The sequence below is a fragment of the Ammospiza nelsoni genome, chromosome 2, assembly GCF_027579445.1.
Source record: "Ammospiza nelsoni isolate bAmmNel1 chromosome 2, bAmmNel1.pri, whole genome shotgun sequence".
NCBI classification, from domain to species: domain Eukaryota; kingdom Metazoa; phylum Chordata; class Aves; order Passeriformes; family Passerellidae; genus Ammospiza; species Ammospiza nelsoni.
Window position 1 is genome coordinate 43567387 of NC_080634.1, and position 72089 is coordinate 43639475.

The window sequence follows — 72089 nt, forward strand, 5'->3', positions numbered from 1 at the left end:
TCCTGGGCAGATGCAGTTCAGGGAAGTCACATGTGACATCACTGCTGGAGGAGACTGTAGGCAAAATACACTAAGAAAAAGGAAGGGAAGGGAAGGGAAGGGAAGGGAAGGGAAGGGAAGGGAAGGGAAGGGAAGGGAAGGGAAGGGAAGGGAAGGGAAGGGAAGGGAAGGGAAGGGAAGGGAAGGGAAGGGAAGGGAAGGGAAGGGAAGGGAAGGGAAGGGAAGGGAAGGGAAGGGAAGGGAAGGGAAGGGAAGGGAAGGGAAGGGAAGGGAAGGGAAGGGAAGGGAAGGGAAGGGAAGGGAAGGGAAGGGAAGGGAAGGGAAGGGAAGGGCCCGAGAGCGCGGCGCGCCCGGCGCTTTGGCGCCCCCTAGCGGCTGCCCCGAGCTCCGCCGGGTTTGGAACCTCGTGGGATTCAGGCCCTTGGCAGCGGACGAGAGGCCTGGAAAAACGCTCTCAGTTCTGAAAGGTTTTTATAGCAAAGCTTTACTGGACTCAAAGCTGAGCCTGTTTTTTGCTTCTGAAGGCTTTTTTTTTGTTAGACAGCCTCGCCGGTGAGCCCCCTGACAAAGATAGCCTGCCACAAGCACAAAACCCAAAACTGTTGGATCAGATGAGCCTGGGGAAAAGCTGAGGCACAGGAGGATAACACATGGAAAATATATGGTTGTGAGCCCCTTTGATACGGGCATTAGCAGCCTTCTGTCTCACTTAGAATTGCACCGGAAGTACATACCTGGGTTTGTCTGCTCATGTGTGATTTCTACACACACAGACACATGCACAGCTAAAAATTAAAATGATGGAGCAAAAAAGCTTTCTGTAATTAAAGGACCATTCCCTTCTATACTTGTATTATATCTTTGTACAATTCTGAATAGTACAGTATCATTTCCACTGTTCTGTATAAGAAATATTCATTAGAGCATGTTGTAAAGTAACAACTCCTGGTTGGTGAATATAAAACATGTCAGCAAAATCTGTGTCCACTGAAAGCCATAGACGCCTTTCTCTCCTCAATGTTAACTCATTTTACAATGAGCTGCTAAATGAAGTGCATCCTGTCTTTATAGATCGGAACACCTGGCAGATCAATACCCAGCCTGGAAATGGGTGTGCAGGTTTCCAGTATCCCTTCTGTAAATAACTTAAATTCTCTATACAGCCACACCAACAGAAATCACACAAATCCCATGCCCAGGGATTGTCTCTGCTGGCTTCTGGTTTGGGAATGGGACAATACAGGGCATAGTTCAGAGGGAGACATGCCAAATTTAAAGTCACCAGAAAGGTTCCTTGTGACCAGAATGGTCAAATAACTAGACAATTTGGGTTCACCAAACCAAGATTTACAAATTGAAGACATACTACTGGAAAAAGAAAACAAAAGAAGTGCAGTTTTGTAGCATCAGAGATTACATGTCTTTAAATGGCAACTTCTTACAGTTTGAAGTATCATTCCTGGAGTAGATATTAAGTGCAGTTAAACCAAGGTACTCTTTATTTGAAACACTCAGTTGGTTTCTCTTAATATGCTATACCCTACACCCTACATGTCCCCTTATATTATAGTTGAAACAAGACTATTTGGGAAATAACCAACTGATTACCAGTCCTAAATATGGCCACACAAGTCTTATGCTATCTTATGACAATTTGGAGCCACCAGCTGCAAATATGAAACATAGGCCCCAGAAAAAGTTTAATGTCTTGAAATTTCTCTGTGTTTAACTGAAAAATTGATTTGTTTTCCCTTTTTTTCTTACTTGGGAGGAAATGGAATGAACCTTTGAAGACAATAGCCATCCATCACATGGAAAATGTTCTCTTTTCATTGCTGTATTTCATATATGCACCAGGAAGCTGTCAACTAATCTCTAGCATTCTGATTTTCTAGGCATACTCTACATTTTAGAACAATGTCTATTTGCAAGAATTATTCTTTAATTATCTTTTCAGGTCCATCTCCTTTAAGATTTGTTGTTGCCAGCTAATCTAGCCAATGCTGACAATGGGGAGATTAAACCTCATAATTGAATGTGGCAATATCTGCCAGCACAAGTCTGCAATCTTCATTTGCTACCCTTCTTTTTAAGCAGGAATTCTAATTAAGCCAAAAGCAGCCTCAGGGTGTCAGTAGAATATAGCTATATACATCCAAAGTACCTGCTTAGACTCCTGCTCACAGGCTCAGATCTGGTTGTCAGAACAGAGGCCACACCATCAAATTTGAGGCTTTCATTAAAGCCATTGCACTTCCATGAAATTTACCCCCTGGCACTCTCCAGTAGGATTCTTGTGCCACAGGCTGAGGACTCTTTCTGACATAGGAGCCCTAATACAGTGACAATATCCAGGCTTGCAGCCAGAATTAATACTGCTCCAGTGCTTGTTAATCTTAGTGCAGAAGCTCTTCCATTTAAGCATCTACCTTTATAAGTCTGCTGGCTCCAGGCTGCCGTTCAAAGCAGTTGCATTCCTGAAAAGGGTGGTGTGAGGGCAGGCTGAAGAGAGTGTGCAGACAATCTCTTCACCTTTCATTTCAAATACTCCAGTGTCTGACAAAAACAAACTCCCACTGTGCTCAGAGAATTCAGGCTCCCCTAAGAGCAGGACCTATACCATTTCTCACAATGCCTCTACAAGGCCTGTGGTATTTTTCCTCAAGCTACTTCCTACCATGCTTCTCCTGTAAGCCTTCCCATAAGGACAGTCCTCAGTTTCTCTCTAGCAGAGAGGAAACCTGCTTTTAGCAACTTTTTACCTCCAACTGTTAAAGGCTAGCCAAATATGCAACAAAAGAGGAATTTTTTCTCACCCTTAACTGTGTAACATACCCTATTAAAAGCTTCGTTTTCTCCTGTGGCTACATAAATCTTTGGGAAGAAGCCCTAAATCGTGGTGGTTCTGAATTGATGATGGCTTCTGCTCACTGGTTTTATGCTTGGTTAAAATAAAAAACAGCAAAGAGGAAATTCATGGAGTTTTTAACTATTTTCGTTCCACATGATATTACAGAGTTGGTCTGCTGAAACTGAAGCAAAGATGAGAAATACCATGCCTAGCTACAGATTTGATGCTAGGTTCCAGAAACACTGTACTGACAATATTCACATTTTTATTGATATTTTTCTATTTTTACTGAACAGAAATTCAAAGAATTCACAATCCTTAGTTTTAAATGTGTTTACACAACTTAAATTGGTTTTATTCATTACCAAATGATCGCACACAAAGTGAAAGCCACTAAGAATGAAAAACATAAGATCAGACCATATATCCAAAAATTAAAATTGCACAGGTTATATGTAAAGATATGTTCTCTTTGAAAAAAAGTTTTAATTTGTAGTCAATTGTGAAATAGATAATGGTAGAATCAAAATTGTATTATGAAATACATTGACTGTGAAAATGAAATATAAATTGGTCATAGTTCTTGAATGTCACTATCAACCTTACGTGTATAAAAATCAGGCCCTTACGGTATACAAAACCTTATTTATACATTGAAACAATTGTTATCTTGCCTGATAAGGAATATAGAAAGAAAAGCTGATGCTGAAAATTTAACTTAAGATGAAGTATTTTTCCAAAATATTGGTATGAAAATGGCAGGTACATGTTTTTTTTTTTTAATAAAATTTGCTGAAACGTCTTGCATAGAAAGAGCACATTCAAAAGTCAGCATTACACTTCTTTTTATATTTTTTTCTGCTGGTTCTGAGATTTTTTAAGAGGCAGTTGGATAAAAGCTGACAAACACTCAGCTTAATCCTTTTTCTGAAAACCCAGTTCTTCTTAGGACCTTCTTTCTCAAGCTGGAACACTATAAATGCTGACATTTCATAATAAAAATTAATAACTATATTATAGAAATATCTAACAAAGTTTTAAGACTGAACCATTCAAGTGAAGATGAAAGGTATTTATGATTGCAGTGATACATCATTCCACATAAGTGCAAAGAGAGATATATTTCTATTTTCATATGTTAATGGAAATATGGATAATTGGTTCTCCGAATTTTCATTGAAACTGATTTAATTTTGACTGGCTTTTTGTTCATTGTCCATGTATCCCAGTGAATGCCAGTTGCAAGGAATCTCCCTCTGTAGCGATGAACACCATTAAGATTTGCAAGGCCACACTTGTTGAACCACCATCCCGTGTTATCACTGAAGTTACTGCAGCTCTTTACTGGATGTCCTTTAATAGTGCACATTGGCCTGCATCCATCATTATCAACATCAAACGTGCTGAAAGGCATGGAATTTTGGTTATCTTCTCTTCTATATCCTCTAAATGCATCACCTAAGTACAACAGATAAACAAAACAATAAAGTTATTTACGGAGAAATATTTCTTACTTGATGCACACCCTGCAAACTTTTCCTCTGAATTTATTATAAAAGTGGAATTCTTCAAAAGCAGTACAAGAGCACCAGCTAATGAGCTGCAAAAGTGCTAAAGATGCAGGGAAAAAAAGAATAAAATACTGAGAAATATGGAAGAGGTTAAAATTCAACAAAATGTCTTTGTATTTTCCTTGCTTTTAGCAATGAATGCTGGCTATGAAGGTAAAGGCTTCTGTCTTCCTCAAAGACAGAGGAAGAAGAGATAAAAGTAAACAAAAAGGGTTGCAACTTCAGATTTTCCAGTAACATGCCCAAAGCCCCAGAGTGAGTCATGAAACACGATGGAATTGTTGAAACACAAAGGTCAGTTATTACTGTCTCTGTTGTCTTACTAGAGAACTTACTGAAGAAATAGTATTTTTCACAAATACAGAGTAAAGCACTAACACTTTTAGAGATTAACTATTTCATTGATAATAACGACCATTCTTGCATAACACAGAAAAAAGCAGTAAGACATGATGCAATGCTTAATGCAAATCTTTGCACACTTAGTGTATTAATGTTATTAAAGGAGGTCTGGAATTAATTTGTGTCTATGCATCACCCAGCAACTATTACACACTGTAGGACAGCCTTGTTCCACTCAGTTTCTTTCTCTATCCTTTGTACATGACTATCTGGGCACTTCTGAATTATCCAAAGCATCAGGAAGACTGCCAGTAACATCTGTGATGAGATAAAGGGCATCTAAATAATTGAACTATTAGGTAAATAAACACTAACACCCACAAAATCCCTTTTTTATTTTTTATATATATCCCATTCAATTTTATATTTTTTTGTTATTACACGCATAATAGATCACCATATAATTAAAATTTTATCTGCATAAATGTTCATTATATACCAGAGAAAAACACATTAGAAATAAAATTTTTGAAGTTAATTATTATTCTTTTGGCTGCATTTTTTTCATATTAAACTACCTTTAAATACTTCTAGGAAGGAAGTTCTTACCAGCATTTCCTGAATAATGCCCCAAATGTATCTTAAAATAACATGATTCATCCTCTATCCAAAATCCATCATATGAGGCATAGGCATGCTTGTCATTTTCTGATTCCAAATCCACATAAAGACTGAAATGGGTGGCCTTTTGATTTACGATGTCAAAAATCTTCCTCAGTCCAAGCCAAAATTCTCCTTGAAGAGAAATATAATATATAGTCTAGAAATGGAAACTGTCGCAGACATTTTTTCATAGAAATCTTTCTTTGGGACTTGTTCGTCTTCTGGGAAGCTAAGGCCCCAGAAAGAGAATGTAAACAATGATTATCAGCTGCTGTGGAATGCAATAGGATGCACCTGTGATTGGTTCATGTTCCATGTGTACAGTTGAGGGCCAATCACAGAAGCAAGCTTGGGAAAGATTCCCTGGACACAGAACTTTGTTATGGATTCTTTTCTATTCTATTCTTAGCTTAGCAAGCCTCTGCAACTTTTCTCCTTATTCTTTTTAGTATAGTCATAATGCATCATATATCATATATCAATAAATCCAGCCTTCTGATCAAGAAACAAGATTCTCATCCTTCTCTCACCCCAGTGACCTCCTCAGGTCGCTGTAATAGGAAGCTGTAAAAGAAAAAGTCATTGTTTCTGTTTTTTTTACTTTCCTTCCTGAAGCAAATGTAATACAAGTTGCATGATATGCTATATTCCTTTGAAAGACTAATGAAGGAACAGAGTAATCTTCCCATTTCCTTAGGAAATCCCTAAGAAAACCCATGTGTGCATCATGGTTTTTTTCTCTCTGATATTTTTTTAGAAAATTGTCCAGATGATAGATTTCAAATATTTGTCTGCAATATATCCTAGAAGACCACAAAAACTGGATATGCTAAAGATCCACTTGCATGAACAGAACTCAGTATCACTCCTAAGAGCAATACAGAGAAATTATAAATGTTAGCATTCTATGAAATGCAAAAAAAAAAAAAACCAGCAAACCCTATTCTCAAAATTTAAGCTCTGTTCTCAAGATTTGCTGCCTCCATAAATCACAAATGTAGCCTCATATGAGCTGCACTTCTTTGTACAGAAAAGCTGCATGCTTCCATTGCAATCCCAGATAAGCTTCTGAAAAAGCAAATGGGTTTAGTCTGGCAGGATTAAAGGTGGCAATAAAAAATTAATATCACAGTTGTGTTGGTATAGGGTACTGAGATATTTCCATTGTTAATAACTTTGCATGCCCTATGGTGAAATATTATTGATTTTTCTCTACTCTAAGGAAATGAGTGATTCAAACCAACAAAGGCACTCTTTTTTTAATCTGAAAAGAGAAGAAATACAATCTATTATTTCAAGCAGAAAATATTTTAAACACTCTTGTAAGACTGCAATAACTAAAGACTCTAGTGGGGTAATAGTCATTATCAGGAAGATCACACAACAGATTTGATTTTAAAAATCCTTAAGTAAAAACAAGACTTTTAAGAAACAAGAACTTCATACTGCCAAAACTACCATGCAATTTAGTGGAATGTAGCTCACATAAAAGCAGGAGAAATGTGGGATCCAAAGCACTTTAGAGTATTTAAAATTAATACCAGTAAGGTCACCAAATCCATCCAGATATTCAGACCATGTTCTCTGAAACTGAACAAATCCATCAGTTCTCTTCTGAATCACAGTCCATCCACCTCCTCGAAAATCCATGTCACACAAAACCTAAAATAAACCTAGGCATGATTAAGCATTCTTGAAGCAGTTTTTATGAAAAACACATTTTAATTAAATGAAGGTGGACTATTCAGAGTTTTGCTAAGCAACATGTTTTTCAAATATCTTTTAAAAAAAGATCTAAAAAAATAAAAAAAATAAAGCTGCAGTATTTTCTTATATGTTCTTGTTGAACTGTTTGATTTGGATATTTCTTCAACCAGTAGAAACTGCTGTGTGTAATAGTCTGCTCATAACAAATATAATAAATAAACTTTGATAAATGTCACTGTAACATTTATAGCATGAAAGGGAAGCAACTTGCAATGTCATGTATTAATCAGGCAGCATATCATTGATACAGGTAGGAACACCAAATAAACTTTTATTGCAGCAAAGCAAAATGAACACAACTTCTTGTATGTTCTCTGTCACCACCACACCTTCTTCCAGAGAATGTGTTTGTGGTGCCTGGGAAATTTAGAGCCTTTAATAAGGGTGAGGAAATGGAAAACAGTGATAGCAATAACCCAACATACAACAATAATTGACAGCAGCAAAAACCTCTACATAAGAAGTGGCCCCGATCCAGGGAAGTCCCAATGTGAACATATAACTGCCTGCAACTGAGCAGAACCACTGCATACATAAGATCAGCTCTCAAATTTATGAGTCTTTAGGAGTCTTTGCTAAAATTTGTGCCCAGCAGTATGTCAAATGGCAGTGGTCCAGCTGCCATCTGCTCTGCTTTGGAATATCACATTATGTGACACGTTTTCTCCTCTGCCCATCTAACTTAAGATTTGTAATTGACTTTCCTAAGTATATCTGCAGTTCCAAATCTTGATCAGTTCTAACTGGGATTATAAAGTCTGGAAATTTAATTTAGAAAGAGCATATTGCACATTTATTCACTGCACTCCCAAAGTTATTCAATGCAGTTCTAAGGGATAGTATCCATAATTAATGTTTGAAAACAGGGGCTCATTTTTGTCTCCAAAGGTGATGAATATCAGAATTAACCTGGAAAATGCTTATAGGTAGTGAGCCAGTAAGCTTCTTTTGGTAACAAAAGTAAGTTCAGAACATAATATTGGCTGTGATAACACTAAGCCGATGCACAAGCGATGGAATAAAGTATGAAATATTTTTGATGTTACAGAAAATGTACAAAATTAAACAAAATGAAACATGTTTCAGAAAAGAGAGATTTGCAGCCTTAGCCAGCTGATAAAAGTGAAACTAGGTGTAAGTCAGTTTAACTCTCAAAAAAATTTGTGTCAGACTGAGCATTATATGTTGCACCTCCATTGCCTGTAGTAGCCAGATATTTTTCAGGAAACCAGATTTGCTCCTTAGCAGGAAAATATCAACATTATAGTTAGAGCCTCTGTGATTTAACAATGTCTTCTCAATGAATGACAAGAAAGCAATAGGAAGAGCTGCAATTTGATCTAATACACCCCGAAGGATCTTGGACCTTCAAGTAAGATACTTCAGGCAATTCCTGCAAAACAAATACTAAATGAACCATACTAAGATTTTTGTGCATGAAAAAAGAATTGTGACCTTTATTCCCTGGAGAGTCACATGCTTATTTCAGTCACCCAAGGAGGATAGAACTGGAATAAAAAGAAATACAGAAGATTCCAAAATGAATATTTAGATGAAAATACCTAAACCTCATTCAAAATAATACCATTGCCTCACCCACTGTCTTGAGTACATAATTGCATGCTTGGCTACTCCTCTGATTATGAGTCAGAAATACTATGAGGATCCCACTTGGTCATAACATCAATCTTTGGTCCAATATAAATCAGTGTGAGTGTTGATAATTCACAGAAGGTGGGGATATGGTTCTACATGAGAGGATATGGTTCTACATGAGAGGACCAATACATACACCAGCTAAATAAAAATATTAGATAGGTACAGAAAAACACAGTTATAGCTGTGTAGTTGTCTTAATCCTTTATGGAAATTGTAAAGCCTTATAATAGTTAATCTGCTTTACAGTTTGCTCTGTCTCATATCATGAAAGGTATGAAGGGCATGATTGTGCCAGGTACAAGCTAAATTAAATGAGAAGGAGGACACTTCTACTGAATATTTCTTCCCTTTCCACCTGCAGTGTGTATAAGAGGTATATTCTAAACAATTGTTTAGTTTGTCTGATTCAACTGAGAAATATCATTGATCTAAATTTACTGATTGAAAAATGTATCAGAAATTGGTCATGGTTCATTTTTCCAAAAGTAAAATTGGTTTTAATCATCTCATTAATAAATGCTCAGGAAAAAGCGTAGTTGAGAGTAACTTTCTGAGGTGACAGAAACCTGCCACTACCACTAAAGCTAGGTATTTTTATTGCTGCTGGCATCTGGAGTTCAATTAGCCCAAATTAAGCATAAAAATCTATACTCACTTTTGGAAACATGAGGTATCAAACATGAAAAATAAGAATGGGATCGCATTTTCTAAATAGTTTTCATTTAACTGATATCTTTATGCATATTATTCTAAGCACATTTTCATTTAGGTTCCGTTGCATAAAAATACATTTTATTGCTGCAAAGGTGTTCATTGATATAAATTGTTTCATGTTGGGTTTTTTTTCTTGTTTTCTAGTTTCTTACTATGGTTTTCTACCTCTGTATTTTTTCTTATTTTGCTGGTCTGCAGAACATTTAGAACTCTTGGTTATTAGCCTCTAAAAGATGCTTTATAATTTCTTGTTTATATTCAAATATCTTGATATTTTTGTCTATCTACCATTTCTCTTGTATTCTTCTTATGCTTCAACACATGAAAGAATGCACATTAAGTAGTTTTCCTTAAAATAACATTCTTTATGGAACACATATTTTAGAAATTTTTTCTCTGAGAGCTTTTTGGCACTGTCTTTCAAGTTCTGTACAACATTTACCAGACAAGAAATGAGACACTCATGACTGCAAACATTCTTCTCATTATTTATTGTTACCTTGTTCTTTTAATCAAATTGCTATGATTTTTATTTTCTATTTCTGGAATTACCTTCAATCCAGAAGAAATTATTAAACAGATGCAATTTTTGCTATAGTTGCATTTTGCTCATACTACAAATATGGTTGTTCTGTGAACACTGCAACATCTTTGCCTTTCTTTTACATGGAAGGGACTTACTGATGAGTTACAGATCTTATTCCTGAGCCCCCAGCATTGTATGGAGAGAATGACAGGTTTTTATATCAAAGGTTGCAGTATCAAGTTCATATTTTTCTTTTGAGATGCCAGCATAAATCTGAAACCTTTTCTTAACCAGTTTAAGCTCCTTTTTGTAGGATTTTGAAGGGCTCCACTTGGCTAGAGATAAAGGCATTCATTCTTCCTTTGTTACATATAAAGGAACACTATGAAGATAGATATTAAACTTTGCTAGTTATTGCTTGGCTTAAATTCCCTGTTTTTTTTCAAAAAATAATGACCTCAACCTGTATGGCAAAGTTGAAGGTTTCAAAGTGCCATGTCTACCTTTCTACTATGCATGAGTCCTTCTCTAAATAGAACAGCCTGAAATGGAAATAAACACATAAAACAAAATATTCCTTGTGTTTGCAAGGATCTTAATATTCCTAGTCTGAGGAAATTAACCCAAAATTCCATTCTTCTAGATGAGCACTATTAATCTGAGCAATTACATAAAGTGCAGGCAGTGATAGGAAGCATGATTGCTGCAGGTTTTTTTAGGGATATATCCTTGTCTTAGGAATATAAATCCTGCAAACTGGATAGGAAAACCACAATTTTAGATCCCCCTGTGCCTCAAGACTGGATTATAATGATACTCAGACAAGGTTTCTATTCCTCAAACCAACATCTGCACCTCCACGTGGATGACTCTGCGTCCATGTAGTCCCATCACAAGGGAAGGCAACGTTATACAGCCAAATCACTCAAAATCGAAATGTCCTGTCTTAAAAGCCAAATGGGTCAGTCAATTGCTCTTCAGTTTCCCATCTCTAAAACAGCAAAGAACAGCTCTTCTCCATGTCCAAAAGAGGTGCTGGTAAACACCTTGGGTTTTCCTCTTTGGTATTTTTCACTGCATATGAAAACTGACAATGGACTCTTATGACAGAGAATAAGTTTCTTTGTAAAAAATAAGAAACTTGTCAAAATTATAGTAAAAGCAGGCATGTGCCGAAGATTTAATACATTTTTCATTCATCTGTTGAAGAATTGCCATGGGAAACACTTTATTAAAAATATTCTAAATGTATATTCTCAAGCAAATTATGACTAATAATAAATTTATTACCTCAAAAGGATAATTTGATCCTTCTGGATGGATAATGTACAAACCACTTGGAGTTTTTGAAACTGAACCAACAGTATCTTTAATATGAGTGCAGTCCAAACCTAGACAAAAAAGGTATACAAGGAAGTTCATGAGCAAAATATGTTTAAAAAAAAAATACAGATTAATACAGGAATACTACTTTTCTTGGTGGCATGAATTATTTAAAATATAATTTTCTTCTTATGCAAACTTTAAAATCATGCTTTGTCATGAATTTATCTTGCAAATTAAAATTCTCTAAACACCATTGAAATTCTAAGTACAAATGACACTGTATTGACAAAGTTCTTTCTAATCTTAATAAATATGATACATACCTATATGAAATTAAAGATTATGTATCTGGGTCCATTTATGGATTTTTTTTAAATTTTATTTATAACACCTGGACCGTGAAAAAGATATATTATTTGAGAAATGAAGTCTTTTTCCTACAGATATTTATATTTATACTTGTAAAAGCCTTTCCATCTTAAAGTATACATGACAAACATTCCATTTGAAGAAGGATACTGCAGATGCAGAGCAAAAGAATGTGCCATTCAGCAGCCTCAGATCACTTACTAGCTAATAATCATACTTGGTATTTTTCATAAAAATCAGCATTCTAAATAGGATGCCCAGAGTTGTCAGTTGCAAATTATTTAAAGCAGTATTTATGATAACATTTTTAAACAGTTTATTAAGTTTCCAAAGTTTATATTTTACTAGCACAGGATAAATGTCAATGTACAATTGCTTACCTTTGTTTTAATTAGCTCCTTTTCAAGATACAAAGATAAAAAGGGAAGGTGCCAAGCCTACATCTGAAAAATACTTACCATGAGATTGAACTACTTTATAAGGAAGTGGATCCAGATGCTTTCTCAAAATTACTGTGTTCAAAAGAACAAGTTTGTTCATAAGTTCATTTACCTGCAAATTCAAATAAAAGATCTTTAATTAGGTTGCAATAAGAAATTTTACATTCTAAAGATTTTTTTTTCTGACTCCTAATAAACATAATCTGTAGTTAATTTTTGTGATGTGTAGTAATTTGTACTAATGTGAAGTAATGGCCCTCCACTTTCCCTACTGCAATGTATGACACTAAGTTGTGAAATGGGGTGCTTACCACTCCTCGTAGAAATGGAAATCACACCTACCAGAGGTACAAGGACTGGTGATAAAACACTCTAATACTACTGGTTTAATGACAGTTTAATGGTTTATGAGCCCTTTTTTTCCTCAGAAAGACAACACATGCTGTGAGAAATAACAAATACAAATTTTTATAATAAAGGAAAAAGGTACCTGATTAGAAAGGTAATCCAGCGAAGACTGTTGATCATCCATCATGTCTCTTACCAGTTTTTTTGTACTTCTGGCATATTCAGCAAGAGAGTTCTGCAAATTTCCTTCAGAAAGAAATATGTTCATCCCCTTTGTTTTCATAACTCTAGAGATATTCTTGACTAAATGACAACATACTTATTTACGACATCTAAATGAATATTGAAGGTGTTTTACCTTACAGAACCTAAAAGTGAAATGAAGGCAATACAGAGACCACAGATTAAAGCCAAAGGTGCTGAAAACTTCAGACTTTCTTGTTGCAGTACAGACATCTTAAGAAGTGATGGATCTTCTCATGTTTTGAAGAATAAATTAATCTTATCCTTAGATAAACTGGACAACCAGTTAATGGATATCACAGAAATGTAAATGCATATGATAAAAGACAGATATAAATAAGGCTTCTTGTCACCTTACATTTGCTCATTCATTGTACTACTCCTGGTTTTTGCTCTGATGCTAAAAATCACGATCATCATCATAATGGCATATTATAATAATATATATTTTGAAATCATATGTGAAAACCAAGAATTTGCACAATTATTTTCAGAGACTGACTGTATAATTTGTTGTGTAGTTTGTCAAGCTAGTGCATAGAGAATATCCTGTGTAAGCCTCCATAAAAGTAAGGTGAAGTACACATCTACTCCCATGTAACTGACTAATTAATTAATTAATTACCTCCTACTTACACCTCCACACCCAGCTATGTTTAAATGAGCAACAGATGTCCTCCTCTTCCTCTCTAATTGAGTGAGATACTGACATTCAGAGCATAGCAGATCTAGGTGGGTTGTGTGGCTGCTTGGATTTGCCTGTCTGCACCAATGATTATACTTTGTCACACCAGCTGCATCCCTAAAACAGGGTACCCCAGATTTTCTGGACAACACACAGTTTGGGCAGCAGGGTCACAAGGCTGTCACGTGTGCTCAAGAAGATTAAAAACTAAATTTGCACAGCATAGCATAGCAGAGGAGAGGATTGCATAGCATGGCACTGCACAGCTCATCACTGAAAGTATTCTTTATGAATACATACTGCACATGTAATGTTTGTCCCCTCGTAAAATTTTAGCTTGAGCATCACATGGTACAAGGCATTGTTCTTTTTGTTTTGAAATATCTGCAGATTTATTTTTCTCTTCTGCCTGGAGTGGTTCCTCCACAGCTCCAACATTCCTTGTGTCCTGTTGTACCAAACAATGGAGGGGGAAATAAATTGAACATAAAGCACACATAAAATAGCTCAGTCTGTCAAAATGAAGTATATTGCTTCACAGAACTTCTTTCAAAACCTGTTTCTTAAAAGCTTTATCAAGCAGTAATTGACAGAGCTGAGACCAAAACTGATTAGATGTTCTCTGCTTAGCCATACCTCACAAGAAAAAAGTAGTGTCAGAGATAAAGAATAACCTCTATATATTAAAAAAATACCACCACCATTTCTGGCGAGGTATTCTACTTGTAAGCACTGTAAGTGGGAGGCAAGAACCTGCAAATCCTGCATTTTAGGAATCACCACCACCATCTCAAATGCTAATGAACTTATTTTCACTGGAAAGGAGCAGGCTTTTGGATTTACCAGATATTAACAAAGTACTTTTACTCTTTAAAATCCCTACATTCATTACTTAGACACTGATCAAGGAAGTAGTTGCAGAAGTTTTTGACTTATGCACACAAGCAGTCATGAGAAAACTTATGCAACTACTGAGAAGATCTGCAGACCAATTCAGCAGTAAAAGAAATATTTTAAATGTTTTTATAGGGGAAAGAATAAAGGGACAGTATTTATGGGCACACAATTATCTGAAACTGTAACAGTAATAGCATTAGTAAAAGTAGCTCCACCTATTACTGTTATTTTAAAATTGTATATTCATATTTAATAGTTTTTCTTCCATGGTGCCATATGACATAAAATAAGGGAATGCCTCTGAATCATCCCTTAAAGAAATTACTAAAAATAATTTTAAAAATGTGTAATTGTCAAAAGACTAAGCAACATATTTTCATATGAATCTTTGTTTGATGATTTCATCATCTCAGCAAGACATTTGTAGTATGTTCATATATTGTGTTTTCAAATATAAATGGGATCCTTAGAAATGTTAAGATTTTAATGGAAAACAAAAGTTATTTAGACTTGAATACATCTTCATCATAATTGTTCTTTCCTGCTCCAGTTTTGTCTTTCTGCAATTGGTACTACACCAGCAAGCACTGAACAGGGTTTTTTGCTCTTAAAAAGTGAAAGTAAAAATTACAGAAAACTGTTAACAAAGGAATTTAACAAAAAAAGGTTTCTGAATTACTAATATAATTGCTTTTTATGCCTGGAGAATGATAGAGAAGTAAAAGAATGTGTTTCTTTAATTTTGAAATAAGCACAAAATAAAGAAAGAAAAATTATGCAAGAGTTATAAACAGATCTCTAGAACTTATAAATAGAACACTTGAAAGTATGGCTTGTTCCAGGGCTATCACAGCTACTCACCACATGTTCAATTAAACACTGTTAAGCAAATATTTTTAATCAATATTTATCTTTACCAAAAGCCAACATGAAACAAGCAATTAAGTCTGATCTCAGCAATTCAAGCAAGAACTGACTCTGCCAAAACCAATAGTTACTCTGCATTTAAAGTCATGCAGATGAGATTAAAAATATGACATAACAACTGAGCTGTGATACAGGACATTAACTCAAAAATGTTGTAATATATTGAATTCCTACAATTTCAATGTAGTTTCTTTTCTCTATCTGCAAATACCTCATTCTTCTGTATTTTCATATCTATCTTGAATAAAACAATCCATATTTTTAGAACATCTGTCAGTTTTCTGAGAAATCATTCAGTTACATTAATTATCTTATCTGCACAAAGTAACAGAAAATCTTACCTCAGGTGAACAAGGTTTGCCATTATTTATGACAGTCTCTCCTAAACCGAACAAAAAAATATTAAGACAAATAAATGAAGTTACCCTAAAGTGGTGGTTCATCTTTTACTTGAAGAAATGCAAATGTTTTGATGAGTTTCAAATTTCTGTGGAAAGAATTGTACACTATGAAGGCCTGATCTAACTATTTGGGAATGTCTACAGCACAAAGGGCAGCCAACACATCACTCTTTTACTGCCTGGATTTAATAAACCACATTTCAACTGCACAGCAGATTTTATATATTACTACTTGCATCCTGAAGGAAAATTACTGCTTATCACCTCTACATGACACATCAAACATATATATTTTCATTGTGATAAACTCTGACAGATTTTCTTATATGCTATTTTTGAGCATTTGTGTATATTTGGCATGAGTGTTCTGGGCTACTTGAAAGAAAAATTAGTATTACTTCATGTTTTCAATTTTTTTCCAAGTTTTTTTTTTCATTAAAATTAAAGAGTCTGTATTGCTGTGGTGGTAGTGCACTAGAACAGGCTGCGGAGGCAATTTGGGAATATGTCATCAAAGTGAGTTCAAAATACAAAACTGAATAGACATTATTTTAAATTAGTAGTTTGTATTAAATAGAAAATCTTTTACCAGAATAATAGCAGTATTTTGGTCTCACTGGTAGCCCACCCCTTGTAAAACAGGTACTGAGACTATCATTCAGTACAATGATTTTTATGACTGAAAAAAGTCAAAGTACGAGAGAATGGCATGAAAAAGAAGAAAATTAAATGTAGTCCACAGAAGCTTAATTAAAACTATGAGGCACTTAAGATTTCCACTACTTTTGTGTCTTAAGACTGGATCTCATAAACTGGATCTGATAAAAAAGTTCAGAAAGGTCCAACATGTTTAGAGAATTTAGACATATTAGAGAATTTAAATAATTTGTGATCTGGCTGAATGTACCACTGGGAAATACACTTTCTAAAGGATCTTCAGAATACACTGTTCAACTGCACCTTACACTGGTAAAAGAAAGCAATGCTCCAAATTTGGCTTGATAATCTCCTCCTCTAGTGGAGTAGTTAATCTCCATCTCTATCTAAAGCTGGAATACACTAGAAATAGCTTTTGCTACTAAGATTTGTTGGGACCAACCAACATTTGTTGGGAGTAAGGATTAATACACTTTTTAATCCAATGTTTTCTTTTAAAATTAATAGCTAAATGGTACTAAGAACCTGTAACTGAGAAGAGTATATTTAACTGCCTGTGAAATTCTGAACAACTTGGCTCTTCTTTATCTCTCAAAATCAAATTTTTATTTTTTTTCTAAAGTACCCCATAGTACGTAATAGTTTTCCAATGTGATACTTAGTAGGGTTTAATTAGTGCATCAGTTGATGATTTCTCAAGAAAATGCAGGTTTTGATCATTAGTTCAGTCTCAGGAAAAAGGTGAAAATATTTCCATGGCTCTCTATATATCACATTAAAGGCAGTTTTTCTTCCTATTTCTATGTACATCAGTAGGCCAAGTGACAAAATTCAGGAATGGTTAAAACAGTCAGAACATTAACTTCTCCCATGCAGTTGCCTACACACCTTAGAGAAAAAGTATAGGGCATCAACAGATTAATCCTCCACTGGGACAAGAAGAAAAGAAAAATATGTTCCTGCAGCAGCACAGCTATGCTCCAGCATTTAAATAAGACTTGTAATAAATTCAGAATCCATCCCACAAAGTTTTAAGAGATTATCTTTATCCTTCAATGGAATATAGTGGCCAGTCCCAAGTAAAGTTTATGAAACTTCTTTCAAATCAGAGCAGGACCTTCCATTCTGTAACTACTTAAAATCAGGTTTCTTGCTGCCCCAGAATAACCATACACTTCTGAATTACATGGGCCCCAGCTTGTCACCTTCTTGTCCCACCATCTGAAAGATGTGAGGTTACTCTTGAGGAGATCCAATAACCATAAAAGAGAACTATGAAGATTTAATAAAAAAGTAAACAAGAGAAAGACAGAAATATATATAAACACTGAATAAGTTCTGAATCTCAGAAGGTGTCTTAAGGTGAAGATGCAAGTTGCAGTCTATTAGATGAAAAATTTCAGTAAATCTAAGGAAGCTCAAAATCTGTCAGTGGCATGAGTTGACCATGACCTTCAATCTTCCTAAATGTGACATGGGCCCAAATTCTGCAGTGTCCCAGCTCTGCCTCAGTTCTGCTTGGGTGACACAGTTCTCCAACCTGATAAAGCCTTCTATTGCATCCTAAATGAAACAGTGCATTTTATCAGGCAAAGTGGGATTTTAAATGTGTGGGTAGGTTGAAAAGCACACAGTGATAAATTGACAACCATTCCCCCCTTCTGCAACACAACAGAGCAGATGGGGCAAAGAAATGGTGAATTTGGGGTTGATTTTCTGAACTAGAGGTGAAAGACTTCCATTTTAGGGTCATCTTCTCAATGGCAGTAACTAGGATACTGTAAACATTAAACACACTTGGCAACCTGACCACCACTGGTCTTGACTGTAAAATGGTAACAGCAACACCCACTTCCCAAACTGTGCTACAAATACGGGGGAGGGGTCTGTGCAGAAAAGTATTTTACAAATGCAGAGTACTGTTTTTTACCTTCCTAGTCAAAGACATAGAACAGCTGCACACTGAAAAAAAAGGGGAAAAAAAAAAAGGAAGAATTGGTTTAAGCTCAAATACACTGGCCAAGAAATGTCTCGCCAGGAAACCACCAAGGCATTTAGCCTGTTGCTGACAGCTCATCCGAGGCAGGGCAATATCCCAAGACTACACACCCTACTTTGCTTTAAAAAAAAAATAAAGAAAAGGAAAAAAAAAGTTTTGCAGTCTTAAGAACACACTGGTGTAGTTTTTTGTTTTTTGGGTTTTTTTTTTTTTTTGTAAGTGTATTTATGGACCTTTTAAATCGTTTTTCTATAATACTCATCATTTTGTGCATCAGCTGCACAAAACATCTTTTGATGGTTGATGTTGTTGTTATTTCTGCACAAAAGTTTATGGGGTTAACTCCAAGTCTTCAGCAGGCCTGAGAAGCACCGCAGAGCTCTGCAAACCCGCACGTGGTGTTTGCCCAGGAGAACGCGTTCGCTCGGACCCCGTGTGTGTTTGGGGCTTTTAAAAGTTATCCCGCAGTGTACAGCGCTGCAGAGGACGGAAAGCCCAGCGAGAGCCAAGCACCGTCCCTGACAGGGCGTCCAGCACTGCTCTCCCAGCCGGGCCGGGCCGGGCCCGCGGGGAGAGTGCGGAGCGATTCCCACGCGTGGCTCCCACACTGGCACGGGCACCGGCGAGGCCCGGCCGGGCCAGGCGGGATCCGGCCCGCCCGGTCCCCTGCGCCAGCCTCGCAGGCAGCAAATGCCGCAGCAGCCGAAGCCTCTGGCCCAGCGCCGCTCCCCGCGCCGCGGCCCCGCCCCGTTGCGAGGGCAGCGGCGTGGCCGGTTGCTACGAGGCCGGGCAGTGGGCGCAGAGCGGCGCGGCGGGGCCCGGCGCTGACTCGGGCGCTGCATGGAGCTCGGCGGGAAGGCCGGCGGGGCGGAGCGGGGGCAGCTCCTCGCCGGGGGACGGCAGGACCGCCCGGGAGGGCGGCGGAGCGTCCCTGTGTATCCTTCGTGAGGCGGTCCCGGACCGCCGAGGCGGGCGTTCCTCGGGCCGGCCGAGCCCTGCGAAGGGGGGCCGGGGCCGCGGCGTTGCGTGGGGCCCGTGTGGGGCCGGGGCGGCGGGGCCGGGGCGGCGATGTCCCAGCCTCGCCCTGCCCCGCGGTCAGAGACCGCCTCAGGGGTGTCTTCAAACTCAAACTTGTACTTTGCGGGTTTTAAACTGCCGTGGGAAAGTTGACTTCTCAAGCAACTTCGGAGTTTTCTTGTTTTCCCTTTAATAGGAGATTATGCCACTAGGAATAGTGTTTTCCATCCTAACTTGTGGGTTCTTGTTTTTTTCAATTTTAGTAGTAAGAACTACTGACACAAACTCTTGAGATCCGTCTGCACAGTGCTACTTAAATAATTACTGGCGTGATGTAGGGCTGATCTGGCTCTGTGGAGAGCTTTTATTTAATTATGTTTATCAATTTCAGTGTAAACAACTAATCCTTTAGGGTGTGTGTGGGGGAGCTTTAGTATTTTCCCTGTCATACCTGCATCCTTATGTTACAGGTTTAGATAACTACACAAAATGAACACAATAAAGATGGGATTTTTCAGCTGGTGGCATCATGAAAGATAAGTGCAAAGCCTCTCCTAAAATCCTTTTAAAAATGAAAATGCAATTACATTTCTTTCTAGATGAGCATAAAGTTAGTTATGACTGTAACATACAGTTACGGAACCTACTCTATAGAAGGCCAATCATACAGGCTATTGTATCATTTAATGAGCAGTTCCATCCAATTTCTATTGTCCTTAACACAATCTTAGGGGTAGAGATTTAATGTTTCATTTTGAACAGGATTTACAAGAAGAACGTCGGGCACTGAAAAAGGATCAAAAAATGCATCGGAGCAAGGCAATGAAATATTTGATGGAGACAAACAGAAGAAGAAGGCAAGTAACTAGGGTTCCTTTAATGGAGGATTGTAAAAAAAAAGAGAAAGCCAAAGCAAAAAGAGTCAAAACCTTGAGACAGATCAATAGATCTCTACTATTTTCATGTTCACTTTGATAAATAGCTCACTGCTTTGGCCTAGAGGAATCTAAGCTGAAAAGTTTCACCAATCCAGTTTCTTGCCATAGGACAAATAAAATAAAAATAGCAATATTCTGATTTACTCGCTAATTTTTGGAAACTCACTGTAGTCACATCTCATATAAACTAAAGTTAAGTAGCACTTTCATCCTGTGGTTCTGATGTGCATTTCTGGTGTTCTGGCTTTTATTAGCTTCAATGAAGGTATGAAAAATGCACGCATCTGTACAGTGTGGGCCAGCAGAAGGCAGTTGTTGCCTTCTGAAGTGTGTGTTTTTCTGTCTGCCTGGCATAACAGCTGCACAGCCTCCCCTTCATGCTGAGGCTTTGTGCTCCCACTTCCCAGTAAACACAAAGCAACATTTTTCTTGTACAGGATTACACTTACAATAATCTTATTTTGTACTGACATTTTAAACAGAGCTTTACATAGTCTGTCTTCTGCATACATGAGAGTGCAAAGCCATGAAATATTCTGTGGCAAATGGATTAAGTAAATTATGCACTGAAATGTCTCAGTGAAGAGCTGTGAGTAGTGTAATGGGCATAGAGGTTTTTTCCCTCACACTGAGGTGGTGCTCACACATACAGAGAGCTCAGCTGTGTGTACTGCAGAGGCAGATGGGTTCCTCCTTGCAAGCCCCCAGCCTCAGACCAGCTTCCTCTGCCTCTTGTTAACTCATTAATGTTTGTGCCCCACAGTTCCCTTATCTGATGACTTCTGTTGTACAATGTTTACTTATTGCATATGTTCATAACTCATAAGAGAGGTGATATATATTGTTTATATTGCCATTTTAGCCTGACAGTATGTGCTATCAAGTTACATTTCGAAATAAAAAGAAAACTGGAGGAGAGATATAATCACCTGTGAATAATTAAAGACAGACTGCAACCCACAACCTTTACAGATGTAGACTGAGTCTCAGTTGAAAAATTAAATACCTAATTTCTTTTTCTGGAACAGAACCGCTATAATGCTACACATCTCAGATGAACTCTGTTTATTGTATTACTGGTCTTGAAATGTTATACTCTAATGTAAAAGCAAGTACCAGACAGCCTGCATATTTTTGACAGACTGGTGTAGTTAAAGTAATACTCATGGATGCATAAATACATTTCCATATGTATTTCATTGTAGCCTTAAGAAACACAGTATAAATCCAAATTACTCAGGTGAGCCACTTAAAAATTTAGGTATGGTATTCATAAAATGAAGACATTTTAATTTGTGATAATTGAGACTGGCATAATTATTAGCACAATAAGCAGTTCAAATAGAAGTCTGTGGTAACAAGTTTTCTCCTAATAACTGAGAAGGAGTGAGTTATTTAATGTTTAAAAGGTAGTAAGTGCATACAATGTAATAAGCTATAATATATAAAAGTAAAAATTAAGGGTCACTGCATATGTTCATGAAAGTAATTTGAAAATAAAGTTCCTTGAATCTAAGTATTTTTTCCTGACAGTTATGCAGGTAGGAATTGATTGATCAACCCTCAGGTCATGTGTCAGGTCTATATGAACCAAGTTCCATTAGCTTTCTTACACATGTTAAGGTGTTAGATATGATGATGGTTTCTCAAGGGTAGCATGATGTTCTTAAGCTCCACATTCTCATCCAGCAGCACCCAAAACCACGGCTTATGGGGATGTGTCAGGAGTTATTCTTGGCACTGCTAGTGTATAATTTCAAAAGAAAATTTGTATCTTCTTCATTTTTTATATGGAGGGTAGGAATGAGTACGCTGTGGAGTGTGACAGTCCATTTTCTACCTCTAACCTTCACATAGAATGGTCAAGGTTGGAAGGGACCTCTTGATCTGGTTGAACACCTCCACTCAGGAAGGGCCACCTAGAGCTGGTTGTCCAGGAATCACTTTTGAGCTTCTCCAAGAATGGAGACTCCACAGCCTCTCAGGGCAATCTGTGTCAGTGCTGTCATCCTTACCCAAAAAAAAGTGTTTCCTGATATTCCAAAGGAAACTTCTGTGTTTCAGTTTGGCCCTGTCAGTAGGCATCACTGAAGACAGCCTGGCTCTCTCCTCTTTGCGCCTTCCTTCCAGATATTTATAGACATTAAGAAGATTCCTTTGAGCCTTCTCTTCTCCAGCCTGAACAGTCCCAAATCTTTCAGCATTCCTAGAGAAATTCTCCAGTCCCTTCATCATTTCTGTGGCCCTTCATTGAACTGTCTCCAGTCTGTCCATGTCTGTCTTGTACTGAGGAGCCCAGAGCTGGGCACAGCCCTTCAGCTGTGGCCTGCCTAGTGCTGAGCAGAGGGGAAGGATCACTTTCCTCTACATGCTGGCTCAGCTTTGCCTAGTGCAGTTCAGGATACCACTGACCTTCTTGACAGCAAAGTCGGTCCTTTCTCTCAAGTAACAAGTGCTACAGCATGAGAGGAAATGACCTCCAATTGCATGAGGGGAGGTTTAGATTGGATACTAGGAAAATTTTCTTCATGAAGGTGATTGTCAAGCATTGGAAAAGGCTGCCCATTGGAATGGTTGCATGTGGTGTACTTCAAGACGTGGTTTAGTGGTGGAGTTGGCTGTGCTGGGCTTGTTGTTGGAGTTGATGATCCTAGAGGTCTTTTCTAACCCAAATGATTCTGTGTTTCTATGTTTAATGAAGATGTTAAAGAGGATTTGGCCCTGTACTGACTGCTAGGGTTCACCACTATGTCCGGGCCTCCATGAGGACTTGGTGTCACTGATCAGCGCCTTTGGGGCCTGACCATTCAGAACATTTACATTCCACCTCACTCTCTGCTCATTCAGCCTGTACAGCAGTATCTCATTTATGATGATCACAGGGGAGACAGTACCAGCAGCCTTAGTAAAGGCTAAATAGATAATATCTACAGCTCTCCTCTCATCTACAGGACTGTCATTTCTTTGCAGAATTTTATGAAGTTGATCAAGCCTAACCAAATTTTGTGGCAACCTTAAGTTTATAAATTTTCTACTAAAAAAAATAAAAGCAGTGAATTCTCTTTAGGATGAAGCACTAGTGAAGGTACAGAAGAGTTTCTATTCTGTCTTTAATCTTGTGTCATTTAGGTTCCTTCTCTTCATGTTGTTTTGTGGAGGAAAACTTTTCTGTGGGTTTTAATTTGTGGGTCTTTTCAGGGACCAACAGCAGGCCTCCTTCAAACAAGGTTGTACTAAAGTACTTTTTAAGCTAATGAGATCTGCATATGCAAGGTTGTCGCAGATTGAGGTCTTCTGTTTTCAACCTTTTCTATATGTACTTGTAATAAAATTTTCTCTGACAGTCTACTGTTGATTTGTTGTCAATACTTCTAAAATGCAGCACCTTCAGCATTAAAAATACCTTCTACAAGCTGTACACCATTAATTGGTTTAGTAGTAAAAGACAAAAGCATCACTTGCTCAGAAAGAGCAAGGATAGCTTTGGAAATAAAAGTCTCAGTAACTTAAATCTCAGATCTTTTTCAATCCCCCTGATGTCATCTGTTTTTTTGCATCTCTTTTACTGACCAAGCTCCTTAGCTTTGTGTTAACAATAGTACTTCAACACAGCAAAAAACCATAGCCTACAGTTTTTACATGTTGCCTGAGTATCAAGAAAGCAATTTCTTTATTGTCTCGCTGATACATGAAGTTGCAATCTCAAGATCAGATTAAGAATCAAGTATTCTCTGGGGCAGTAGCTGGCAGATATTTTGTTTAAATACCAGTATTCTGGAAATAAGAGCTACTGACTAAGCACATACTTAATGCAAATGAATAGGATATCATACTTTATGTTTCTATAACACACTGCTTTATAAATCCCAGCTGTCAGTTTTGCTGGGGACTATAGACTTCGTGCTGTTAGTGCTCAGTGCAAAATATGTTTCCCATTTTACTGTGATGTTACTGTCTGCAGGTATCTGGTTCATTCTGGAAATGCAATTGTTTCTGTGCATTTTGAAATAAACTGTACAGTCAGTTATCTTGGTTTGTTTTGAAATACCTTGAGAAAGCTAATCCATCTGCTGAAACTGGGGAAGGAAATCTTTATCAGTTTCCAATCTATGCCCAATCTATTGTTCTTTCCATAATACTTTGTTTTCAACATATGCACAAGCTTCGTGCTCCACCTACTGGCTGATTAACATTGATTATTTCATAAAAGCTCTTTAAATCATTCACTAGTTTTGTTGATAGAAAATGAAAAGCAGAACATGGCCTGAAATATGAGAACAATGTCAGCATTTGTAAAACAGAGAGGGCAGAGTTTTAAGAAATTTGTATTTCTTTCTGCATCAGAATGGAAGAATGGAACTGTGAAAAGTAGGTGTTCACTGTAACCACTGTGATGCGGACTTGAAAAGCAGTATTGCCATTTCTGATAACAGACCACTGGATTGCGTTGAATTTGCAAGGCCTTGAAACAGATTCTTGCCAAACTTGCTCTCTGAACTTTTCTTGACCTGGCAGCAGCTTTGTTTTGCTTGGTTTAGCTGTAACAGCAATTTCTCTAAAAGACCAGGTGTCTGTGGCTAATTTTGCCATTGTTTATCTTTTTATTGTAGTTTTATATAGATAACAGTAAGAAGCAGTTGTTCTATGGAGAGGATGAGACATTTATGACTCTAAAATCATGAAGCAGCATAGAGAAATGCAGGCCTGGTATGGTAGCAGAGGCTTTGAAAACTGGAGGTGCAGGATGTGGCATGGAGAAGTACAGGCAGGGAATGGTAAGAGAAGGCACACAGGCTTGGCACTGGAGGCCCCATGGCTATACTCACTAATAGTCAGCTAAAGAAGTACAGAACTAGATCTGAAAAACCTGGCTTTAGAGGTAATAAAGAGAAGAAAATAACAGTATGTAACATACATAAAAAGCACCGTGTATGGAATATTTGGAGGTACTGTGGAGCTACAGATTGATGGTGATAGAGCAGAGGTGTAAAAGTGTATTAGCAAATATAAAAATTACTCCAAGTGGATCCTAAGGTGAGAGAGAAGAAAGTGTGGAGAGTATTATTAATAGTTGGTTAGCTGAGAAAGGCCATGCTGACATAATGCCGCTGGTTAAGCTGAGAGAGGGAAGTCAGCAGTCAGTAAGCTGAAAGGAAAGTCAGCAGTCGGTGACCAATGACAGGCAAGGACAGAATGCCCTTGCCGCAACATGAGGATAGGGAAGAGAGATTCTTCCTGAGAATATGTAGAAAGTATCAAAAGTATAACCATAAGAATGCAGAAGTAGGCGTAGTTGCAGATATGTAACTAACCAATCCTGAGCTCAACTTTTGCAATATGTATGAAGCTCATTATGAACTGTATTTAACCTGCTGTACTGATCAATAAAATTAGGCCTGTGATGATCTAATTGATGTCCGGGTGTCCTTCCGTTGACAAGAAAGCCTTCACATGAAAATCCTGTTGTTCCTGGTGAAGGAACTCCAGATGCTGCCAGTTCATCTTAACACTCCAGCACAACCAGAATGAAACTACAAACCTTGGGATGCAAAACAGCAATGCAAGAATGAGCATCAGGAAAGGAGATCGAAGCTCAATGTGTGAATAACAGTTTACTGAGCCTTTTTCTGTATAGAAGTATTCTAACAGTATAATTATTTTTCAGTAACAATTCTGGATTAATGAGAATTGGACTCTTTAAGATTTGAATTATGCTAAGAAAAAAACATGCTTGACTATATAAGGTGTGCTTGGGTCTTGCCTATGAGCAAGACTTGGAATATGACAACTGGTACCTAGTGCAGGCAGCCCACCTGTGGATCTTTGGGGCATATTGCAGGACAGCTCTCTGTGAGCCCATACAGTAGTATAGGGGTTAGTCCTCTGAAGCTCTTGCAGCAATTTCAGGCTGTCTTTTTGTATTCAGCATATGATAATCAAAGAAGATGAAGGAATAGATTTAATATGTGTTCCTGGTCTTGGGAAGTGTCTTAGATTAAAAATGTTGATTTTTGGGTAATGTCCACAGATCTTTTTAAGGTTTTAAGATTGCTTTCTGTTTGCCCATGAAGGGAATTTTGAATGTGACAGTGCATTCTAGCCTTTTCTTCATCCTACTGTTGTCATTGACCATACAAATATCTCCCTAACTCAATTTTAAAATTACTGTGTACTGGTTTGCAACATGATGTGGCAATGGAAGAGTAATATAAACTCAGTATCAAAACGTTCATTTCATAGCCCTCCATACACACCGTATATATTCCTTTTTAATTATCATTTTCATCCAATGCAGTAGTAAGCATTTAGTCCACCCACCTGGGAATGTAGCATCTATCACTTCACTGTGAAGAGAATTTAACAGAATTATCCAGGAAATAGTACTACCATCTAGTCATACTGTTTTTAACATAAAAATGCCTTCCACATAATGTCTGTATATGTGAGACAGCTAAGTATTTTAAGTTTTGTATTCCAAATTCTCCATAAATATTTTGGCATCCATTTCAAAAATTGCTGCACCACTGGGTTGTTTATAGTAGACAGAAAAATTGGGTTAAAAAAACACCAGTCAGGAAATTCTTCTGTTAGCTATCCATCTTAAAGCCATACTCTTTTGCCAATGTTACATCTGTGATATGAACCTAAGCTGGTGACTTAAGGAGAATGCATGAACAATCATTTGCTTTAAATGTTTTTCTGTAAGATGTAAATATGCATTTTTAAAATTATTTATTTTACGTAATGATCCTGGGTGTTACAATTTACATTCTGCAAGGTCAAGAAATTAATAAGGCTTCCCTGAATAACTTTAAGGTATTTTATTATTTTGAAGTAAGATCCTTTTTTCTCCTTCTTGTCTTAATCCAAACCAAATATTGATCATGATGAACTGTGCTGAAAAAGACCTCTTGCATCAGCATTTGGACTCTGTCATTGCCAAGTATATGGAACAACAGTCCTTTTTTAATACTCATTATTAGGAATGTGGAAGAGTGTAGCTAAGCCATATTCAACATAGTCTAAAAACATACTCTGTCAGAATTGACTTTTTTCTTTTTTGGAGTTATATGCTGGAATTACTCCAGGTATAAAATTTTTAGAATTTCCCACATGTCTGAATTTAACAACTACAGTTCAACTAAAGGCCTTGATCAGCTTCTAGAGATATTAAAGGGCCTCAAGAAGAATGTGTCTAAAGTACTTATGAGGATAAGCAAGTCTGTTTCCTCTCCTGTGAATTTCATTTAGTCAAGATAAAATTGCGTATTTCTGTATTAGATTTTATGGTGATTAAAATTCAGGAATACTGGAAGTGGACAATGAACTCTAGTTCTACTTTTCAGTTCTTTTTTAACAGCTATGTATATATGAGTTTTCAAAATAGTGAAAGTTCTTTGTCTCTCTCTCTGCTACGCTTTGGCTTCCAAGTGGATTAAAGTGAATATTCCTGTATAAGTGTGTACTTGGGAATTAGCTGGCAGATTTTCTATTTTTTTACTATTGTGCAATTACAGCCTTTAAGTTTTCTAAAATAAAAAGTACCTATTTCAAATCATTTTTGTGTTTGTTTTCACAGGAGATCAGTCGTCATATTAAGGGATACTAGAGAGAGTCAAGTTGATTTTTTCAGTTTGAACTTTTTCCCTGAAAAGCAAAGGGAATAATAATTAAAATAGCTTGAGTTAAGGAGGAGCTCTGTGAAGTAGCAGCATTGCACCATTAAGCAAGAAGAGCTATGAAGTAACTGCTAGTGATTGGAGTTATGGGATGGTATCTTATTGTGCTGAGAGAAACAAAGAACTTGGCTAAACTTTGCACTAATGCTGGCTGGAGGGGGACCCTACTTAGTATATTAGTGACCTGTTAAATCACATTTCTAATACACAGATGGGAAGCTCCCAGCTGTAGTGATCTTTGCATGGCAGGCTTTGGAAGTTTCATTACTTTTACAGTATTACTGTTTTAAAATAGAATGTTTCCAGGGATGGGGCATCTACAGCCTCTCTGAGTTACCTGCTCCAGTGGTTCGCCACCCTCACTGTAAAAAAATTTCTTCCTTATATTTGTCTGAATCTACCCTCTTTTAGTTTAAAACTATTAAATATTACTTGCCTACATATGTGCCAATAAATATTCTGGGTATATTTCACTCAGGCAGCTAATTTGTCAGTAAAAATTGATTATTCTGTCAGCAGGAGAAAAGATTCTACATAGCTTCATGAAGCTCATGCCTGGTGAAGGAGACTTGTGATGATGGTTGTTTTTGACTAGAGTCTGCTTTGCTTTCCAGTCAGTGAGAGGACCCATTTAATGTGTTTTTAATAATAACAGATTCTGTCAAGTATAGTTTTGTGTTACTGTTTTATCCCATTTTGTGCTGCTAAACTGATTGTCTTTCAGGAAGCTTTTTAACAACTACAACTTAGTCCTGCATATTTATAGATAAAAGCTGTAACTCCTTTGTGTTATTTTGAAATAACAACTTCTAAACTGTTTTTATTTCCCCAACAGCTTTATGAAAAGCACACACAAAGCATTTGCAGTTAACCTTTCTACTGATCTGCTCACTATGATACCCTTATGTGGTACTGTAAAGGCTGTTGTAAAAGTCACCTTGGTGACAAGAACTGGTCAAATCTGCATGTTAATTCACACATAAAAAATAATCAAATCCCTGGTTGAGGCTAAGAAGTTAAAATATATTGTGACTCTTCATCACCCACTGTCCTCTTTACCTTCCAACTCTACAAATCCAGCTGTGCTGAAGTTGATAGCATTTGATTTATGAACAAACAAGCTTTTGTATTAAAACAGCAAGTTGGTAAGCAAGTTACTAGTATTTCAGTAAATGTAATTCATAAACATAGGAATTGTCTACTTTTGCTTCTTATATACAGAGCCTTTGAAGAAAGACAGAAGGAAGAAGAAGCAAAAGAACAAAGATTTAGAGAACAAGTTCTGCGGCAGAGGAAAATTAAATTTCAGGAGGCAACTGCTAAGTTCCAACATGCTCATCAGTCCTTTTCTCAGCAGAAACAAACAGGTTTGTCAATTAACTGTTATTTACAATACAAGTGTTTACACTGAATCAGTGAATAGTTAAGGTTGGAAGGGACCTCTGGAGGCCATTAGTCTTTTCTGTTAGTAAACAGAACAGTTAACTTCACTCAAAGTAATTGAATTCACAAAAGCAAAACAACTGACAAGAAGCTCATATCTGATAGATAGGACAATTGGGTAGGGGAAATAAAAACAGATTATTTTTTTTCCTAAAAACTGTATTTTGAGACATTTCACTGTATTCCAGTCACAGTAAGTACATGACCTCCTTGAGGTATTGTGGCTTCCTGGGTTTTCCCCACTTTTTTGACTGCAGTGTGCTTATTGGTTGCAGTACTGTGTTTCCACAGCTGGGTGAGAGGTATTACAAAGCCAGTTACTAGGATAGTGTGATGATCCCCTCTTTGAACCTTTAGATATAAAATATTCCAAAATGTGCATTTTGTTTGTCAATAAGTAATTGCAGTCCTAGCATATATTAATATGGTACATAACGTTCTTTTTCCTGAATTAGTCCACTTTCTAAGCTGTTCTCTTACTGGGAAGCAGTGATCACTTCAGCTCAGTTCCTGCTTTCTTGGAATCGGTGCAGATTGGCAGGAGTTTGTAGCGGCATTGGCCAAGTCTGATTTCCCGTCAACTTTCCAGTGTTCAAATGCTTAAGATATGGTCTATTACTTAGGTATTCTTTAACAGATTTACTCTCCCAACTGCAGTTGTGCCAGCTGTGAGGTAATGTCTCTGACTTCAAGATCAAATGTCAGATAAAAATAACAAAATAGAACAGTACTGGTTTAAGGCTTCTTCATAGCTCTACTGACAGCCCAGACTGTGTAGCAATAGAAGGAATCACAGTTTTTTCTCTTGGTTTTCCTTTACAGAAATTCTGCCTCTGCTACTCTCTATCCTACTTCTACTCACTTGAAAGTGGCAACACATTGTGCCTGTCTGGACTTTTTCTTTCCCCACTGGTTCAATTATTAAGTTACAATTTGGCCTCTGTAAAATATCTGCAAGCCATAACTTTGGCTTAGTGCATGAGTGGAATAATCATGATGTAAAAACAAAGTTAGATTTTTTTAACCTTGTATTTTTTCAATAGTGCAGTTTAAAAGCAAATAGCAAAACTGTTGAATACATGTGTGACTGTAAACACTTAAATAGACTGGGATTTTGTTTCAGAGGAACTCAAAGTGCTCTTGCATGTCTAATAATGCTAAACTACTGTGTTTATTGTAACTGTCTGGATTTAGGCTTCCAAACTTCAGCAACTTAACCAAACCATTTATGGTAAAATATTCCAATTTTAAAAAACTCTTTCCCCATTGTGTGTTTTTAGCTCTGATCCCTCCAGTCCAGACTAAAGCAGCTTTTCAGTTAGAAGAAGCTCTTGAACAAATTAAAGGAACAGTTTTTACACCAGGACAGTGCTTGCAAAACATAAACAAAATCAACTTCAGGTAAGCAGTCCTGTTTATTCTGATGATCAAAGGAAGTAAATTTCTTACTGTGTTCAATAAAGAGCAGACTATTACCTTAAAGAAATTGTAGGGCATTTCTCTAGTGGCAAAGAGAGCACTTCTGTGAACTTTTCCAGTGAAACATTGTGCAATTTCATTGAGTTGTTTGTGTCCAGTTGGTAAGACAGCAGAGGAGATGACACAAACCTTTTCCCCTCAGTCAAATTCTGGGAATAGTCAAGACTAACCCAATCTGCAGTCAGTTATAGCCCAACTCAGATTACCATGGTTATCAAATTATTTGCTGTTCTCAGAATTATTCTGTCTAGGTGACTTTTTATCTAGATTTTTCTCCTTTTGACATTCAAAGATATGATAGTTTATATGTTCACCCAAGGATCTTCTTTACAGCTATCATTCCTTTATATTTCTCATTCTCTATGTGAATCAAGAGTGTCCTGGTAAAAATTTGACCTGAAATTTCATTTTATATCACATAAAATTTTATTTGCATACTTTTCATTCTACCCAAGCACTGTTTCTAAGATACCCTGAGTTATAACAGAATGTTCCTTCATATATGCTTTATTTATCTGCTGTATTTCCTACTAGTTCCTGATTATCTCTTTCCTAACCTCTCATTTCTTTAACATTTCAGCTCAGGGGGTTGTTTTTGTTGTTGCTGCTTTTATTATTCCTTTCTGTATTTCAGTTATTTTCTGCATGATATAAATTGTACAGATGTTCAGAACAGAGATAAATTCTGCCTGAAAGAGGTCTCCCTACTTTTGGGCTTCAATGTGCTCTTCAGTGTGACATTGATACTCAACTTGTTTACATATCTCTGCTCTGATTAACACATTTTCAGGTGATAAACTGGTCAGTTGAAAAAATATTTTATAACTCATAGAGCTTAATACTCATGCTATTTTCCAGTCAACATTCATAGGAAGATTGCAGCAACAAAACCAAAGAAACAAACAAGAAATCTACCTGTTAAATCTAAGTTTCATTTATGCAAAAACGTAGATGTGTTTGAATCCTATCTCAGGTTTGCTGATCATTTGTCTCATTTCAGTTATAAACTTGATTAAGGACAGCATCTCACTGCCTTAATAATTTCTTTCCTTATTTTCCAAGTTTTTTCAAGCTGGTTCTTGTTCAACATATTGCACAAACCACTTACCATTTCTTAGAGTGCTGTCATTCCATTTTTATTTGTATAATATAAAAGACTCATTATTCTTTAATAATGGTAGTGTGTTCTTTTTCTGGCTTTCATTTTCTTGACCTATTTTCCTAAGGAAATTATATTTATATGTTCATATTATTTTACCGTTTGTTTTCCCCTAGTAACCAATTTGAGAGAAAGCTAAGAATCTTGAGGCTAATTATATTTCTGTAAGTTTGAAATTAGAAATTTCTCAAGGAAAAAAAATTAAAGTAAGTGACCCCAGCATCTGAAAGGTTTAAAAGTTGAGTCCACTATGACCTATGGGGAGGTTGCCAGACAGCTAGTACAGGTAAAACAGAAGAGCATTTTGAGACAGTTCTGAACAGTGAAGGTTCTTTAAAAGTCACCAGTTCTGAGCTGAAAACTTTTAAAAATTTCTTAGAATCCCTTTAATTGGATAGTTTGGGACGGGTGATAACTAACTCTTAGGAAGTAGTAGATACCTTTCTGTATTTCTGTTGCTTCTTACAATTTTATAAATGCTGAAGACAAAAATCTTGTGTCATCTTTAGAATTTACCCTTCCTCAGAAAGAGAATGCCTAGAATTAATTGACAGTGCCCTCTTAGAGGAAGAAATAAATACTGTATTAAGTGTTCAAGATAAATATAGCTTCAGACCCAAGTGAATATCTGAATTTTACAAGATTCTAGGATTCATAATGTCTTTCTTTTAAAAGGTGTAAAAAAATAAATTAAGCAATGGAGACATATTGACTCCTCTTAAACAAAGCAAAAGTCCTGAAACACCTAATAAGTGTATTCCATGCTGCAGTAGAGCCATTTTTCTTCTAGTAGGGTTTAGTTATTGAATGCTAAAGCAAAGATTTTGGAGAACTCATTAGCCAACAGATACAGGGATGTTTGTACATTAGGTGTGCAAGTGGCATGCAGCTCTTTTACAGGATATATTTCCCTATTGGTGTTTAAAATTGCTATGTTTGATGAAGTTGAGTCTTGGGATATAAACTTTAATATGAGAAATCAAAAATGGTCTGTAGAAAAGTTGGAATGTTGAAACATTTGTAAATATAAATGGTCCAAGCATGTGGAAATTTTTATAAATTTGAATGGTCTAAGCACTCAAATAAATATAAAGAAAGTTGTCTGTGTCCAAAAAACCAACAAACCACATTTTTGGGGGCCAGGTGTCAGCCAGTCTGGTCCACAATAACAAAAAAGATTTGGGATAGGGAGAATATCTGCCATTCAAAAGAAACTAGCATGTAGTTTTCTAAGTTCAGTAAATAAATATATGAATTTGTTCTCCCTTTTTGCTGTCAGCTATCTCATCAGAAATAACAAATTCCCTTTTAGCTCTCCTTAGATCACTGCAATTGAGCCAAAGTTTTTTGCAGTCTTGTATAAAATCTCCTGAAAAATAACAATAAACTTAAGGATTTGAAAGTTTCCATTTTCCATTGCCCTAAAATTATAAGTGTTGTGATAAATACGAAATAAAAAGGTCTTATTCGATTATTTACCCACTTGAAACAGATCCAGTAAAAAGAAAAGGGACAGTTTTAGATGCAGGAAGAGAAGGCTCAGAAGAAAAATCTTAAGCTGAAGAAATAGATAGAAATGAAGGAAAGAGGTGATTGAATTTCTGTACATATGTGAAACATATATCTTCAACTAAGTGCTGGTCATAGGGCCCAACTACACTAGCTACCGTAAAGATTTTTTTTTTGTCAGGTAGCAAATACCAATTCTGTAGAACACCATGAAACTGAGATTACACATCATTGGTAGATTTGAGCCCTATGGATACTAGAAAGCCTTCTGGCTCTTTGAAGTAAGGGAATACCTGACAGCATCAATATAATTACGCTCTGCATAAGCCTACTTTATGGAAATATAAAGCCCATTTTCCTGTTCATTTTTTTCTTTTGTTAAAAAAAACCCTCAGTTTTTTTTGTTTGGTTTCTGTAAATTACCAAACTGTTGGCTGACATTTTCCATATGAATGTATCTTGAAGCAGTCACCCAGCAACCCAATCAGAAAATTCTATTTATTAATAAACAGGAGAGAAGTTTTAAAATGGAAAGTGTTGGACACATTCAGATAGTACTAACAGCATTTGTCAGGCTTTTCATCCTTTATTGATGTTGTATACTTTTGGTAAGGAGCATATTTAAAAATGTACAGTTGATGTATAGGAATAAAAGTAATAATTTGCTTGTTTGTACCAAGAACCACAGATGACACGTCATGCTCATCAGCATGTAGAAGTGATTCTTTCCGTAAGAAGCACAATTCAGCAACGTTTGGCTGTGATGAAACAATACAGGAGAGCAGTAGAACAGACATGGACAGTCGCCAACTTCTCTTCCAGAAAAATCTGAAAGAAATGCAGCAGCTCCTTGAAAAACAGCATCTCAACAACTTGCAGGTATGATATTTTCATTTTCATGTGATTCATTGCAAGACAGTTTTAAGTGTGACAGAAAGTTTCTTAAATGTGAAAAAAAAAAGTTCTGTTCAGCTGTCTTTAGACAATACAGGTGGGCAGATTGTTTTATGCCTTATCAATAGATTGTTTTTAGTAAAATTATACATATTTTCCAGTAAGAAGTCAGAGATCTTTAAAAATACTTATAAGAATGTTTTCACAAATTCATCCAAGGTACCTGTTATGTTGTCCTTTTTTTCCTGTTAATGCCAGATTTGTATGTCAGACTTCTTGTATCTAACATTGGTAGCAGGAGTCTTGTGATCTTGTGATTTAAGTCTCTTTAAATTGATTATTTTCAGTGCACACCCAAGTTTCTGCTGTGCTGACTGACAGCACAAAATGCTATAGCAGTATTATGATGGCATGTGAAATGTTGGGGGATTTTTTTCGGTTGTTTTTTTTCCCAGTATGTAGTGATATGTTAAAGATTGACTTCAAGTCTCTTGAGGTCCTTTTTTATCATCTTTGGAATAGCTGAAGGTTTTCCAGTAATGAGCTTTTCCTGCCTAAACTAATTTTTAGACTGAAAATAAGTGTAAAAAGTCACCTTAGAAACAGTGAAAATCAAGAACTGAGCTCTAAGGTGACTTTTAGTTGTGCACCTTTAAGTGTGATTTTATGCCTCAGTATTGTCTTTGATTTTGGAAATAGTGTCTTCAAAATTACATTTTCTGGAAAAAAAGAGGGCATAGTTTGGGGCTCACTCTTTTATTTCTAGAATATCTATTGGTGTCCAGAGCCGTGGTGTCTGAAATGACCTGGACTCCATGAAGCCCTCCCTCTATTTTGGTCATGGCTGGAGGCATGGAATCATTGGTGGCCATAGAGCAAGGGCTTTTCCTTTTAATACAAGTGTATAGATAACTAGGGAAAGACTTTAGAGAGTTCAGATATGGTTTGATATTGATGTTTCTAGGAGCATTAATCTCTGCCTTTGTATCTACTTTGTTCTGATGGTTATGCATGAAAATCTTGAGCAGCTGATGGCTAACACAGAAAATCTCACTCACCTGGAGTGAGGTTCAAAAAAGTTGAATGGAGAGAAAGTATAGCTTGTACTGGCAGTGTTCTTTCTTATTTCTTAGTAGAAAAGAAGGAAGAGAAAGTGACAATTTATAGAAGAGAGCTGATAAAACTGAATTCTAGATAACCGCTTTAAAAAAATACAAAAAAGCATTAGCTTTTTTAAAATAATATCACATTTGCATTTCACTGGTAGAGAGTTTGTAAATCCCTCCCTAAATGATGATGGTGAATTTGGCAGTAGCTGCATTAGAACATCTTAGAATTAGAAAACAAAACACATTCTCTTTGATAAAAATATATAAAAATGTTATTCTAAATGTATTTTAAGACTTCTATATTGGAGTGTTTTATCAAACAGAATTATCACTTCCTAATTGAATTCTAGGGGAAAACAGCTATGAGTCATGCATGATTTTTTACTTTTAGTTTTTTCTAAATGTTATCATCAACTTTGGACAGTGCATATAGTATAGAAATTTGTGTTTACAAATCAATGTATTTTTGAAAATACCTGCAAAAAATTTTGCATTTTTCCAGAAGGTATTTTTCTGCTACCACTAGGGGTTGCTCAGCTTCTTTCCTCGGATGAATAGTTTCAAAATGTAAATATTTATACTTCAGACATTTGGACTTGCTTTCTTGAAATTGCATGCTTTGGACTCTGACTAGAAAATTAGTCAAGAAAGCTACTGACCATGTTCTAAGGCCTGAATTTTGGAAGTTTAATACTTGGATTGTGCTGATGGCTGGTGTGCATGTGCATTGTGACATCCTGTACTGTGAAATAGTATTTATAGTGCTCTTACTAATAAAATTTATAATGATTTAGAATACTCTTACTGAAATCAATAGACTTCAGTGGTCTTGATGCTACCTGTTGTCCAAAGTAATTTCTGAAATTAAAGTATTTCACTGTGCACATGCTTTGCAACCTAGCCATTCATTGAGATCCTTTGACCTCTCTTTGTTTCTGTTTTTACAGGCCCAACAGGATTATAAAGATTCCTAAAATTCTTTACTTTCCTACAGGGCAATAAAGTTCTATGTGAACCTTTACCAGTAGATTTGTTGTGTTGCCTGCTTTCCATCTCTAAATATTTGTACGGATTCATTGGTAAGCCAAGGGTTTTAGTGGCTTCTACCATTTTCCAAAATGATTTTGTGTTAAGTATTGAGAGCAGTAGATTTTATTTTGTGCAATAGTTTCATCCAAGCCACTACATCAAGTTACTGTTTTATGTTCGTGAATATGTTCCATTTTGAAGAATTTAATACTGCTAACTTCATTCACAAATAAAGGTTTTGTCTCTCCATCCTCTCCTGGTTTTATTGCATGCATAAATAAATCCTTTAAGATGGAGCTAGTACCATGGTCTTTAGCTAAAGGTGCATGCAGCTTTTAACCAAATGACATTAGTCCCAAGGTGCTCAACATTGTTTCGAACTGTTAATTCCTTATGTTGAAATTTTCCATTTCTGGTACCTATCTTGGACTGAATAATTTAGAAAATTTCCACTAAATGGCTCAAATGTGACAAGGAAGAGTATTTTTCAGGTATTTTTTGTCTTTTTCTTTTTGTCACCTCTTCAATTTCATGGCCATGCAACAATATTTTGATCAGTACAATATTTCTAGGCTCTACCAGGAAAAAAATTGCATTATGCCTGAATTAAACTGGTACCATTACATTTTATGTCTATAGTTTCATTTTTTAAACAAAATACTTGGAAGTAAGAGGTAATTCAAGACAAAATAGGTGTAGATTATCACCTGGAGATTGTATTTTCCTATTCCCTCCTTTATATGACCATAATTAGGTTACTCAAGTGGTATCCGTGAAATCTGAATTTAGATCCCTTTCAGGCTGATTTCAAGCAGTATTTTTACCTTGGTTCGCTGTTTATGCTGAGAATATTGTGCAGCCATTGAAGTACTCAGTACCCCTCTTTCTATGGATACCATTCCCCTTGGAAGGAAATACTTCAATATTTATTGAAATAGTATTGGAACACCGGTATCATTTCTCAGAAATTGCAACACAGGAAAAATTTGTATCTTACTGTACTATGTGTGTTTATACATGCTGCATATAAAATCACATAAGTGTCTGAGAAACAATGAAGAATATTTTCTAAGTGATGTTTCACTGAATGGTTTGGACACCACCTGCCTTGCAGGAGTTTACTTGTAAGGCTCTTAGCTGTTGGTGTTATTGTGCTTCTGAGTTTCACAGTGACTGTGAAATGGAGATGTTTCAGGTAACTGATGGAAAACTGTTGTATGACTGGAATGAATTAATCAAAAGTTCCTTCTGCAGGGGGTGTTGCCAGTCTAATTCTTCAGAGCCATAGGCAAGACCAGCATGGAAAAAAGGAGTGCTGTGTACAGAGTCTCTCCCAAGCATCAAAAACCATGAGAGTGCTCAAGGCTAGTTGTGGGAAAACAGACTCAGACAAGGGTGCTTAGGATAAAATGGCATTGAAGCAGAAGTCAAACTCGATTTTGTAGAGACCATTCAACAAATTGAAATAGGTTTCTACGGTCACCTTAAATCTAGAAATGTTGGCCATTTTTTTACTTGTAAATGTGAGTGTTAACATTTTTATGTTGATCATTTAAATTATATGACAGGCCTGAGTGATTTCCTTACTTATTTTTGTCTTGGCAGGAGGAGAGGTGTTCAGTTTTCATTGGCTTTTAACCAATATTGTGACTAACAGCTATATCTTCCACATTATTTCAGTAATCCAAAATTCACATGTGCTATAAAGACAAATTGAAATGTATCTCCAGACTAAATTATTTTACCCAAATACTCCAACTTGTTTTGATTGTGTATTCCTCAAGAGTAGGTTTTGAGGTTTTGGGGGTGGTTTTTCATAAAATAACTTATTCTAAGCTTGTGCTGTATAAAATCACATGACAATCTTCATACCTGACCATCTGGAGTTCATTCAACAGTGTCTTTCCTCAGTTCAATGGCCTTCTTGAGTGGGTAATAAGGTAGGATTGAAGTTAAAACAGATTTTCACTACAAAAGAGGTTATTTCAGAGTTGCTCTTATACATGGATAAGGTTATACTTGTGGATACATAGTTGTTTTGTTACACATACAGCGTAGCTCTCAAACTACAGGAACAAGGAAATTGATGCTGTCCTTTAATATATACCTGCTCCTTTTTTACAAGCATATAGCTTTTTCATAAAAATTGCCATACACATTAACATGACTTTGTTTTTGGGTTTACATACATATACATATACATATACATATACATATACATATACATATACATATACATATACATATATGTATACATATACTTACACATATACATATACATATACCTATACCTATACATACATATATATATAAAATATTTATGTATAGATACGCACTAAAGTATTTTTACCATACTTCAGGACTGGTTTTGGAGAGATTTGTTTTACTGCAACAGACTAAGATGTTCATAAATGTAGCTGAAAGAAAGGAACAGAGTAAAAAATACCAGTATGAAATCTTTAGGGTACTGCAGTTACAGTAAGATGTTTGCTTGCAGGAAGGGACTGTAAGATATAAAGTTTGTGCATATGGGTCTACCTGGATGCTGCATTATACTAACATGGTATTATCAGTGGTAGTATATACTGGTGTCTCAAGGGGATATGGGAAAATCTATTGATTTCTCATGAAGATTAAAGTAACAATCTCCAAAGTAATTTTGCCCCTTTGAAGATGGCAGAGATGTGCTTTAGGTTTTTTTTGAGGCTATAAGACTTTTGTGAATTTTAAAGCAACACAGAATTCAGCTACTTTGTTGTATCCTAGTGTTCTGTTTATATCTTAGTATTCTAATGGTGGCCTGGGTAACCAGGAGCCAAATCAATTATTTTATTATTTCTAATACTAATTATTATAAACCTGACACAGCGCTACTGTGGCATTTAGTAGCTTGAGCTTTGCTGAACAGTTTATGCCCAATACTTGCATATCTCCATAAGGAAATGTGGGCCACCATAACTAAACTACAAAATAAAGCATCAAACTAAAAACCCAAAATTCAGAAGACAAGGATAAGGAGAGAGTAACTGGGACCTCTTTCGGAAGACTGGAAGTTCTTGTAATAAACAAAGAATTTCACTGTTTCAAACAGTGGCAAGATTTTAAAAAAATTAACCTTTAAATTTGGTAGGTTATTTAAGGGAAGGTAGATGCTGAAAGCTTGCACAAGTTCTTAAAAATCAAATCTGTGAAGTTCTTAGGAAGAATGTATGTCCTGAAACATATCTGATTGAAAAAAGCTGAATTTGTAAAAGAAGTAACATGTAAGTCACAGAATTTTTTTTCAAGATAAGTGATTATACTAATTAAGCATGTAGTGAATGTTGGAAATTGCATGAAACTGCCTTATTAGGTAAATTTATTTCTAGAAAGATATAAGTATTAGAAAATGCTCTTAGATATATTGTTTAGCCTTCAAGTTGCCCTGTATGGAGTCAACTTTGAACTCAGTGATCCTTGTGGATCCCTTTCAACTTGGGATTTTGCACGATTCTAAAAGTATTTCTGTATCTGACCTTTAGGATTCCCTTACATAAATCCACTCCTGCCCTGGCTGCTGCTGTGCAGTGCACAACAGTGAGACCATGTTAAAAACTCTTCCATCTTTACAAAGTATATTCCTAAAAGAAAAAGCAATCCTTTTTCATGGACTAAAAAGATGTATACTATTTTTTTAGAAAAAAAAGAGCTCTGGTAGGGTTCCTCAGCTGAACGAGAGATTATTTTAAAAATTATATTCACACACTGATTGATTCAGGAAGTGTGTACTGGTCAAATAGTGTTAATCTATTCTTTTTTACTGATGTTATGGCTCCAGATCATTCAAATCTGTTAACTGAAATCATTAAAGTGATTATTAGTTAAACACAAAAGAACTTCTAGAATTCATAGTTCATATCCATGCCCAGTATTTCTATATGACTATCTGCCTTATCATGGTTTTTATTTATGCAATCCCATGTTATTGTTGTATGACAAATTTGCGGGGTAGACAATGTCTGCTCAAACTGAATTTATTAATGGGATAGAAACTAAAAAAGGGAACAATACATTATGGTGCACACTGCCTCACCATTTAATCATTTAACAATTTTAATGGTATTTTTACCTAGCATTATAAATTACTAGATTAGTGTGTGAGAGTTAGACACCTGGGATAGAGTACCTGAGAAACAGCACTCTACTCAGAGTTTACTCAGTAGAGTTTAACTCTACTGAGATGTTAAAGCAACAGAGAGACAAGTTCAGCTGAAAATCTGTTTCCTACACAATTATGTACATTTACCTCAGGGCTTATTAAGACTGAAAATCAGAATGAAACATTGGTATTCGGTGTACAGAACACTTTTCTTTTAAAATCTTCTGATGATATGGCTTACTGGTATTGCCTGTATGCCTATGAAATTAGAAACAAGTTCTTTTTATACTGAGAAGTTTGAACCTGTATTTCTAGCATCCTGTGATGATATTTCAAATAGGTCCTTTCAAAAAGTCATAGATTCATAGATAGGTAGTTTCTGTATTCTTAGCCTGGGAGGAGATCAGGCACCTAGGCATCAGACTGGGAAAGACAGCGGTGTTGATAGTAACCTTTTCTCTGGTCATCCTGTACCTTCAGAGCTTCTTTGGTGGGTTTGCCACAATAGAATGGAACTCTGGTGTAAGGTAAGCACCAAAATGCTTTCACAGTGTCACTTGTTCTCTTGAGTCTACCCAGATCTTCTGAGAAATAACTGTTGTGTAGTGCTATGTACGTGATGCTTTTCAAACTCATACAGAAATGAGATTATTAATTTTGAATGGGCTTTCCTATTCCATAGCTGGTAAATTTGCAATGAGTTGTTTAGGTATCTCACTGGCTTTGAAAGTTAGTTTTGCATCTAAATAAGTTCAGTGGTGTATTTTACTTCACAGTCAATGTCAGGTGTAACATGATAAATATACACATAAGAAAAGAGAATAAATTCTGTGAAGAAACCAGTTGAAATTATCAATAATAGCGAGTAGTGTGAAGGCGTGAGGGGCCTCAGTTTTTAGAATAGGCATCATTTTTCAGGATTTTATCTTCAGAAGAGTGTTCCTATTCACGTCTTGTAATTATGAGCAGTCAGCACTTCTTTTGCAGAAAATGTCAAATACGCATGTAGCAGCTCTTTAGTGTAATAGCATTCTGACAGAGTCCTTTGCCAGAAAATTCACTTATCAGGTTCTCTTAAAATCTTACTTGTTGCTATAGTGTTCTTTCACTGGCCTTATGAAAGATCTCTTAGGCTCATGTTTTCTCTTTGCTTTACTAAAATGAAGTTGCTTGACACAGCTGTTCTAAGTCCTAAGACATACAAGTGACCTCTTTAACCCCTGGGAACTATTCCTTTCCTAGGAATGTGGATATGTGTGGGGGTTAGATTTCATTCATTATAACATAAGATAATGCAGGCTATAGGCAATACAGTAAATGGCACATATATAATAGGAAAAATGTGAATCCAGTAAATAACAATATAGTACTCTATGAACATTTTGTTTTCTTATCATCCTATAAAATTCTCACAGATTAAACAAAATTAAGTCATTGGGATTTCTAGGTCTATTTCCCTGCACTTATTGATCACTAAAAAAGCATAATTGTTGAATGCATTTTATTTCTGCAGGATTTCTAATTACACATTTTTACAAGGAAAATGGGACATTCATTTGCATTACATAGTACTGTAAATGGGGAAATATGTAAATATTTTAATGAGAATGTTAAGCATCTTTAATGTGTGAAAGGATGAAATTGTATGATGCAACAAAATAAATGTAAATGAACTAAATTTACATGAACTAAGTAAGAGTGAGTGCGTGTTTAAATGAGAACTCCTTCTTTGTTCTTTAGTTCCTAACATTTCTGGATGTTACCTCAACTGAGATTTTGTTTTCCATAGGCTCTGCTTTATAAGAACATTACTTATTTATATAATGTAGGAACAAGTCTATTTTCAACTGCTGGAGCACAGCTATGTAGATTTTTTTATTTTAATTTTTGAAAGTTGGAAATTTTCTTTCACCCTTCAGATTTATCTGCTTAAGTTAACCTGCTATCAAGAGCAGGTTTTTTAAAATCTACCTTTAAAATTTTTTCTTCTGTCATTTGAGAAACACATTTTGCGATACAGGTGCAGTTTCCAAATTAGGCAAGAAGTAAGCCTGACAGCTGTAATTTCTTTTCACAGCTTTTTCCCCTTCTGAAAATTTCAAAATTAGTTCTTAAATTTGGCCTGATATAAAAAACTCTGAGTATATGCTTTTTTCCATGTTTGGGAAAGTTCAAGCAGAGGTTAACAATGTAATTTCAGCAAAAATAAAGGTTAATAAATAACTAACAAAGTGCTACTTACTCTTTTTTATTAGAAGGACACGGGTTTGTATAAGTTTAGTTTGAAAATACTCCCTAAAGGGATATTTTCCTATACTTCCTTCTTTGATCTTCTATTTAGTATTGTTATCTGAGATCACAACTATAACAGAAGACTGCATCAACCTCTAAACATCTAGTGCAAGATTTAATTCAATAATGAAAAGTCTTTCAGGACTTACTAAGCTTTTTCTTCTGCAGTTTAATATATCTGTACAGTTATAAAATATACAATATTTAGATATAACAATTTTATTGGAATAAAAAATGTTTACTACAAAAATGTGTTATTATTTGCTAAAGAATTCAGTGTTTGATGAGTTTTCAAAATGTTAATTCAATATCATTGCAAGGGAATATATAGTCACTCACCCTAGGTTAAAAGATTTTGCTAGTTGAAACATTTTCCATTTATTGAGTAAGAGTGCATATCTAATTCAGCTTCTCTTAATTTTTCACAGCAATTTTGTCCGACATAAGGTTTAAAATTACTTTGCTGCTGAGCTGTGTGAAAGTGAACTTCCAGGCAAGAGTGTATGAGACTGAAAATTGTTGACATGCTTGTCTTCTTTTGTGTTCTTGTGTATTTTGAAGTCTTGTACTTTACAAAGTATGTATTTTCAACCATGCCAGCATCTCAGTGCTTGGATAGAGGAGTAATAGTGAAGAAAACGTTTGTATAGTACATGCACACAGCTGTCCGACTGTGTTTCAGATGGTGCCAGTTGCTGTTATTCATTACTCCATTAAAATTTAATGAAAAGGTTGGGGAAGTGGATGAGTCTGTTATGCCCTGGGACTTGATCTGTCCTCATAGAATAGGAGATATTTTCTTCTTTCTGAAAGACTTGAAGAAGGAGTTTCACTGGGGGGAGTTGTTAATCACTGTGGTTATGGTCACTAAGAGACTTTTCTGTGTTTATCATGACAAGGGTTAACTCCTCATCACTTGTGGCATTTTCTATGAAAAGAAATATCCTCAGTCTAGTAATATGGAAATGTTGCAGTTTGGGGTAGATCCCCTATCAAACCTTCATTTTCATGGATTTTCTTTCAATTTATGACTCGAGTGCCCTTACAGAGGATGAAAACCACCCAGTCTCATAGGGAAGTTCAGAAACAGTACTGTTGTTCAGATAAATTTAGTTACTTTTTTAATATTGCAGATTTATATATAATTTAAGATTAAATTCGTTGAACTATGCTGCTCTCTCTTCTGGATTTCTTCCCAAACTATGTAATTTTATTTTGCAATTTAACCCAAGTAAATTTTGACTTGATGGAAACACACATGGAGATATGACCCCAAGTCACAAAAACACTAGGCTCAATATTTATTTGGTCTAATCTCTCATTAATGAAAAATTATTATCAGCAAAACCACATTTCTGATAAATCTGAGAGTTTGGTTTTATGCCTGTATTTCAGAATTTTCATCAAGAAGTCAAAGAAACAGATGATTCAGAAAGCCTGATGAGCCTTGACAGTCTTGAGGCTGGAGAGCAAAATGGAAATTGCACAACACAGAGTGAATCATCTTTTACCACACAGTGTGACTGTGCCCTGTATGATCCAGAAAAATGCCAGACAAGGAATAATGGTTTACTTCACACAGATCAAAGTACTTCTAAAAATGTGCATCTAAATAATTGTCTGAGAAATGTAGATTTGCTACACTACCACAACATACCTATTCATGATCTTTTAGCTAAACATAATGTTCTAACTCCTGCTGAACATGTAAACACTTCAGAAGAGGAATCATCTGCTTCTCACACATCTGGAAAACAACCTGCAGAATTCTCTGCCTCTGGTAAGCAAAAGAGCTCTGTAAGTAATGCATTTAGTTTTTTGCAAAACATAAAAGACAGAAGCAAGCCATCTTCTGGAACAGCTAGCACATTTGCCACTGGTCATCCTGTTTTCAATCCTAGCAGCGCCTGGAACAGCCCTGATTCTATTCCAGGAGTAAGAATTCAGGATCTGATGCAAGATCAGACTTTTAAAATGACCCCACAGGAGAGAACTAAATCTATGCAATCATCCAGTCAACCTATTGCAACATCTGTAATCTTATTTCCTAATCAGGGATGTTCCACTGGCATTCCCAGCACAGCTGATGTATTACCAAAGGACAAAAAGATCAGTACAGGCTTTTTAAAAAATACCTTAGGAAAAATGACTGAAACAAAAGAAGAAAATATTAAATGTATGAATGATATTATTTCAGAAGCATCTTTATTTCAGGACATACCAAATGCCTCAGTTGTGTTGGAAGTTAAACAACAGAATAATAAAGAAGGAAAGGGAAATATAGTTAAAAATATGTCACTGTTACCTGATACAGAGTTCAATTCTGGCACTCCTGCACAGGACAAAATCCTGAAAAATAATATTCTTGAAAGAAAAAGAGTGAAGTTATTCAGAAGTATCTTAAAGAAGGGTTCTAAATATGAACCTAGTCATTTCAAAGCTGTGGTTACAGACCATGCGATCAGTTCTAGAACTCAACACATGTCATCTATCAGAGACAGTTTAGAACTGGCAAAAAGAAAAAAGAAAAATGCAGAAATTGAAAAATGCAATAGGAAGCTAAAATGGTGTGATGAAATTGACCAGATAATAATAGAAAATGATGAAAAATGCTGTGAAAAAAGCATCAATGAAATATGTTCTTCAAAACTGCAATGTGTTCAAACTGCAAATGACGCTCCTAAGAATAATTTAAGTATTGTTGCTCAGCCCTCAAACCCCATGTTCATAAAAAATCATCAGGAAAATTCTTATATGTCAAAACCAAACATTAATACTGAAAAAACAAATAAAGAATACCTATCTCGGAATATATTTACATCTACAGGATCCTTTTGTGCTAAGAAAGCTTGGATGGTATCAAAAGATCAAGCAAGTAAACCCCCAGTATGTAGCAATAATACTAAAGTTAAAGAAGGTGATCAACTCAAAAATAAGGCAAAAGTAACCAGAAGAGCAACATCTATAAGAGTCCAGTCACATTTTGTGCCCATGAACAGAAGAGGGACTCTGATCCAACTGCAGTCAGCCACTGAAGCCCACAAGACTCAAAAAGCTTCAGGGAAATACCTCGCACCTCAGCCACCTTCCACACCTCTGCCAGGAAACAGAAGTGTTGAGAGCACAGGCAGCCCTGGGTGTCCCTCACTGCCTGCCAGCCCGCGAGCTACCGGTGCTAGCAGCAGCAATTTCAATGACAGGCGTGCTGTGCCAGCCAGTCAGGTTTTAAATAGCAACAGTGCAGAAAACAGTGAGAATATTGGTGGCTGTGCTGGCTTGGCCACTGCCATCTCTACAGCTGACTGCAGCACAGCCAAAGACAAACCTTGGGCAAAAAATACTTGTTCTGTAAATAATGTTAAGGCAAGCGCCTGTCAACATCATTCAGTAACTTGCTCTGAGAGAAGACCTGTTAACACAGAAAATAGATTACATCTCCATCATATCCCAGCAGCTGGAAAAACAAGCACCTTCTGGCACGGAGCACATTCTACCCAAGCTCCAAAAGAATCTGCTACTGGTAAGAGTCATGTTTCTGGGTCTGGGGTGGGGGAATGTTCAGACAAAAGTCTTCTTCAAATACATCACAGATTTGTTTTCAGTTAAAACATCCAACCTTTTCATCCATTCACACAACACAGCCAGTTTTAACAAGCTTTCACCATTTGTCATTCTCATTTCTATTCTAGTGGTGCCCAGAGGCCTCTCAAACGTCAATCCTCATTTCTAATAGCTCTCTGCAATATTAAATGAAAAGGAAGTATTTTCCCTGAGATTATATTCATGAGTAATGAGCAGATGTGACAGGTGGTCTGAATAATGATATAGGAGGAAGTGACTAAGTTTATACAAGTGAGTTTTACAAGGTAACTAAGAGTGATAGCTTGTTGTCCAACAGTTGTGAGAGTGAAAGAAGTTTAGTTCTGCTCTGTTTGTAAAATGCTGACACTCTAAATGCCTACAATTACTGAGACTTAGTTGCAATAATACTGTTAAAAGCTGAGCAAAAATTCAAGATTAGTTAAAATTAAAAAGCTTCTGCCAGGCAAACATTGCTCTACTGCAAGGTGTATCTGATTTATAAAGAATTTTAAGAAATTTGAGGAACAATCCTGCATTTTATTAAACATTAACCTTAGGAACAATATGAGGCACAAATTGGTAAGATACAGGAAAGATGAATAAGAAATATTTGGGAGAATAAACTTTAATCTCCTGGAGTTTACATTTCAATTGACATTTCATACTTTTTGATTTGCCTGGTTTGTCCCATGCAGCCTTGCTATATTCGGTGCCTTGAGCACTGATGACATCCTTGTGCTTGTAATTTCTATGTAGTGTGCTGGTTTGCTTCCTTCTGAGGGCTGCAACTGGAGCTCCTGAGAGCTGTAGTCTCTGCTTCAGGTATAAGCAGTATTCCAAACTGCTTCTCATACTGGGATCACCCAAAGGTCTGGCTATGGAACTCAAAGATACTTTCTAACAAAATGATGAATATCCTTAACTTTAACCCCACACATTTTTAGTTTTTTATACAGTAATACCGTTTTAACAGTTATTACAGTTTTAATGGAGTGATTCAGAACATCTCTGTTGTGTAAGAGCAGATGCAAGCAGGTGAATATTCTTGGCCTAAAGCAGGGGTGGGAACAAAAAATATTATCTGCTTGTCTGTTCCAGTTCAAAGTCAAACAGATGAGTTTAAGATCTGTGTGACTTAACCTATTTGATTTTACATTGGAAATGAATGAAGACTTGCTTTACCACACCTTGCCTCCAGCAGATATTTTTGTCTCTTGATGTCCTTACCTGCACATCAGATCAGTGAATCAGGAAATGTCCTGGTTCCAGCTTGTGCACTACTAACAGTGTCTTCACTGCAGCTTTAAATGCTACATCTCCAGCGCCACATCCCTCCGGCTCTTTTAGAGAAGGGCTGAGTAACTGTCTTTTAAAATGTATATGGGTTGCCCTCTCTCAGTATCTGCCTATATTCTGTATTCTGAAAGTCTTCTTTATTTTAAATATTCTAGATAGCTCTTACTGACTTGCTGCTATATGTTCAATTGCCTGAAAATGCACATAGACACCATAGTCTTGTCCTAAAGTGCTTGTAGTGAGACTGAATACTGCACTGCTCTCTAGTAAAATATCTGCAGAGTTCCATGAGGTCTGTGAAGACACTGTTGAAAATATGATCGGTTGCAATGCTTTGCCAAATGTACAGAAAGTGAGAACCAGATGAATATAATTGTTGTCCATGAGGATCTTAATTTAGTTTGGCTTCCAGGCTTCCAGTTGTATGTCTTCTGCCTGAAAAATATTATACCATATCATTCTAGCTGGATATTTGAAGTTTTAACACCTTTCTTGTTCAGTCAGTAAAGGCTTTAAAAATGTGTTTAACCTTTAACCTCTGACAAATATGGGACTAATTAACGTGCTTAAAGTTAAATAGCAGTAGACTGCTCAAAATCTCATTCCCTGAAGATACTATTGATTATTATTATTATTATTATTATTATTATTATTATTATTATTATTTTGTCTTATATATCTCAAAGGAATATCCTCCTTGGCATTGATCTAGTCTTGCAAATTAATTAAATGAAGTATTGATGCATAGACATAGAGCAACTTTGAATTCTGTTTTTTTCAGAAAAACATGATGTGATTACTAATATAACAAGGGGGTTCTTATTTTTTCTTTTTATTAAATTTTCTCTCATATTTAATATAACATGATCACATTTCCTTTCCTTTTCAGATGTCATTCAGCTCCATGTATTGTGTTACAATAATTTGCATATAACTAAATGGCAACATTTCAAAGCTAATGTGTCCCATGTTACTATTGATGACAGCAGCCAGATGACTAGTTTCAAATACGTTTCTGGGATCAGTTCTTTTCTTTTTCTATGAGTGATAAAAATTCTGCTCTAATGTCACTGTAATAACCAGAAAAGAAATAAAATTGTGTTAGAATCAGGAATGCAACTCTTGGTCAAATTATGAACTGCTCATTAAACTGCACATGTAAATATTGATTGTGTAAATAAATAGGTAATTTGTGTTCCCAAGTTTAATTCAAGTAACTCCATTTACAAATCTAGTAACTGTGTTTACAAATAAGAAAATAGTATCTCCTTGGTATGTAGATTCCTGAATTGCACATGAAAATTCTAATTTGCATCTCCACTTTGTATGCATGAAAGTTTAATTTAGAACATAATTTTAATTTTGAGACTTGAGGCTTCCATTTTGAAAATGTATTGCTACACCAGGCAAAACTGAGATAAATTTGAGGTACAGTGTCTACATTAGACCTCTCTGGCAGAAAGAAAATGCTGCACAGCAGTACTGCCTTTTAAAAATTAGCACAAAGATGTATGAATTAATATGATTAACTACAAAATGCCAAGCTATAGAAAAGAGGCTTAGATCCATGACTTTTAAACCTCACGTGTGTGAGGCCACACCCGGAATGCTGTGTTCAGTTCTGGGCTCCTCAGTACGAGAGAGATGTGGACATGCTGGAGAGAGTCTGGTGAAGAGCCACAAAGATGGTAAAGGGACAGGAGCACTGTTCTCTCCTATGAGCAAAGGCTGAGAGAGCTTGGAGTATTTAGCCTGGAGAAGAGAAGGCCTTGGGGAGTCTTACCAATGTCTGTAAATACCTGGGAGGAAGCTGCAAAGTGGACTTTTAGACTTACTAGACTTATGGTGCCCGCTGAAAGTACCTGAGCAGTGGGTACAAACTGAATCACAGGAAGTTCCCTCTGAACACCAGGAAACTTTTTTTTTTATTGTAAGAGTGACTGAGCATTGGCATAAATTGCCCAGAGACTTTCTTAAGTCTCCATCCTTGGAGTCACTCAAAAGCCATCTGGGCATGGTCCTGGGCAATGAGCTCCATGTGACCCTGCTAGAGTGGGGACACTGGACCAGATGGCCTCAGAAGGTGCCTTCCCACCTCTACCACCCTGTGATTTTGTGAAACATGTAAACTTTGTGAACTACTACATGTTTTCTGCACACTACTATGGAATCTTAATGGAAGTTGAATCAATTAACATATAGATACAACAATTTATCAACAGTGATTTATTGTATTGGGCAGTTAGACTTTAAGATTATTGTCTAAATGCAGTTTATTTTCTAAAACATTACTTATTGGATATTTTTCTATATCACAGCTCAACTTTCATTCTCCTTTTTACTTGGTAACACCTTGTACCCCTTTACAGACCATCTTTATTTTCTGGGACTCAACATGGGGCTTCACTTAAGCTTCTTATGTCCACATCCAAGACAATTTAGGGAGATCAGATGTAAATATCTAAATGTGGACAGAGACATTTACTACTATATTTATCATGTTGTTTACACATTTTGGTTTACTTTTGTCTGCATGTCATTTAAGGAAGTGTTCCTGTTACAAGACAAAATCAGGTTTTTGGCAACTATGAAAATAAACACCGAGGTTTTTCAGAATGCAGAAGACAAAGTGTCATCTCTAAAATATGGAAGCCTGCTCATCATGCACAGGTTAGTATAAAACACCACAAAAAATAAAAATGTTATTTATCTTCAAAATGGAAAGAGTTTCAGGAATATCAAAGATTTGTTCGTTGTCACGTGATTTTGAATCAATGCTCAGAGCTTGCTGTCAGCTTGCTAATGAAAAGAATAAAACCAACTAGAATACATCTCTTTATTTGTGTAACATAATATTTTTTTCACTTGAAAACATTTGGTAATGCAAAATATTAAAACATGTTCAGAAGGTAGTATAGTTACTTTAAATTATACTTAAAATACTCTTACAATCTTTTTAATAGAATTCATTATGTGCTGTCCAGCTGAGTCCCATTCAATCTGCATTTGATCCAGTACAAAAGATGAAAAACATCTCTAAATCTGAGGAAGGTATAGTAACACAACTCACTTCAGTTCTTTGTTATACATAAAGTACAATGACAGAATATACCCACTGTGTAACATGGCTTGTGTCTTTTAGCATCAGTGATGCTAACTAAGAAAGGATAATTTTATACAGCATTTTTTCCTGTAAAGATAAGATATAGCATCATATAGCATGATATTAATGGTTTTATAAATGCATTGCAACATATATTCCATTTTTATTCAATTATTGGGGTTTTTTAACTGTATGTGTCACATATAACTGTACATATGGACAGGTATTGATTGCTATCATTACATATTTCCAAACCCGATAGTACCTATTCTGGTGCCATTTGTAAGATTAATTAGTGTCCTTAATTATTTTGTTTTCTAACATATCATGTTTCTTGGTTTTCCCACCTTTTTCTTCTTTTAAAGTCAATTTTGTGTGTTTCACAGACCTATGGTTATGAAAAAGAGCAGTTTATTTAAATATTTATTCAAATGAGCCCTTCTCATTTGAAGATCCCCCTGCAATCTCTTCAGTTTCAGAAAGCACTGCTCAGTTTCTAGTGGCAGAAAAACTAGCAAGTACACCAGTTGCAGAGGGTGAAATCCTGGCAGTCATGGACCGTGTGAAGCCAGACAGACAGCTCTCACTGCTTAGAAGGGCTCTGTGTCCAGGCAGGAGTACCCTTTCCATAGAAGAACAGAAGATTTTCCAGTCTCTGGATTGTCTGGATGAAAAGCTACAAAGTATGTTGCATAATAAATATACTGCTACATCAGTTGATTAAATAACTTTATATTTTTTTGCCTTCAATTTTTTTGGATGAAACCAAGAATCCTGTAATAGAAATATTTTCTGTTGTTGTTGTTGTTGTTGTTGTTGTTGTTGTTGTTATCTAAATGTATCAAACTGTATCAAAATCAGAAAATCCTTCTTTAAGGCAATGAAATTAATTTAAAATAATGATGACTTTTTCTTTGTAAAGAATAACTCTAAATGTGATGAGAGGATATCTTCAGATACCTGTTGTTTGTAAGAAATGCTTGTCAAAATTGTTCCATCAAGGTACATCAGGTGCATCAGCCTCACGTGGAAATCTGTTCCAAAGCTTATCCATCTTCATTTTTTTGCAATTCTTTTTGCAAATTATTGCCCTCTATGTCATACAGTTTTGCAAATGTAGCCCTTTAAAATGAATGGGCTTTTCATTTTCTTTCTTCTAATATTTTAGAATGTTTCTCTTCTCCATGAATTCTGAAAGGCTAGAAATAATAAATAAGGAGTTCTGACATTGCTGCAGATAAATATAAATGTATAAATGACTATTACTTGTGCAACCATTTAAAAATGGCAGTCTTACCTAAGTGTTTTCTAACTTGTTCTTCCTTTATGCCAGGTGGGTTTCTTACCTGCTTTATACTGGTGCTCTTTATATGAACTCCCCAGCCACAGCTTCCATTTTGCTGAAGAATGTTGGGGGGAAGTCTGTACTTGTTCTTAATAAGTTTTTCCCCTGTGATTAGTCAGCTAACGCTTTCTTTAGTCATCCTATGATATTGCACTTGAAGAACAGACTTACTTCTTGAGTCTCTTGCTACTTTAGGATTTGCTTTGACTGATGTGATCATAAAGGCCTTCCATTAAAAATTCACATTGGTTTGGCATAGTTTTGGTATTTTTTGTGCTCTGTCCTGTACTTGAAATCAGTGGGAACCTTATGACTTAGTCTCTTCTGCTTGGCTGATTGGATTTTTATATGATTGGAATAACTGCTTGACATTTGTGCTCTACATGGAATTGCCAGCTCTCCTTAATTTTCCTTGCACTTTTTTCCTATAAAATTTTACATGCTAATTATTTCAGTTTATTAGAATGTGCTTTCTTAAAGTCCACTGATTTCCCTTTACTATTCCACTACTGTTCCTTCTGGACTGCACTATTTATGATCATGTTACCTAAGTTTACCCCCTTATTGACTGGAATCAAACTAAACCAGGGTTTATTAAACTTCTGCACACTATCCATGTATTTCTACATTACGTGGTGAATAGTCTGACTTTGAGGAAAAAGGCTTCAGTTTGCTATAGACTGCAACAGCAGAATAAAAGATCTTTACAATTGTTTAGAAACTTTGTGCAGCTGTAGCTTACAGTTCTTGCTCTGTCAAACAGTGGTTCAGAATTTCATAACCTGTGGTTATTGCTTCCAGGCAAATGGAAATTTAAAAATCCATTTTTTACCAGAAAACTGTTTCAGTATGATGTGCTCAGGTTAAGAAAGTAGATATGAAAAGAGAAATATGAGCATATAAAATTAAATTTCTGTGTAAGTAACAGAGAAACTAAAAGGAAGGGAAAGGTGAATTCAGCAAAATAACTGGGAGCAACAACGCTGAAATTTTTGAAATGTGAAAAGGAAAACTGTAAGAAAAGTACATAGCAGTATGTAGGAAACAGTGAAAGAATCATAGGAATTAAAAGATTGCAAATGCAGTAGCTGTGAAAGTTAGTGTAATACATACACGTACATATGTATCTCAGAAATTTAATTAGCATGCCTAATTATTTGGGGATTAATACTGGTAATAGGAAGCTGGGAAATTTTACAGGTAGACTTACATGTAAGTACTTGTAAGTAACTAAGTGTTGTAGGTATTTACATGTCATACAAGTACATTGCTGTTCTAGGCTGTTACCTTTTTCCATTCCTTCTTTTGACTTTGTTTTCCCATGTTACCAAATTGAAAACTCATGTAGCTTTATGTTGGTCTTTTTAATGAATAGCAGTGAATCACTAGCCAATCTACCTTTGGAATATTTATTGCTGATGAGTAGATGGCATTCTTTTCTCTAGCTTTAGATGTCTTTATTGGTGCTAAATTTTTTGTTCATATACTATTTAGATGCAAATTTTAAAAATAGAGGTATGGCCTATACTTCAGCAGCTGTTGGTAGGGAAAATAAAACCAGTGCTATTAAATTACATTTTCACAGTCTTCAGAAAGTTTTTAGCTGAATATTTGACTGTGAATCTTATTTTTATTCAAATATTTTGTTTATTTATTATTCATTATATACTTTAATGCTTTTTTCAGATGTTCAAAAAGCCATTACCAGAAACCCATTTGCTTCACATGTTTTACAGATAAGCAACCCTTAGTAAGTATTTAATTTGTGTTCAGCTTTAATTTCTACAAACTAACCTTATGGCTTATTTTATTGTAAAAATATAATTGAAAATACTGATATCAATCTATTCAGCTGGCTTGCCCTATTTTTTGTTTATGTAAAAAAACCCCCCAACAAACGTGAACTTTATATTACTGTAAACAGGCTTTAACAGTTTATGTCAGACTGCCTCATCCTCTGGCTTCGTTTCCATTTTGGTATTTGAAGACATTTGCTAAGTCCAGGAAGTCCCAAGAACTTCCAAGGAACAGTCATTTAGCAGGGTCCATTTGAAGTATATGTAACTCATAAATAATTTGTAGTTCGTTGCTGTAAGGTCCCCCCTGAGCCTTCTTTTCTCCAGGCTGAACAGCCCCAGCTCCCTCAGCTGCCCCTCACAGCACTTGTGCTCCAGACCCTTCCCCAGCTCCGCTGCCCTTCCCTGGACACGCTCCAGCCCCTCAATGTCTCTCTGGCACTGAGGGGCCCAGAACTGAGCACAGGATTGGAGCTGTGGCCTCAGCAGTGCTGGGTACAGGGGGACGGTCCCTGCCCTGCTCCTGCTGGCCACACCTGGCTGAGCCAGGCCAGGATGCCATCGGCCCTCTGGGCCACCTGGGCACACTCTGGATCATGTTCAGCTCCTGCTGACCAGCACAGCCAGGTGCTTTTTCCATCAGGTAGCTTCCCAGCCACTGCCCCCAGCCTGTAGTAGTGCCTGGGGTTGCAAGACCCAGGTGCAGAACCTAGCACTTGGCCTTGTTGAACCTCAACAGTTGGCATTGACCAACTTTTACCATTGATCCAGCCTTTGCAGATTGCCCTGCAAAGCAGCCAGCAGATCAACACTCCAACTCAACTTGGTGTCAGCTACAAAGTGACTGAGAGTGTATTCATCCCTAATCCAGATCAGTGATAAAGAACTGGCCCCAGCACTGAGCCCTTGGGAAACCCACTTGTGACTGGGCGCCAGCTGGATGTACCTCCAGGCACCACCCCTTTCTGGGCTCAGCCAGCTAGACAGTTTTTTAATCTTTGAGGAGTGTCACAGACATCTTTTTGTGAAAATCCTTTTCTTGAGATTTTTCCTTCTGAGAAGCTGAGAGGCCTCAGAAACAAAATGTAAACAATGGTTACCTGCTGCTGTGGAATGCATCAGGTGGATTTTTGATTAGCCCATCTTAGATGTTTATAATTAATGGCCAATCTAGGCCCACCTGTCTCAGAGTCTGAGACAACTGCCTTTTGTTATCATTCTTTTCTTTTCTATTCTTAGCTTAACTAGCCTTCTGAGATGAAACTTTTCCTTCTAATCTTTAGTATAGTTTCAATGTAATATAAATCATAAAATAATAAATCAAGCCTTCTGTAACATAGAGTCAGATCTACATCTCTTCCCTCATCCTAAGACTGCTGTGACCACCGTCACAGAGGAGTGCATCCATTCATACCATAAGCAGCCAGTTTTCCAGGAGACTGCTTTGGGAAACTGTGTCAGAGTCTTTACTGAAGTCCAGATAAAGAATGTGCACAACCTTTCCTGCATCCACTAAGTGGGTCACCTGGTCATAGAAGGAGATCAGGTCGGTCAAAGAGGATCTGCCTTTCCTGTACCTATGCTGGCTGGGCCTGATACCCTCATGGTCCTGTACATGCTGTGTGATCACACACAAGATGATCTGCTTCGCATACTGCATATACTTTACTGGATAAGCTGTTACCAAAAATGTTAAAGAAAATATTCTTTATTCATAAGGCTTTTACAACTTTGTGAATTTGAGACTGAAACACCCCAGGAAGCATCCCAGTTCCTAAATTCAAAATGATAGCCCAGTTTTGAAGTGAGACTCTGAAAAGACAACTGTGCATCAGTGCCTTTCTTCTTGTGAATCTCAGTAATAGGTTCCAATGACTTGGAACCTCAGCTTCCTTTCTTCTGCCTTCTATCTTATAAATTTAGTTGTTTACAGGTAAACAACTTTGGTTTTTATTTTTTTTAATTTTTTTTTCTGCACAGCTACCTTTATTGGATCTAAGTGTTTTTTAATAATGCATTTTTGAACTTTTCCTCTGGTCCTTCATGGTCTGCCCAACATTAAAAATAAAAAAAAAGAAACAAAGCTGTTTTCCTCACTGATGCATTTCCATGGCTTTCAGTAGACAGAATTCTTTCTTGGCTGACTGGTCTGCAACAAAGCTTTCTCCCACTAATTCATCTACAATATTTTTATTTCATGAATAAGATACAAACACTAGATATTGCTCAGGTGTCCAGCTATAGATATACATTCAAATCTCAGCCACTGGTTTGGAATTCTTCTTGATGATAAGAATGAACTGTCATACAAGCATCCAGCTGCAGAAAAAATACAGATGAATGAGATCAAATCTACTGGGAGAAACAATGGGGTTTTAAATTTTTACTTCACCAAGAGAACAACCTGTTTCAGCTCTCCTTGTTTCAGAGCACCTAGATAAAATATGGATATTTACTCAGTTATTTCTGTGAAGGGCCTTGTCCTATGTAATACCAATCTCTAAACTGAGATGAAGGTATGTAGTTGTTTATAGAATGGAAAACAGATCACATGATACCATCGAATGATGCTTCTTGAATGTTATACACATTTCTGTTTATACACATGCATATCTCACTATATTCTGTTTTATTATAGAGTATTCAGGAATGCATGTCCTCCCCTTGGGTGAGCCCTGCAATAGCCTCACAGCAGTACCAGTACTTCCAGCTGGCAACCCACTGCAACCGTACAGGAGACACTGACATTATCTGCTACAGAATCTTGTGGCTTTATGTACTTTATATGCAGTGTGTATAATGTTTGACAATACAAAATTATCAATAAAATTAAGAAGAAAGCAGAAACTCAAATAATGAATACCAATTGACTGGTAAGCATTTTTAGGATAACTAAGTCTATTTTATTCTGCACTTTATTATAAAATCAATTTTAAAAAAAACATCTGAATTGTTATGCCAGTTCTGGATTAAAGACCTTTTGTTAACCAGCATGATACTTCAGTTTGTGAAGTTAGTTAATTGGTAAGAAATGGTGAGTTTTTAACTACTTCTTGTTCACTTCCTCTGCTGTTTCGATGAAAAGTAATGAAAAGATAAACATTCATAGAATCATAAAATCACAAAACCATTTCAGTTGGAAGATCATTGAGTTCATCAACCTGACACTGCAGTGTTTGCCACTAAACCAAGTACCCAGGCACCACATCCTCATCTCTTTTTTTGTTTTGTTAAACAAGCAGAATCAGTCAACAAATCCAGGCTGCAATTAGCTACAAGAAGCAATAAAAAGAATTTACAAAATCTCTTGATTTATAACTCTGTATCAGATGCCTGATTTTCTGTTCATACCTACACAGTAACAATTGTAGGGTTTGTCTTGGGGGTTCAGCTCTCCTGTACTTCCACCAGAGCTGTGCCTGATCCCCACACAGTGTTTCTGCTAGTCTTTGAAACAAAGTGTTTGGAAGCCTGGGAGAGCCTTATTTCAGGAGTGGACTCAGTGCCATAAGAGTGCAACCACAGGAACATCTGCCCCCATTTAGAGACTGGTATTCTATAAATGGAATGCATCTTCCCAAAAGAAGATCTTAAATGATCATTTGGCAAAAGTATTTTAAAAACTTGGTTGTTCCCCATCATACCAAGGTCATCATATCATCATTGCCATTGCTTAGGAAGGAACCAGCCTTCAAGAAAAAGAGAGGAGGAAAACATGTGCCCATCTTAACAATGGACAGTTTCTCAGGGTTTAGAGCTACCTGCTGGTGCATTGTGTCAGCCAAGACTAAGGTGAACTACATATAGCAAATAGCAGCTTAAATTTTACAAAGAAGGTTTAGGGAAAAATTGAGTCCTTCAGGAAAATATTTTGAAGACTGAAATAATAAATAATAAATAACCTTTCTCCTCTAGCTAGGCATTACTACATCTTTGGAGGAAAAATCTGGCCTAAAGAGGCTGACGTCAGTCTGGAGACTGTTAGGATAAACTCTACTTAAACATCAAAATTGCAGAAACTTGGTTTCTTATGACCACTGCTGCCATCTGCTCTGATAGTTCTGCCAGAAAAGGGAAACTATAGCTGAAGTCCACATGCCTAAAGGATTTTGATGTGTGTCAGTACTTACTTGGTCTTTGGTCTCAAATAAATGTAGAATTCCCAGCAAAAGGCATGAAACGAACTAACAAGGAGCATTTTGAGTTGGACTCAAAATTTGTTTGCCCTGAAATAGTGAGCCCTTACATCTCTGTTTGTCAGCAGTCCCCTGTGACATTCCAGTATGGTGAGGATTTCATATTTAAATAGCGGGGCAAGGTTTCCCAACAGAGATTAAGAGAGAGGAAAGCAAATAATCCAAATACCAGAGGCCATGGTAGTGCTAGTCAGCAAACCAGAGCAGCAGCTTAACCAGGTTTCTACTCCTGGGTGGCAGTTTAGGTGGCAAAAGTAAAGCCCATGAGTCAGCTTTCTCAATTACCTGAAGACATTCTTTCAAAAGCAGGTGCCTGCATTTACATTTCCAGGAAAGTAATCTCAAATTAGTTTTTTGATTTAGCATTACAGGCTTCAACTAAGGTAATATTACCTTCAATAAGGTAATAACCTTGTTTCTGAGGTCATTTTGGCTGCTATGACAACAATGAAGTATAATTTTTATTTAGATGTCTAAACAGGGTGACCCTTGGGAATCAGGAATGTGCAGTATGAGAGTGGGCCCAGGGGCAGCAGCTGGATTCTGAGCACTTGTGAAAATCCAGAGCAGAGCCTCATGAGGGTGTCATTGACAAACAGCCTCCTGAGTGCAGACATGTCCAGGAGAATGCCAGGCTTAGAAGAAATGGGCTAATTTATGCCCCATCAGGGCTTAACAGGGTGTGAAAGCACCCCTACCCTAACAAGGTTCACCTTTTCCTCCATCACCTGTGGAGCCTCCAATGCTGCAGGAAGAAAATGATCTACCTCTATATCTGGGAGGGCACCACAGCAAATAGCCACCCTCCACTCCAGCACCTGCATCCAGGCTCTAGGATGGCAGGAGCCAATGTACCTGCAGCCTGCCACTGGCATTGGAGGCACAAGTGACAGGCGTGACAGTGCTGTGGATGTGAGGGATAGGTGCAGCTACAGACACATGGGGACTATGACAAGTCCTCAGCACTGACAGGGACAGCGAGACAGGGACTGGCTGGGCTGCAGCTGGAGCTGCCACAGTGGCATAGGAATTCTGAACAAGGCTCTGGTTCTCCTTTCTCTTCTGGAACTTCCCTCCAGCCATGGTCATTAGACTGCAGGGTCCTTGCCTATGCTCATTGATAAGCTCTTGGCAGTGGCAAGAGCTGCAGTGGTAATGGGTGGGAAGAAGGGACTGGGAGAAGTCAGAGATCCTCCTCCTCCATCCATTGCTCATGGTCAATTTGCTTTCATGGGGAAAAAAGTAATTTTTTTAGCTACCAGATTCACAGGCTAAAAGAACTGCAGCCCTGTGAAGTGGGAAGGCCTTTGCAGAACTACTACTGACACCTGTAAATGATGTTTCAAGCATTTTGAACAGTGTTTTTCAGGCAAAACAGGCACGAGTAAACCCTTATGACAGTGTTTTGGGGCAGCCAATGTGTGTGTAAAATTGCAGCAGTGAACATGACTGTGCTATACCACAGGCTGCTAGGAGGGTGCATCAAATCATTTGAGACAAAAGGGCTACCTCAAAATATGCATTTGCTTGTGTTAGGCCAGTATAGAGTACACAAGTCTTGAGTTGTGTGGCAGCATCTTTGGCAAAGCCCCTGCTGGGAGGAGAACCTGACTGATACTGTCAAATTCTGCAGACACAACAGGAATGACAATGCACAATAAAAAAGGAACCAGAAATGGGTGGGCAGAGTGCCATCTAAAACATGGCCAGTGGTGTGTGGGAATGACCAGACTTCTCACCAAACACACATCTGCTCCATCAAGTGGACGGGAGGTTTCATATCCTTTTTTTCATCTTTATCATAATATTCATAATCATCTGGCTCATAATGATTTTTTCTCTAATACCATTGCTTTTATAAGAGAGAATTCACCCAAACTGAATTTGACCCCCTATATCTAGAGATGACTCCACAATATTTCTGGAATTGTATTTCAAATCTTAGCTACACGATTCCTTCAATAGTGACTATAAATCCCAAACCAGGAACAATGGTAGCAGTGATCCAGGATGACCAAAGTGTCTGTGGGTGACAGGAATCTATATATAACATTTCTATTATTGTATTTATTAATTTTGTTCTTTTTTTGAGAAGAAAGCAATTGTTTGGCATTGTTATTTAGTCTGTATCCAGTAGTTTGTGCTCTATCAGAGAAACAAAAAAAGAAAAAAAGAAGGAAAGAAAAATGGAAAGGAGGAAGAAAAATTTTAAAAAGAGGAGGAAAGGAAAGGAAAGGAAAGGAAAGGAAAGGAAAGGAAAGGAAAGGAAAGGAAAGGAAAGGAAAGGAAAGGAAAGGAAAGGAAAGGAAAGGAAAGGAAAGGAAAGGAAAGGAAAGGAAAGGAAAGGAAAGGAAAGGAAAGGAAAGGAAAGGAAAGGAAAGGAAAGGAAAGGAAAGGTCAATTTCTATGCTTTTTATACAATTTTCAGTAATGTTTTTATTTGATCTTCTTACTTCTGCCATGAAAAGACTCTAAAAGATGCTGAATCTCTTGAAGGTTGTGCCATCCTGCAGTTAGGCAAAAATGTCAGTAGAATGAACCACTATCTGTTATTCAATGATCATTCAAGTGTTGTGCCATTAAGCAAACTGAAAAAGTGAAAACATATCTTTCTAAAAAAGGAAATGCTGCTGAAATCATTCATATTCAGAGTTTTCATCAAAGAAAAAAACTAAAGTTCAAATATTTCTGTTTATATTTAAAAGATTGACTTTTCACTTCAAAATAAGATTTTAAGACTAGATTAATAAGATTAGTCAAAAGCTATATGAAGTGTTTTGTTTCAGGTTGACTTAAAAATGTGGTAATTTCTTGCCCATGGAAGTTATTTCCTTTTCTGATTTCTCAGTTTGGCTGTCTAATAAAAAGCAAAAATTACACAATCTGTTCAAGAGGTCTTAACTCTGTTCTCAGCTGTAGGCAAAGGGTTTGGCACTGGGGAACACGGCCTTCAGAGGTCGTTTGGTCAGAGTGCTGGTGTTATTCTCTCGTGGTTATTCACAGGGCAGCACTGGTTTCTGTGCTGTCCAGTCAGCACATGCCCACGGTCTCCCTTTGGAGAACAGAGCGATGTGGGGATATGGGGGTAGGATGGTATTTACACAGACCTTGCATGATATTGTTCTTAACAACAGGCAGAACTAGGGAGACAGAACACAGGGTGCTAAGGGTGAATCTCTTTCCCTTCCTGTAGAGTAAGTCCTACCAAAGACAAGAGGTGACTTGGCTGGCAGGTAGTGCATTTAGGTTAATTTTTTAACAACCTACATTTGATGGAGCCAATGAGTGAGCTTGGGATTTCCTAGACAGCTTCTAAGTCAGTAAAAAATTAGTAAGTCCTTCCCCAGTTTCTTGGATTGTTAGAAAGCTGGATGAAAATGTGAAAGCAATTATGTCCTTCAGAGCTCTTCAAATGACTGTACCATCCACACCCTGTGACTAAGTCCTTCTCTCTGTCTGCCTGAGATTGTCAGAGGGGATGGTTCTTTCTTTCTGAAGCAGAATGTGCAGTAGGGTCTCCTGGGATGGCAGAGGCTTCATGCACACAATGCGCCTTTGCAGACAGAACTAAACCTTCCAACTCAATGATCTTATTACACATATGTGTGTTTGTTTTATAGAGGCACATAGTTATATAGGGTATGCATAAACAAATTAGTTTTCTTAGTAATGAGCACTGCTTCTGACAGTGTTTTTTTCTTTTGTTTTCAGACTCCAGGATGTGGCACACTATAATGCATGCTTCTGTGCTGTTGCTGCAAAAACACCCTGCTGCAAGCAGGGGTATTTATCTTCTTTCGAGGGGGGGTTGTGGACCAAATATGGCTCAGGCCTGTTTGATAGTTCTCTCATAAATGAAATGATGACAATCCTCTTATGACTAGGAAACATTCCAGAGCCAGAGTGTAGGGTTACACAATGGTACAGTGTCTTGCCCCTGATTTATAATTTGAGAAGCAGATTGTGTTCAGACAGAATGTGAGTTGAACAATGAGGTTTCTAGTCCTGATCTCATTAACAGAGATTTATACCAAGAGGCTATTGTATCTTGTTCTTTTGCTTTGCCATGCCAGCAAACATTCATAAGGTTATTTAAAAAAGAAAGCTTCTGTCACACAGTTAGGTCAGAAAGTTCTCAGGAAAATAGCTAGTCACATACAGAGTGGTCTAAATCTGCACTTAGCTAAGGCTTATGTTTCTGGCCTTAATAAGTCTCAGAATGATTATTTGAAACATCATACTCAAGCTTATTGCATGTAAAGATTTCTGGAGACATGGCTTAAAATGCCTTTTCACATATTTATGTTTGTTCATGGTTGAGTCACTCTAAAATAACTAATATTTGCAAATCATCCATAATTACCAAAAGAACGTTCTTCCAGTGCAGAAGAATCAACAGAAGGTGAAATAACATCTTGAGAGCTACTTTCCCTCCTGCTGCCCTAGAGCCTTTGTGCTGAGAACCTGCTCTTTGTTGACAGCCAAGCAGTCATTGTGCATCCAGAAGAAGATGTACAGCACATTAATTAATACTTCAGTAATGCTGCCAGGCAATTTGGCCTGATCACCAGTAGGAAGAAAATTAAGGTTCTTTTCCACACTCACCGTGCTAGAAAACAGACTGACCTGTCTGTATGTGCTCACAATGCAGCTCTGCAGCCTGCAGACCAATTCTGCTCAGAGAACTCGGCAGGAGGCTGTCTTGGAGTGTCACAGCAAGACATGAAGTCATGCAGAGCACAGCAAAATCCAGCACGGCTCTTAGGAGATTAAAGGGCACTGTATCTGGAATACAGGAGGCATCTGGCTTCAAAGTGCCACACAGCTGTCATCACCACTTTCTCATACTCATGTGAAACATGGACCGCTTATCATTACCACGGCATGTGACTTCCCAATTTCACCTGCACTGACTACTGTGCTGTTGCTGGTATAAATAAGCACACAGCTCTATTAGCCTGTTATTCAAGGTCCTGTCAAATATCAAGTGCTGTAGTAATACTCTCGTGAGCTGTGTTCTCCCAGACAGCTGATGTACATGTCAGATGAGAGGCCCCTCAACCCCAAATCTGATGGCAGTTTCCACACATTAGGCACCTGAGAGCAGGTGAGGAGACAGGGCAGCAAAAACTTGTCAGGCAAACCTTCAGACTGTAGCCAGCTGCACATCACAGAAAACTGCTGCTAAATAGCATCTCCTGTTGCAAAGAACATGGATTGGCCAGACTGCACAGAGAGAAACACTCTGCCAGTACAGGGGCACGGAGGACAGTGGATGTTGTACAGATGGACAGCACACCTTTGGTGGGTTCAGTTTGTGACAATAGGACCCAGTAAAAGCACAACAGTTGAGTCTTTGCATGATGAATGAACAGCAACAGTCATCCTTAAATCCTGTGGTGGATCTGTAGCTAGACCTTCCGTTTGGTCTCCTCTGCCTGAACTCCCAGTAGAGTTTAAATGAAATTATACAACATCCTCTCATCAACTCCTGGCCTCAGTGTGACAGAAGGATTGCACAGAATTTTTCACCCTAATTTTTCCAACACATTTTGAAATGGATTCAGGTGATCTTTGCTTCCTATCCTGTACCTTTGCTCTCTGGTAAGCCTGGGGAAATAGGAACATGTTGCTCAGTTTTTTCTGTGCCTTTCAATGTTTTGCATGTTTTTTCAGAAGAGTTCAGACTGCACTGCAATAGCAGCTTGTCTATCTTGCTAATGACTTGTCACTGAATGCCAGACAGGCCAAATTTGAAATAATTAGGATAGGATTGAATTACATTTTCTAGGCAATAGGTGAATGATAAGCTTTAACTAACTTTGGCAGTCTTCTGCTTAATCCATACCTTTTTTCCTTTGGCTGAATGCTTGGTGTTAAGTGATAGAAAAAGGTGAAAGGTGAACTTTTCCTTCTTTTTTTTTTCCTCCAAATGTTTTAACTATTCTTTATCTCCCACAAAAGCCACACTTCCCATAAATCTTACTTTCTAGAAAGAAAGTTCTCCTTTACAAGTTTCCTATCCAAGTGCAATTAATTTCTAGCATTTATGCTTACTCTATTACAAAGAGCTGGAGAGACAATCTCGACAGTTTGCTTTATTCCAGTTATTAAAGCCCTGTCAAAGGGCAATGATCTGACAAGGCAGTGCTTAAAGCAATGAATCCTATGTTAAATCTTCACAACAAAAAGTTTTCAATTGCCTTCTGTGTTTACCTTCTTAGTCTCATCACCATTTGCACCCAGTGCAGTGCTTGCAGCAGGATCACCCAGCCTCCCCTCTGAAAACTGCCCTTTCCAAGTTTCTGGGGACCTAGCACCAGAGTAAGAAAAGCAGGGCTGGGGTCAAACAGGAGAACTCTAGGAGAAAGCTTCTGTCCTCAGCTTTGGAGACAAGCTCCACAGTGAGTCTTCTTAAATCATATTTTGTATTCACACACTCAGTCAATATGAGAAGACACACATTATTAGATCCCCATACTTTGATTTTGAAAAAAGGTAAACTTGACAGAAGGGGTTCTACTGGTAAGAGCAAACCATTATGGCAAACTCACTGTCTTAGAGCCCTCCACAATAGGCTACCAGGGCCAGCTCCTCCACCCCTTACCTTGCTCTGAAATGTGTATTCCCCATTAGCTGCATTTGTTACGTGTACTCTCTGGGTACCTCATTTTTCAGAGCACTCAGGGACAAGTAGATTTGGAGTCTCAAATGCCTTGAACCAATGACTGATGCCCAGGTAGTCTGTTAGCTCAAGATAGTAGCATTTCTGTTCATGGGTGAGAACCAAACTTTGGATATGGATATGTACTGGACGTGTATCCTTACCTTATGTATCCTCTTAAGGTACATGAATGTCATTCTGAATCTTCCAAAAGCTAATACCCTTTGGAGAACTAAATCATTAGCCCAGGTTTCTAGTCACTCTGAGATAGATAGATAGATAGATAGATAGATAGATAGATAGACCAATAGTCATAGCAGTTTTGCTGCCTCATTATGTCAATGAATTAGGACAGAGAAGAGGAATATAAAATATTTCTCCAACCCTGCTGAGGTTACATTGTTCTATAAATGAATATCTGTGTCCTGAGTCTGTCTCCTGCTTTTGCAATGGTCCAACCACATGGTCCAGTCTCGGTGCCATTGAACCCCTATTAGGTCCCTTGTTCACAAGCTCTGATAGCTCATGTTAAAATCACAGGATCATTTAGGTTAGAAAAAAAACCCTTAAGATTCTTGAGTCAAACCACTGAGTCACTTAAGGTGTCACAGACCTGATCTGTCCATCCTCCCCTGCTCTGGAGATTTGCATCCCCATGGCTCAGCTGAACTTCACAACCCCAAAACAAGTTAATGAACACCCAGGGCTGGGACCTGAGACACCTCAGGGCTCTGACTCATGAGCCTTGTCATGGACAACACTGGAAGTAAAACAAGTGTTTTCCAGGCTATCCTCAAGGGCTGTTACATAGGGGACATTCAAAGAAGAAATAATTGGTTAGAAAATACATACTTGCAAAAGGGAGAGCCCCTGTATGCTCTCAGTACTCACCCACCTTTCCTGTTTTCAGGGATTTGGTAGATGTTTTATGCTCTTCTGACCATGAGCACATGATAGGAAAGGTGAGGAAATGGCACTATAACAATGAACACTACACAGGGACCATTTCCCACAAGGAAACTGCTCCTGGCACTGCACAGTGGCTGCACAGATACATATATGCTGGCTACACAGATTAATACCTCTAGGATTTATGATTGCAGCTAAAATAATAAAATATTTCTGTGTTCTTCCCAGTTTAGGCCTATTATTTTTCTGTTTGTGTCATTAAATCCACTGCCATATCAATACCTAAGGAAAATGGTTGCAGGGCCAGAAGCTTCTGAATCCAAGTTTTGGCAGGCTGCAGAGGAGAAGAGGAAAGGGATAAGACTTTCAAACTCAGCTAACTATGGCATTACCACTCCCAGGAAACCCTGCAGCAAGGTGCAAAGCTTGCCAAAAGCCATTTGGGTACACATGGTAATTTAAACAGCAAGATCTCCTGAACTGTCTCCAGCACAGCTGTGGTCTGAGTGTATTACTTTATTGACCATATAGGTCCAATGCAACTGTCCTTTGTGCATATGAGTCAGAGAGAGCATAGTTTTGTTTTACTTTTTATCAGCACTTGTAGCAGAGTCAGTCTCATCTCTTCTTTCACCTAAGAATGCTGTGGGGTACATGTCATTTGAGAGATTCTGTACAAATATCAGAGAATCAAAAAAACATGGAATAGTTTGGATTGGAAGGAGCCTTAAAGACCACCTAACACCAAACCTCCTGCCATGGGCAGGAAACCTTCCACTAGACCAGGTTACTCAGAGCCCCATCCCAAGCGGCGTTTGACACTTCCAGGGATGGGGAGTCCACAACCACTCTGGACAACCTGTGCAAGTGCCTCACCACCATCACAGAAGAGAATATTTTTCTTAATGTTTAATCTAAACATTGCACTCCTTCAGCTTCAGGCCATTTCTTTTTTTCTTGTGGCTGCCTCTGACTGCATAGCCTTGTGAAAAGTTCCTCTCCAGACAGCTTGTAAGTCTCCATAGTTTGCATTATAGCAAACCAAATGATGAGAACATCATCAGGATAAGCTTTGCCTGAATATCATACAGAAAATTGTACTGAAATTGTTTTGAGAGTCGCTCATTTCTATTCCTCATCTGATATAAAAAAATGTTGAGACCAGTTCTAAGTTGTTCTGAATCTATCATTAATGGAGGAACAGAGGCCCCACACCAAAGAAAAACATCCTTTCAACCCAATACCAGCACAGCATGAAGAAAGTCAGTACCATCTTCCTGCAGAACACCTAACGGCTCTATTTTCTGAGGTCCTGTCATCTGAGCTCAGTTTTTCCAAGAGAAGTAAATACTAAAATCCTTTCATCTATCTTTTCAAGTGGCCTTCTTTGGCTAGTAGGATTTGCACAAACAGGCAGCTCCACCAAAACATATTTCAAGTTTCCTATTGGTCATACCAAAGATTGGTAAATTAAACTGTAAACAAGACAAAATATCTTGATTTAAAGTTTCAATGAAGGAGATCATCATGAGACGCTACATCCAATTTGTGTAAGTACGATTATATTCTAAAACAGTCAGATAAAATAGATCAGACCCCATTTGGGGAGTCAGATGTCCCTACTAACTCAGCATGCTGATAGCTCAGAATCTGTTACTCATGGGTTTTTTTAAACATTGGGGATGTGTACCACATGGAGGGGAGCATTATGAAAGCTACTTTTCAATATTATTATATTTTTATATCAATATATGTAATAAGTATTATAGTGTATATATATTAAAACATATATCTATTATTATATGTTGCTAAAAGTATGACTGCACACTTACATGGGGTCTTCTGCAAAAAGGGAAGCCAAGGAAAAGCTTGAGTTTTGTGGCTTGCTTCAGGGAGCCAGGAATATAGAAAACAAGGGAAGACACTTTTCTTTTGAATGTAGAAGCAAGATGATTCTGAAAAGGGGGACTATTCTCTGCAAAATACTTTAATTTGGATTTTGGGCTATTGATAAAAATTCAAATTCAAAACAAATATGTTGCAATTAAATCCTTATCAGAAGCACTTATTCTAATTTTTTCTTCTAATTCTAATATTTTTTCTTCTTAATTTTGAAAGGAGAGAAGGTGAAAGAAAGTATTCAGTATACTGAGATGAATAATTATTCGTATAACATTATAATAGTCCAAGTTAGGGACAGGGTGCAAAGTTCCCACTCATTTTAATGGAACATTTTTTGGAAAGATTTTTAAATCTCAGGTATGATTTATTAACCAAGCACAAAAGCATTTAAGTGGCACCTAAAGAGAGAAATAAATGCACAGAGCACATTGCAGCAAATTGAGGTGAATCCAATAATCCAATGACAATGCTTAGTTCAGTTTCTAAATACCAAAGTATAAATCTTTTATAGAAATTTTGCAGAAAACACTTTAAAAGACAATATAACTCTTAGAATCATACAAATATTCTCAGTCAAAATTCTTGTTCAGTGATCCATAGCTGTCAGCTATGTTACCCTTCTCCTGAGAGCTGACAACAAACACACAGCTTTGTGGCAGCCCTGAACGGTCCTATCAATTTAGCTTGGCCGTGCATACAACATCTGGCCCATAATTAATTCAGCATTTTAAAATCCTTCTGGTACTATAAAATGCAAGATATATTAAACCAAATGAATCTAAAAGTTACTGGAGGGGGTTTTTTTGTTTCTTCTGGAGAAGAAAAAATCTAAAGGGTTAGAGAAGATGGAGTTATTAACATATTTTTAAAAGTCGGAGTACTAAATTTGGCATCTCTGCCAATTCCTCAGATCTCTTTTGTCCTTAATAAGACAGTGCTCACACATTAGCCTGTGGGGTATCAGATGGCCCTTTTGTGCTTATTCATTTCCTATAAAGAACGCGACTCCTGTGGCCGCTCATGTTTCCTTTGGCAGCTGAGAAGCCGGAGATTTACCACGCTGTAAATCTGCAGCTGTAGCAGAGCCCAGGTCCCACCAGGTCCATGGCCACTGTGTTTGCTGTGTGCTGAGGAGGGCCCCCAAGCTGCCCCCCTTCCCCAGGCCACCACGTGTCACCTACACCCCACTGAGGTCTGTGCTCCTACCCTTCAGTGCCTGACCACTGTGGGGACAACTGCACATGAGCAAGAGCTATGCCTTGATAGACTGCTTCTGCTGTGTATGGATTTATTCAGAAAGGGTGAAGAAAATGCAACAAATAATTGTATGGCACCATTGTAGACTGAGGAACTAGAAGCTATGTACATCTCCTGTAAATGTGAAGAAATTACGTATGAGAATATTGCTAAGTGCTTCCTTTATAACAACTGGAGAGAAACAGGCAATTTTAAGGTAAGATCCACCTGTTCCTACATATCTGAAATAGGTAAGATGAATCGGTCCCTAAAAATATTTATTTGTTTCTAAAAGACTTGAAAGAAAGGTTACAGATGAGCTCAGCCATAAGCACTGTGTAGAATTTAGGTGACATGCATGCATTGGAGACAGACTTGGAAGTGGTCTACTGACTTCTTCACTTTCCCTCTTGGCATATTGTGCTTTGTTTTAAAAAAACTAGATCTCAAGATGAGATGGCCAAATTTGGATATAAAAGGGCATATAACATGCAAGCATGATGATCACCGATGTATATGCACCTTTGGCATATCTTGGGCCAAACTGAACACCTTCCTGTAGACAAAACTTTGTTCACTTGTAGCCAATTCTCCTTCATCCAAGCAACTTAAGTGCTGGAATTCCAAAAGTAAATGAGAAATTGTGTTGCCAAACCTAAAATGAGAAAAATTGAGATATCTGCATCCTAATTCCTGATTTGTCCAGTGCAACTGGGACACTGGGTGTTCAGAAGCTAAGCTGGCTCTGCATGGATCAGTTTGGCTATATTTGTCAGTAAATAAAATGGATCTGAGACAATTCTCTGGCCACAGAAACAAGTAACACACTACAGCTTGCAACCACACAGCTAAACTCTCCTTTCACCTACAGCAGGTAGCTTTATTAATGTGGCATTGGGGAAGAGTCCCAGGACTGCACTGCCAGTTAAAGTGTACAGACCATCAACAGGTCACTGCCTAAACACTTTCCCTCTAAGCCCACTTGTTTCCTATAGAGGAAAGTTATAGAGGTAGTTTAAGAGTCTAATAAAATACATAGGCTCAGACATTCTGCCCAGTGAATTTGGATTACAGTTTCCTTCAGTCAGCCACATCACATGTCTGTGTGCCTAGGATATGGTTTTACCTCCACAAAAATAAGCTGGCCATCAGTAAGGGACAATTGGCTGTATTTTCAATATCATTTCACCTTGTGAGCATATCAAGGGAAATCCATATATTGCAGTAGCATGTTCAATATTTACTATTGGTGGAGTTTTAATATTACACCTTACTAGTCTCTAGACTCAAGCTTTCAAGGCAGAGTTTTCAATACTACATAAATAATTATTCCAATCCAACCTAACCAACTCCGCTATAAAAGTTTGGGTTACTCCAGATGGAAGATTAAACACAAAGGAAAAATATTATTTCATATTTAGAAAACACAAAGTAGATCTATACTATCTTGTTGGTATCTGCTGGATTTTTGTGCCTGTTATCTCCTGATTGTTCATGCTGCCTGAGTGTTAGTTCACCCCCAAGGTTAAATCTGGAGAAAGGTTGGTTGTTTATGGGCTGCGAAGAGCTGGGCAGAAAGGAGGAGATAGCGCGTGCCTGTGTCCCACCCCCACACTGCACCAAGATGCAGGGTGAGTGTGACTCATGTTGGGTTTGGCTTCTCCCAGACTAACCAGTATTTCAGATGGCCTCATGTCCTAAGCCACCCTTGGTGTTACACAACAAAAAGACATATCTGGCAGCCTGCAAAGCAGCTTCCCAATAGCAGCCCAGGGCAACATCTTAAAAGGACCACAGCAAATAAATGTCTCCATTGTTGTGAAGACTTCTTAGCAGCATTTTAATATTATACTGGGTGTCATAGCACAATCTGGTTTTATACAAACAGGACTAGTGCTAGTTTTATTTCACAGCTCTATCTGTATGTCCATGTGATACTGTGTGTGTGTGTACATACATGCAGGAGAGGTTACCAACTCCTCTGTGCAAGCAGGAACAGCTGCCTTGGCTATACCAACGTACATGTGATTCTTATAAGCCCAGCTTTCCACAGAATTCTTTGTGATTCCTGATTGCTGTGACCATGGTCTTGAGAAGCAGCTCTCTGCTTTGCTTCTCCAGAAAAAAATATACCTGAAAGTCTCCAGGAGGAGCCTTCTTTCTAGTCTCTGACATCTACTCCTATAGACTCACTGAGAAGCCTCCCAGGAAAGTGGTAACAGCACCAAGCCTGACGGAGTTCAAGAAGCATTTGGACAATGCTCTCAGGCACATGATGTGATTCTTGGGAATGGTCCTGTGCAGGATAAGGAGTTGGTCAGATGGATGCATTATCACTGGTGCTCCAGTCACAAGTTTTTACAGCAACTGGATATTTTTTCTGTAGGGAATATCTATACCTCCAAACCAAAGGGGACCAGGTAATGAGCTCAGGCATTCACACTTACTGTTACATGGCTAATTCTTACTGCTCTCCTTGGCTCTGTTTTGGAGCCCTTCAACTGTCACTGAGAGAAGCCAGTTTACAGGGAGCTGACCCTGTGGAGTGTGGACACAAGCCAGTCAGTGCTATTCAGCTTCAAGGCTTGAATCAACTCAGCAGTATAAACACAGCCAAACAGTCTGTATATTCAATGAGATGAAAAGGAGCAAACAATTCTGATTCCATTTAATGCCAGTTTACGGCTCTCAACATTGCCTTTCCCACAAATCAAGCAGTTGTATTGTCTAGCTGAGGGCTTTTGTCCAATGACAGGATGAGAGTCTGAGAAATCTGTCTGTTCTGATAATGTTGCAGAGAGTGTTCACTTTTACTATCAAGGCTTCACGAGGACATAGTCAACATGTTGATTTTGCTAAAATAAATGTCTGGAATAAAGGAAGACACTAAAAATAAACATGATCTTAGGAAGGGCATTCACTTTATTTTTGCCCAGAGAGGAAGAGGTGTAGCTTGCCAGCCTTTTTAGTTGGTTGCTAACCAAATAAT

The 72089-nt window shown here is 37.3% G+C and overlaps 2 protein-coding genes across 2 annotated transcripts; one reads left to right on the top strand and one right to left on the bottom strand.

Annotated features, from left to right (window-relative positions):
- Positions 1–3099: 3099 nt before the first annotated feature.
- Positions 3100–15892, bottom strand: ANGPTL5 (angiopoietin like 5). The gene is made up of 8 exons (XM_059467034.1): positions 15670–15892; positions 13805–13952; positions 12719–12822; positions 12247–12340; positions 11384–11484; positions 6969–7089; positions 5374–5559; positions 3100–4309 (listed from the first exon to the last, which is right to left on the bottom strand). The coding sequence occupies exons 1-8, from the start codon at positions 15769–15771 to the stop codon at positions 3990–3992; spliced, it is 1176 nt and encodes a 391-aa protein (XP_059323017.1). The 5' UTR covers positions 15772–15892; the 3' UTR covers positions 3100–3989.
- Positions 15893–19225: 3333 nt separating this feature from the next.
- CEP126 (centrosomal protein 126) lies at positions 19226–54148 on the top strand. The gene is made up of 10 exons (XM_059466952.1): positions 19226–19320; positions 20134–20259; positions 29241–29386; positions 30743–30863; positions 34290–34488; positions 44467–46591; positions 50495–50619; positions 50913–51000; positions 51526–51735; positions 54084–54148. The coding sequence occupies exons 1-10, from the start codon at positions 19226–19228 to the stop codon at positions 54146–54148; spliced, it is 3300 nt and encodes a 1099-aa protein (XP_059322935.1).
- The last annotated feature ends 17941 nt before the right edge of the window (positions 54149–72089 follow it).

Coding starts and splice junctions, on each gene's coding strand:
- ANGPTL5 (XM_059467034.1), bottom strand. CDS start 15,771: ATGAACCACCACTTTAGGGTAACTTCATTTATTTGTCTTAATATTTTT. Junction 13,953..15,669: donor GCAAACCTTGTTCACCTGAG/GTAAGATTTTCT, acceptor TTGGTACAACAG/GACACAAGGAATGTTGGAGC. Junction 12,823..13,804: donor GGACAAACATTACATGTGCA/GTATGTATTCAT, acceptor TTCTTTCTGAAG/GAAATTTGCAGAACTCTCTT.
- CEP126 (XM_059466952.1), top strand. CDS start 19,226: ATGGAGCTCGGCGGGAAGGCCGGCGGGGCGGAGCGGGGGCAGCTCCTC. Junction 46,592..50,494: donor TCCAAAAGAATCTGCTACTG/GTAAGAGTCATG, acceptor ATGTCATTTAAG/GAAGTGTTCCTGTTACAAGA. Junction 51,001..51,525: donor CATCTCTAAATCTGAGGAAG/GTATAGTAACAC, acceptor CAATCTCTTCAG/TTTCAGAAAGCACTGCTCAG.